The sequence below is a fragment of the Lagopus leucura genome, unplaced genomic scaffold (assembly GCF_019238085.1).
Source record: "Lagopus leucura isolate 7727_CA_CO unplaced genomic scaffold, USGS_WTPT01 Super-Scaffold_100002, whole genome shotgun sequence".
NCBI lineage: Eukaryota > Metazoa > Chordata > Aves > Galliformes > Phasianidae > Lagopus > Lagopus leucura.
In genome coordinates this window covers 60,299,924-60,372,012 of record NW_024962263.1, presented here as the reverse complement: position 1 = coordinate 60,372,012, position 72,089 = coordinate 60,299,924, and the positions used below count along the sequence as shown (strand labels likewise).

At 39.8% G+C, this 72,089-nt stretch overlaps 2 protein-coding genes across 3 annotated transcripts; one reads left to right on the top strand and one right to left on the bottom strand.

Annotated features, from left to right (window-relative positions):
* Positions 1–12,254: 12,254 nt before the first annotated feature.
* On the bottom strand, positions 12,255–36,721 carry RDH10 (retinol dehydrogenase 10). 2 transcript variants are annotated; one of them, XM_042869752.1, is made up of 6 exons: positions 36,387–36,721; positions 35,824–36,059; positions 17,466–17,564; positions 15,934–16,079; positions 15,466–15,597; positions 12,255–13,646 (listed from the first exon to the last, which is right to left on the bottom strand). In XM_042869752.1, exons 1-6 carry the CDS (start codon positions 36,664–36,666, stop codon positions 13,523–13,525), a joined length of 1,017 nt encoding a protein of 338 aa, XP_042725686.1. In that variant the 5' UTR covers positions 36,667–36,721; the 3' UTR covers positions 12,255–13,522. The 2 variants fall into 2 exon arrangements, with proteins under 2 accessions (XP_042725686.1, XP_042725685.1); XM_042869751.1 differs by having other exon boundaries at positions 35,824–36,062; positions 36,387–36,720.
* A 972-nt stretch (positions 36,722–37,693) lies between these two features.
* On the top strand, positions 37,694–44,051 carry RPL7 (ribosomal protein L7). The gene is made up of 7 exons (XM_042870008.1): positions 37,694–37,799; positions 38,536–38,638; positions 39,218–39,384; positions 40,045–40,182; positions 40,504–40,613; positions 41,639–41,849; positions 43,989–44,051. Exons 1-6 carry the CDS (start codon positions 37,786–37,788, stop codon positions 41,845–41,847), a joined length of 741 nt encoding a protein of 246 aa, XP_042725942.1. The 5' UTR covers positions 37,694–37,785; the 3' UTR covers positions 41,848–41,849; positions 43,989–44,051.
* The last annotated feature ends 28,038 nt before the right edge of the window (positions 44,052–72,089 follow it).

Sequence of the window (72,089 nt, the reverse complement as noted above, 5' to 3'; positions counted from 1 at the left end):
TTTATGTTCTTATGAACACAGTGGAAAATATTGTAATTAACTTTAAGGACTCAACAGTTAAGAAAAGCCAAAATAAATTGCTTGTACAACCTTGTTCCCTTGTCTTACATTTACGTACATAGATGGCTTTCACTTTGGGTTGATCCCAGTTCACCCTGGCCTTTGCCCTTAACACTCCCTCCACCCTCCCTGTCCTGAGTCTCTGTCACCCTGGACAGCCCAGTCCTCCAGAGCACTCATCACATCACAGCCTCTCACACCTCTAACCCTGTTTTTCCATCCCCTTCTAAGCTCCTGGCCCACAATAGCCAATGCCTTCTCCTATCAAAGTGTGGTTTGTCACTGAACACTCTGACACACAGTGGTGGTGTATTTTGCACAAAGACAAGCACACCTTGTAGCAGCGTCTCCCACACACTTTGTTTATAGTCAGTAAAAGGTACAAATAGCCCCACTCTGAAAATGAAGACAGAGAAAGGCCATAGGGACTTAGGCCAAGCGCTCTGCAGAGGTGCAAGCCAATTTATTAGTCTCTGTCTGCAGCCTTTGGTATCTATAGATCAGAGGAAGGGGCGATGTCCTAAAGGACCCAATAGTGGTAGAAGAGGCATCTGCAGAGAAAACTGGGACCCTGACAAAGGGTGGTTACTTCTAGGAAAAAAAGCCCCAAACACTTAACAGAATCACAGGATCAAAGAATGGCTGAGGTGAGAAAGGGATCTCTGGGTCTATCTGGCCCAACACCTTCTCAGGCACAGACATCCAGAGGAGGGTGCTTAGAATCTTGTCCATGTAGCTCTGAAGATCTCCAAGGAGGAGATTCCACAGCCTCTCTGCACAGTCTCTTCCATTTCAGCTGGAGGAAGAAGCAGTAGGCAAAGCTGTTCTTTCCTCCTGCACAAGGAAAATCCTTTCCCACATGCAGCTTCCCAGAGCCTTCCTGGGCTGAAGCTGAGAAGAGCAGCTGAAGCCAGAAGAGCAAGGCTCTTGGGCCAGCAAGGCAGTGCAGGCAGGACCATGGCTCTGCAGCTGAACATTGCAGATCTTGTCTGGAAAGCAGCTGAATTCTGTTTCCTTTTTCTCTATTTTCCTTTTAAACTCAGTGACTAGTCATTTTTAAAAGTGCATGCTCAAGGATCTCCAGTAAGGAGCTGCGATGTCATGCCCCTTCCTATGCTGCCTGTGCAATCCCTGCACTGCTATATTTGTTCAGAAATGTGATTCTGAGAGAAGCCTGAGGAGAGGCAGCATCCTGAGCAGAGCACTGACTGACAGTGACGTGAAGCAGGGAGCAATATGACTGTCACCTGCAGCCTGAGACCTCCAGGGAAAGCATAGTTTCTGAATTTTTTGCAAGTAAACAGGATTGCCTCACACAGACAGCTGACTCCATCTTTGGTTTCCCATGCAACACCTGCAGCTCCACATACTTGACTAAAGTTTGGGTCAAAAAAAGGGTAACATTAATATAATTAAAAGTGATGTAATGAATTTAACTGAACGAATGGTTTCTAAACACTCCAAGGTCTTCTGGGCTATGGACTGTTGGGATCCTGAACATGAAAACTTGTCAATCCTTTCCAGAAATACCAGCAAGTGTTAGGAAGGATCTTGAATACATCCTCACTGTTAACCTGATGGATCCTGTGTTCCCAGAGCACCTAAGAACAGCTTCCACCCATGTGGGGACATTCCTAGTGCCCTCAAAAGAGGTATTTCAGGGCTTCGCCTCTGGTTGCCTCCCTGTCCCTCATGTCCCACCAAGGTGTACAGGATAACAGTCCGGGCATTGCCCATTATACAGCTGACCATAAAGAGTGTGCAAGATCCATATCCTGTAAAGAAACTTGTCCCAGTCATATCCCAAATACTCCCTTAACTCTGTATCATCTTTCTTACTCTCTCCAGCTCCTCAGGATGGATTTACATGCCCAGCTTCACACATGGCATCTTCCAGCACTCATAGAATCATAGAATTATAGAATCATAGAATCATAGAATCATAGAATCATAGAATCATAGAATCATAGAATCATAGAATAGCCTGGGTTGAAAATCATCTAGTTTCAACCCCCCTGCGATGTTCAGGGTCACCAACCACCACACCAGGCTGCCCAGAGCCACATCCAGCCTGGCCTTGAATGCCTCCAGGGATCCACAACCTCCACAACCTCCTTGGGCAACCTGTTCCAGTGTGTTACCACCCTCTGAGTGAAAAACTTCCTCTTAATGTCTAACCTAAATCTCCCATCTTAGTTTAAAACCATTCCCCCTTGTCCTATCATTATCAACCCATGTAACCCATTTCACTCTGCCAATTCTTTCCCACCAAACTGTTCCTTTGTTTATTTTTCTTGATGAAGATTTCTCCTTTTCTCCTTATCAGAAAGGATGTCCCCTCCACACTTAAAACTTCTCACGAATCTTCAAAAAAAACCTGATGGCAAAGAGCACTTTGCTGGCTGTTCTGCTGTGTGGGCAGGTGAAGTGGCCAACAGAAACATGGAGTTTTCTGCCCTTGTGCTGATGGAGGCGCAGTGCTGCCTCCAACATTGCTGGCAGTCTCCAAGAGTACAGAGTAACAAAATAAGTACATGAAAAAAGCCTGGCAAATGAGGTACATTATGCAAATTTGGTTAAAAGACTTCTTTACACCACTTGCTTTGTGTTGGTCAGAATGTTGACGGGGCAGAGAGGTAGTAGAAGCTGTTTTCTTGCCTTTTGCGAGAGGCAGCATCAATTGGCTGGGTTTTATATAGCACCACTTATTACAAATACATGCAAAACCACAGTGAGCAGTAAAAACATCGCTTGCCATGTGGACAGATTTGTTTCAGAGTAAGTTGTGTGGTTTGGATGCAGATCCAGGGTACTGAACAAGGGGAGGCAAGGCTGAAAGTTCTGTGTTGTGTCGGTGTCTGCATCCAAAAACTCTCTACAAGTCAGATGCTATTATCTGTATCAGTTCAAAGTGAAGAAACTCAGGAGAATATTGTCAGAAGCAACTGGTAGTTTGTCTCCACTTTTTCTCCCAGTGGAGGAGCTTTCCAAATTCACTGATACACTTTTGTGAATTAGCCATTGGGACGCTGAGAGCACAGATGCTCTGAAATGCCTGCAGTTGAGGTTACAATATAGCTCCAAGGTGATCTTTTGACTTTTGAGTCTGATTGTTTTAAAAAAATAAATAAATAAAAGAGGAAGAAGCATCAATGACTACATTTCATTAGAGCTTTCAGTCTGGCAAACAGGCCAGAGGAATTTCTTGATCCTACATGTATCCTCTATGTTTAGTTTTGGGAACTGATGTGTAATATCAAACAGATTAAAAGAATTGCATCAGTTTCTCATTCAGCACATGCAGAACTTTGCAGTTGAAGTTTCCCAGTTGATCCATCCTCTTCCCCCCAGTCATAAATAAAGCCAGGAGTGGAAGATTCCCTTCAAGGAAATTTATCTCTTTGACAGTCAAACAGGTGGCAAAGTTAATGCTAAGTCCCAAGAGAACTTGGTTGGTAAGAATGGCCCTGCAATAACTAACCACAATGATTTACAAGGGACTAAATTGCCAGATTAGGCCTTGATAATTTTTCAACTCTTGACTTCGTTATTACCTCGTGGATCTGGATCTTACATCACCTCTAGGAATGCCTGGGATCAAATTAAAGTGGAAACACCTGGTTGAAAGTCAGTTCAAAATACAGATTTGAGAACGAGGGGGCTATTTCTGCTTGCTGGATTTGTTTTCTATGCATGGTAGACATCTATAAATTTGTTTCTCTGTATTTGAATTCTGCATTCAAATGCCAGTCTACCTTGTGTGTTTTTGCTAACAATCACTGCTCTTTGTAAATACATCCGCAAACCTGATCTGTGAAGCTGATGCAGTAGTTACATCTCTGAAGTCGGTGTAGTAGGTAAATGAAATGTTCAAGTGAGGTAAATTACATGCTCCAAGACCTAGTCCAAGATGAAAACCCGTGTTTTGATCTAGTGCAGCATGAGTGCAGCATGACTACATAAGGAAGAAGACAGAGGTAGCCATGCAATAAAGGTTTGCAAAGAAGCAAGATGATACCACAGGACAAGTAAACCATTTTTGTTTAGTGGCATGTGAGATATGAATGACAATTTTCACTAGGAATTTATAGACTTGAACAATACATTGATGCATTCAGATGCAGAGGGCCATGATTTAATGGATGGACACAGATGGATGAAGCACTGTTTGTGGGCAGATTTTTGCAGCCATTACGATTTCTTTCCCTTTGTATCTCAGCTGCCCTTCCGCAGCACTGGGCATGGACACGGAACACACAAAGCAGATCAGCAGTGGGGCCCTTCCACAGGGCATCAGGTAGAAAGCCAACGACTTATCTGGTTAAGACTGATACCAGGCCAAGGGGCTATTTAAAAAGAAATTGAAATAAAAGAGGCATACAGATGGTGGCAGTTCCAGCAGAGAAGGCTTCCACTCTCCCAGTGAGTCCTGCTGATTTTGATGAGAGCCTGCCTGGATGGCTTTGGGTGATGAATCTGGCCTAACAGCCTTGATCCTTGAAAAGTGATCAGTTCTACCATGGCTGTGGTCTATGGTGGCAGAACTTGGACTTGAGGCAGTTCTCAAGCGTGTTGTTCAGAGACTGGGGTACTGGAGACTGGTGGCACATAGAATGCCCATCTTTGCATCCCTCCAACCAGTGAACTGCTTTGCCCTCCTTATAGGTGGGAGGTGAGGATCTCCCACCCCTGAATGCTTTCTACTTGAGAAGGTCTCACCTGGGGAGAAGTCAATAGATCCAGGAGTTCTTCACCACGAGGACACACAGTACTGCCCCTGCCCCATCCCTGCCATCTGACTCATCTGTGCAAGTGCCAAGTGCCAGCCTGGTGCTTATTGTGCACTGGGTGTGTCAGGAATATTTTTCTTGGCTCTTGCAAGGACAGAAGGAGCCAAAGCAGACTCAGCCCACACAGCAGCACAGCCAGCCCTGCCAAAGGCCTCAGTTCCACTCCAGCTTTGTAAGGAGGTGGGACAGTAGCTGTCCTCTTCTTGAGGGCAGAGGAAGACAATATATATGCTGCAGAAGGATTGGTTCACAATCTTCAGGATAGCTTTGTTTAGTACCTGACCACCTCTGTGTGCTCCTGCTCACATGCCTGCGTTCTCTCACCCCCTTTCTGCCAGGTGAGAAGGGTGTCAGGGTACGTGCCCCCTGCTTTTCTCATCTGTGGCTAAAGATGCTTTTGTCCAGCTGAAGGGCTGTGGACAAAAGGACGGCTTCTCCAGCTGCAGCAACACCAGAAGCTTGGGCAAGAAAAATCACCGCTGTGTGTGGTAAATATCACCCCCACTTCTTTTTTGGGTGCTTGAAACTTCCCAGCGTAGGCTGGGAGAGAAGCAAGAGCACGAGAATGATGGTAAATAGCTTCCTTTTCCCCTCCAGAGGCTGACGCGGTCAGCCATGTCAGTCAGTTCCAGTCCCCTGGGCCAGACCCAGCAGCCCAGCAGGGACAGGGGTGAGGATGCGGCACCTTGGCAGGTGAGAGGCCTCACAGTCCTGACCACGACACTGGGATTATCTTCAGGGAGTGAGAGTTGGGGAAAAACTCCAGACAGTGACAGAACAGGAAGTTACAGCAGCTGTAGGAGCCGTGGTTAATGAATTTCCCAGTGGGGCTTTAGCTTTTGCTCTGCCTTGTTCCCTCTGGCCCAGAGTGCCGTATTAGTTTCTCCGCTTCCCAGCCATCCCAGTCCCACAAGCTGTTTTGTGTAAGAATTTTCAAGGCAGCAGATTGTGTTATGAGTCCCCAGTGAGAGAATAATTTTAGGTCCAATTCCAAATATTTAGTAACAAAGGCTCGGCTTCCCAAGGTGAATCCCAGGAACACTGACAGCATCTCCACATCTGATCGTTCAAACATCAGGAGGAAGGCAAAAATGAAAATATGTGTTTTTGAGAAAACAAGAAACTTGGGTCTCACAAGCTCAAGGGTCGTGGAATTCCAAGTGCAGCTTTGCCCTTCGGTAAAAAGGGGCTGCCTTGGCTGACCTGACTGCTCATATTGGATGCTCTAGGTCTTCAGAGGAGAATCTTCACAAGGGACTGCAGATATTTATAATACCAAAAAGCCAGGGAGAGTTAAAAGCTGTTTCTTGGAGACTCTGGGAATGCTTACCTCCAGGTCTATTGTACTTGCTCATTCCAGATAAAGTCTTGCCTCTTTTTTTAGCAATGGATAACTTGGGCATAACTTCCTTCCATTCACTGCTCTGGTCCAAGTCCCATCCTGAGATGGACAGTGGCTTGCTGAAAGTCACTATGATTCTTCTTCAGTAGAAGTGAAATGAGTTATTTTCTTTAGAAAACTCCTCCAACAGCTGTGGCTTATAAGTACTCTACCTATACATAAAGATTCCATATTAAAACATATTTCAACTTTTATTTTAAACTTACTCCCAAAGCTTATAAACTTCTCATACACCTGGCATTACTATGGAGAGCTTAGCTTGTTCTGCTGCCAAGGAAGGACACTTACACACCTTCTAATTGCTCTCTTTGTTTGGCTTTGCTACACAAAGTAAGGATTTAAAAGAATACTACACCTGAACAGACAGTCTGAGCTATCACTTGAGCAATCTGAATTTTCAGAACCATACTAGTATTCCTCAGGAATTCCCAGTTTAGCTGTGAGACTAATGAACTGCCTTATTTTGCACATGCTAGAAGATGATGTATTATGTGAGCTACACGTTACCTTTACATGTCAAAATTGTTAGTTAAAGAATCAGAGAAATGGTCGCTTCTGTAAGCTTGGAAAAAAAAATAAGGAGAACAATTGTTTAAATGATTTTTGTTTTGACTCTCTGCAAGCGGAGAAAAGCTGGCATTTCTTATCAGGTTGTTTGGATTGTGGATACAAGTGAGAGATGAGAAAATCCATGTATCAGTGTTTTTGCTGGATCATTCTGGTTTATGATCCCTCCACTGGAAGCCTCAGTGTCATCTGCCTTGTGCTTATTTCCCACCACTGTGAGCACTTGTTGGACAAGAAACTGGCAGCCCTCAGCATATCAAGCACTGCAGTTCACAGGCAAGCCCTGGGAAAGCTGAGGCTTTGAGGAAACACTGGTCCCTTGGAGATGTATTCATGTTAGGGCTCCCACTGTTTCTACCAGAAGCAAGGTTGAATTAGTAGAAGCAACATGGTAAGAGCTGGTGATGAAAACTCCATACAGATACCCATAAAAGGAAGAGAAATGACACTATGTTGATTTGGGAATACTTAGAAGACCTTAATTCCACCCTCTACTCTGATCTTTCTGCTGACAGGACATTCCTCAAATTACATGTCAGAGGTTGAACTAGCCAGGAGTACCTGTCCAAAAAAGCTGGAAAGGTCTATATTCCTGGTTTCCAGAGCACTGCTCTTGCTTAAATGAAGCCAGAACAGTTTACACTTGTTGCAAAATATAAAGGTGCATGCACACACGACATGTAAGTGTACACATGTAAGCACTGTCATCCCAGAGTAATTTCTGAGCTGGGATGTGTGTGGACAAGAACTGGCAGTGTCCTTGGGACAATGGCTGGCTGCAGCTGCGATCCAATGGGGACCCGATGTCAGCATGTGGCCGGGTGCTGTGTGTGCATGAAGCTGCTAACATGGGGTATGGAGAAGAAATCACTAAGGCTATATTAGCACCCCATTCTTCCTCTCCTATCAAAAATCTGTCCCTGGACGCAGCAACTGGCTTTGCTAATGGCTCTGAGCTGATCCCAGTGTCTCAGTGCCACGGCAGCTTTTATCAGTAATTGGATTAGGAAAGAAAGGCTCCAATTATCAAAGTGCCATAGACACTGGGACAGGCATATTGCTTGCTGAAATGTTTTTGGTCAGAACAGGCTAACATGTTGAGGGCAGTTTGGTCAGGCTGTGTTTAAAGGAGCTGTTTTTGAAAACGCATTGCAGCTTCTTCATTAAGAGCTACAGTAGCCCTGTTTAGGGAGGGGGAAAAAACATCCTGATGATCTAACTTATGCACACACACACATGATCATGACTTCTGTGCATTCATCATTTAGTTCAAAAGCTTTTTTTAATTTTTGTGGAAGAGATGAATTGTTTGTGTATAGCCAGTATTTAGGAGTTAGGTAAGTATGCAAGCTGTAATGCAGTTTCTGAAGTTATTTTAAATATTTGGGTTGTCCACTTAAACTATGTTTAAAGTTAGTACGGATTTCTTCATTTCTTTGATGGCACGATAAACCAGACTTTCTGCCACTACATACATCAGCATTTAATGGCCAGGTTGAATCATGGTAGTTGGTAGACTGATTTAGGATACCAGGTTTTGAGGATTTCTGTAAGTGTATTTCTAACTTTGTCAGGGACTGCCCCTGGACTTCTCAGCTTTACTTTTTTTTGCAAGGAAGAGGAGCAGCTGTGTGACTAAACACCTGGCATTCAGGGTTAGGAGCTTCCTGACAATGTCAGCCTTAAATCAACTGCCCTCATCAACCAGCTCTGCCTAACTGTGTTTTGGGGGCACTGAGAAAAGCTTCTGCATGGGATAGACAGTTTTCTTTCTTTCTTGTGCAGTATGGACTTGCAAGCAGTGAGTACAGCCCCAAGCTTCTGTACTCAGGAAACATAGGTTTTACGCGTTAATGGGCAGAAACAGACTCTGCAGCTAAGTACATAACGGATTACCACTTAACATTGTGATCATCTGTTTTTGTTAAATAGATGCTTAGAACTGTTTACTCAGAGACGCTGAGAAAAGTTAGGAATCAAATTGAGAGGTTAAGTTAACACTTTAATAGGCATTAAACTCTTGTGCAGATGCACATGTTCAGAGCCATAGTGATCAGGTATAATCCTTTAATTTATGTGCATTAGCTACACATCTTTGATTCCTCTGAATTCCCCAAGTTCCTCATAAAGAAAAGGCTTTTCAGGGTTTGTCCACGTACATAAGCTATGACAGTTTGTGACAGTGTTTGAATGTGGAGAGCAAAGGTTGCTCCTGGAGTATTTATTCATTATGAAGTGAGAGGATATGGTTCCTGATTAGGTTATCTCAGCAACAGATCTTCTGCACCACTTATATGATGTAAGGTAAGGTATACGTTTACTGTGCTCTAACGATTCACCACCTGACCAGGCCTAACTGTATGTGAGGAAAGAACTACTTGAACTACAGTAGGCATCTAAGTTTGGTGCTCCAATCTGCAAAGAAATTAAAACATAAAGTAACCAACATGTACATGGTACAAGAAATTGCTAACACCAAAATTGAAGATATTTAAAGCCTAAATTTGCCTTTTCTCACTCAGATTACCTAATGGGTATACCCAGTTTAGAAGCCCAGTGACCGCATACTTCTTATAAAGGCTGGGGAGTGGAAGAGAATGAATACTCTGAGAACAGCTTGGATTTTACAGCAGTGAGTTTTCTCCCCCAGATATATCAGCCCTACAGAAGGAAAGTCTAGGCTTTCAGGCTCTTATTTAGCTCGTAATTTTATGAGATTAATCCAGGCTCTGTTTCCCATTAATTGGTTCACTGAGAGTGGATTCAAATTACTGTAGATTTCTTTCCTATATGGCCCAGCCCTTAAGAGATGCTAGCTCACTTCCATTGCACGTCTACTAACCAGAATGAAGGCTCCTTCCCTTCTGTCTGGAAGAATCATAGAATAGTTGAGATGGGAAGGAACATCTGGATCCATCTGGACCAACCCCCACTCAGGCACGGACATACAGAGCAGGGCACCCAGGCCCATGTCCAGGCAGCTCTGAAGAACTCTAAGGAAGAGACTCCACAGCATCTGGGCAGGCTGTACCAGTGCTCTCTCACCCACGCCACACAGAATTTTTTCTTGATCTTCAGAGGCCTTTTATCCTGGCACTGGGCACCAGTGAACACAGCCTGGCTTTAAAGGACTATTTGTGTAGACGTTTACAGACAAATTCTCAAAGTGTAAGCCAAAGAGCAAGCTACCATGAGATAGAACTGGTTGTGAGAATACATTTCTGACATACCAGTTACACTGCAGTAACTGTCTGTACACAAATACTTAACACTGACCAAATGCAAGAAAGCTTATTCCTTAGAGAGAAAAAAGTGTTATCTCATACCTTTCAAGCTTCAGTTTAAAAGGAACATGTGTAAACTCCAAAGGCACCATTCCTGTGACCAAACAGATGATAATGTCTCAACTAGCTAACCAAATATCTTTAGTGAGAAAGGATCCAGCTCCTCCATAGTGAAAGTACCCAGTCCTCGTATAGGCACACAACTAAAACAGGATGAAAAATCCCCAGAGCCTAACTCAGGTAGTGCCTATTTCTCTCCACCGACTGTTAATCCATAAGTGCCACTGTAGATGTGCCAAGTAGAGGGTGTGATTTGTCCTGTGTACTAGGAAAGCAGTTCTAGAGAATGATCTTTGGATACCTGATTTACATGACTACAAGCTTAGCATTGTTAAGATAGGAGCCTTCTGTGAAATGTTCAATGATCTGCTTATTCCAGCTGGTTGTTACAGCATGACAAAGACAGATACCCAGAAGTATGTCGCATTTGCTCACCTAGGTGTAACAGGTAATGTCCTACAGAATGAAGGAAAACGTTCCCATATCAAGTTGCATATTTACAGTATTAATTTAAAACTTCTAATCTGATCTATTTACACAGTAATTGTCATAGTTTCTGATCCCAGTGTTAAAGGAAGCTCTGAGTGTGACACGGTATTTGCAGCAGTTCAGGACAATCTAAGCCAAGTCACAAGTCGTCACTTCCTGCTCTGTATGCAGCACCTGTGCAACTGGAAAGACATGAAGTCAACAAAAAAATTTCTTGGATGAATGACAACCTTTCTAATGTTCTATTCCTTTTAAGGTACAGCCAGAGCTAACAGAAGTTCCAAAACTGTTTCCAAATCAGTTTTTTTTTTCCTGAAATGGAGAAACATTTTGAATTTGTTTAATGTTAAACTTGAATTGAATTTAAGCACAGTGTAGCATTCTGCAAGGCATGCTATCAGTTGGGCTAAATCAGTAGTTATGCTGTCTCCGGGGACATTGTCTGCAATAACTTTGATATTACTTGACAAACTAGAAAAATAAAAGATTAATCTCAAAGGACCTCTTGACAAGCACTTAGGCAATTCTTCTAAGATCTACATGGCATTTGTTATCTCCTTTCTCTACATGCAGCTAATTGACTATTGAACAGGAGATGGAGTTAAGGGTCTGAACACTTTTAGAAACATGGTCACAGAGGGCACCAACCATGAGCCTCAGTTCACAGAGGGCACCAACCATGAGCCAAACAGTTCAAATAGAGAGATGAACCATATGTTCTGGGATAGTATTGAGCTCACAGAAATCAGTATGATAACATATCTACTTACTGAAGTAGAACTCTACAAACCCTGAAATTTGCTTTTTAAGTTGGTCTATTATCCTCATAAAATGGTATGATGCTTCACAGGAACTTCATATTATGGTCAGCTTTTTATTTTTCCATTTCTGCCAGACTACTACGTGTTTTGGGAATCAATATCAACTATAAAATCTGCTTCTCAGTCTCAGACAACAATATAGATTAAAACACCTTAGAGGGGGAAAAAAGTGCATTAAAATTATGCTGTGTAATAGAATGAAATTTGCTGTACTTACTCTTAGTGAGTTTGCTGCAAGAACATGAAGTTAATTACTTCCCTAGGGTCAAATTAAGAGTCATTTTCAAGAGGACGGAATTTGGAAAAAGGGCTAATGTAAACAGTTTCATCTACTTTAAACTAATTTCTAAAAGATTTAGTTAAAACACTATTTTCCAAACATATAACATAGAAAAAAATGTATGTATGCTATGTACATGTAATAAGTAGTAACTGCAACTGCACTGAAATATTTTTTAATCCCTTAAAAATCACACCCACACTAGTTTATTTTAATGTATATCTAATTAAGCTCTATAGAAAACCAAAACTCTTCAGATGCTCACTGACCAATTACTACACTGACCAGGTTAGAAACTAGAGAGAAAAAAAAACCTGTCAACTCCTGAAGCCTAATTTCACAGTACTTACTAATGCTTAAGAGATTAGACTAAACCTTGTAGTTGACAAAGCGGACACAGGAACTGAGCAATAAGTATGTGAACTGTGTTGATGATAAAGAGCTACAGAGCACGCACAAGTAGCTTGAACTAGTCTTTCAAGGAAGCATTCCAATCACAGATTTAAGGAAAAGGTGGCTCACTTTAATAACCACAGGCATTGGTCACTATGTAACAAGACATCCTAAAAAAGTAATCACAATTTGTCCAATAGTAGTTTACAAGTGGATGGTATACATTAAGATACAGAGGTAGAAGTTCACTTTTACAATGCTTCACTAATACAGATTACCAAATTCAAGGCACAAAATTGTTCGCTTTACAAAAAATACTGTAAAAATGTCATTTGCTGTTCTACAATGTGAGTACAACTCAAAAAAATCTTTACACCCTTCCATACTCCACATGTAAAGTTGCATCAGGCGTTACTCTATTTTTCATTTGCTAATAGTTGGCATATGACCAGCAGTTACATAAACAGTTTGTATCTCAGCTGAGTTGCTTTGTCTTTTAGGCACAAGTCCAGTTACAGAAATTTAGTACAACAGCTTCCTCAGGGGTGGGAGAACTCTGTCGGAAATAAGTACTACGAAAAGAAACATAGTCCGTAACAGCAGACTGGACTCGGACATATATAGAGGGAAACACAACAGCGCATATTTCAAATCAAGTGACTTGAAAAAAAGTCGATTTAAATCACTGACTGCATTCCTAGAAAGCCAGATGCCCAGTACAAGTTTGAATGTATTTCTGATACATTCACTTGCCTTTGAATCTGCAGAAATTTCAAAAAATTTTATCTTTGTTTAAATAGAATACACACTATTGGTACAAAAGAGAATTACACCACAATCTGGCCATGTGTCCTTTAGAGAGCTTGGATTAACAAGCAAAGAGATGCAGTCAGAAACTGTCCTTGAATTTGCTAAAAGGGCATAAGCAGTAGCTTAAATATAAAGATTTCCCTCCCTGCCCCTTACCAAACACTGTAGGGAAAAATGAACAACTTCTGAGACATTGCATCTTCTGGTTGTAGACAGCTTTTATAAATCTTGCTAAGCTGAGGAAGAGATATCACACAGTGCATCCCTACAAGAAGTAGTATGACTAGTTTACTGTACATACAGTGAGATTCTAAAGGACAATGGTGGCAGCTACATTGTAAATTCACCTTGTATACCTATCACATTTTCCAAGTACTCTAGTCAGTTTTATTTACAGTATATTAAAAAACATTGATTTTTAGAGTTCAATACACAGGTTGAGGACCCAAGAGAATGCCACAGTAAGATGATGACTTTTTGCATCTCTTAGATGCAAGTGCACTTCACAATTCACTCAGGTAATATTATCATATTCACCTATAAACGTTAGTCCATCCAAACCAGTGTTAAATTCCATTTTTTGCTTCATTGTTGTTTGTAGCCTGTTTCCTTTGAGCAATGAAGGGGTACATACACTTGTCTGCTCCCAAAAACCGGTACATGCATACAACTGCTTCAAAGGGCAGAATACTGCAAAACACAAGTTAAAAAATTGTTAAAAGATGGCACAAAAATAAAAAAGCCCTGTTTATTATGTACTTGGGCTTTCAAATGAAACAGCCATCACAGGGGTTTCCTAAGACAGTTTGGTAAAAGTGTTTTCCAGGACATTTTACTGAGAAAATTGAAATTCTAGAGACCCAGCCATACAAGCAGGCATAAAGGTGGAGGAAGAAGTTACTTGCTCACCAGCTATCAGCTTAGAACACATTTTCTGCTGCCTCTTCACAAACCTGTGCAAAGTGCACCACAAAAAGTCTACTAACAACCAAAAGTAGTGCCAGAAGTCATCAGACATTTAGAAAAATCTAATTTGGAATTAGTATTAGTTTATGCAATTCTTTGATCATCAGATGTCTAACAACTTTTACACGTATTCTAAACTCAATCACCCATCCTCAAAAAGAGGTCTGAAATAAAGAAAGCAATTTCCTCTCTGCCCCCTTCAGATAAAATTCCAAGAGGTAAAATGAGATGAATATCTGACTACAGACCCTCCTCTCCTTCCTATATACTACTTTTATTTCAAGGATAATAGGAGTTCTATCAAAGGACTAAGACGGAATCTCTTCAGCCTCTGGAAACAGTGTGACAGACACTCATTTAGTGGAAAGTAATGCACAGAATCTGGGCATTAGGAGTAAGGATCACTGAAATAGATGTCACTGGTACAGGTGTCTTTGCTGGCAGTAGTACTGTTTGTGCAGTAGCCACTGGAGGGCCTTTGATCTAAGTGCGGCTGCCTGGGGCATGGATTATGCAGAAGCTTTGATCTCCCTGTTGGAAGCTAAAGTGTTGAATGCAAGAAAACCCCAAGGGCCTTTGATGTGACTGTTGTTGCAGGAGGCACTGCTTGTGCAGAGAGCACTGAAGCACCCTCTGAGCTTCTGGTTGAAGCTAGCTCAAAGATTGTAGTGTTCTCAAGTTGCTGGCAGAAGAAACACATACATGCTCTCTTCCAGCAAAGATGAGAGCAGTCAAGGTCCTCCCTCGTCTTTGGTGACCCTATCCACCAGGAGAGACTTGAAGGAGAGAACAAATGCTTTGCAAGTACAGCAAAAATCCCAATGCTCTCAGTTTCAACCATCTCTCACAGGACTGCAAGATTTTAAAGGTTCCTACTACACACTTAAGGTTAAAGAAAAAGAAAAATCCATACAGCTGTGAAACTGTTCTTTACAAACTAGCATGCAAGTGATGATGCATAAGTGGAAGTGAGCCAATTCCTGTATTACATTGCATCACTGAAATAGAAGGCTAGTTACAGAGTTCTCATCCCAAACCTGAAGTGTTAGACAGAATAAAAGAAGATGATTCCTTTAAATAACTTTTTCCACAATCAGACTCTGCAATTTGGCTCTGAACATGCAGATTTTTACTGTATTGATGCAAGTCCTAGAGAATCTGCGGGCAGGGCCTCCTCCATACTCATCCTAGACACAAATGACACAGGTTCCTTTGCTGGAAGCTTCCTTATTCCCTCATTCCTAAATAAAAAGAACTCACAAAATGGAAGAAAAGTCTGTTGAAGAGAATATAAATCTAATGAGAATGGAAGATAATAGACATTCAAAACTAGGATGTTTTGATGACAATGCATAGGATCACAGTTTTATGGAACTTCCCAAGAAGGCAATATTCACTTATGCGAGCCAAGAGACAGGAATTATGACTGAACAGCATCTACGGCCTGTAAAGGTATGAGAGTGTTTAGAAAGTGGACACGTTCACATCTTTCACTAGCACTCTGCTGCTTGTATTGCCAACTAAACGGCATCTCAGATGTTACCTTTTCATGAAGGTGACCATGTACATGAGGCGAGGTGTGCAGATCATCGGCTGATCTGTAAGGATAGCTCTCATAGCCTGCTTCACACAGTATTCTGGTTTCAACGGTGGAAGGAAAGGCTCAATTTCTTTTCTGAAATATTTGATTAAGGCTGATTAATCAAGATCCACAAAAGAATGCCAACCTCAGAGAGTATATTAACTCACTTTTTTTGTTTTTGGAATGCCTTAGCAAAGAACAAACACTTCAACTTTTTCATTCACTATTCACTTATAGGTCAAAATTTGTGCTAAGGACCATGGGACAAAGGAAATTCAGGAAGTCCCTTTCTGGGGTCAGCATTACTGATCACACTAACACATGCAAACAGCCATAATATTTATTTTAATATTTTTATGGTAATGAGGTTAAATTACCATCAAATATTTTTATAAAACCACAAACATAAAGAAGACAAATTTTACTCACCTGATCCTGCATCCTCTGAACATTCCTGTATCTACAAGATAAGGGCAGACTAAAGTTGTTTTGATTCCATCCTTCTCAGCAGCTTTCAGTTCATGGCTCAAAGACTCGTGAAAACCTACAGCTCCAAATTTGCTAGCACAATAATCCTGTGTTGGCAATGAACAAGGGAAAAAAAAATAGCACCTTAAAAGGGACAGATATGAATCATGTTTAAAGCCAAAGCATATTTGATGCGACTCTACACAAATTTAGATAGCAACAACAAAAGACACCCACATCACATCAACTCATCTGTCACTTCAATTTTAAAGCAATCAGCACAGAATCATGAAAACAGAAAAGTTGAATGCATGAGATTAAATTGGAATCAAGTCTCTGAAGCAGGCAGGTTTGTATGGCAAGTTACTCTGTTTACCAGTTTGCTTAATATCAAATGCTGGAATGGAAGACTGAGAAATCTAATACTACGTAGGGGTCAGATTTGAAGAAGCCTAGTGATATGGCAGGACATAGGTATAGAAATCTGAAATGTTTCACTTTTTGTTAGCTTCAATAGAAGGTATAACAAAGATTTGGTTGTATTATATATTTAATTTTAGAAAATTGTATAGTTTGCTTATCTCATAAAATACTCCAAATTCAAAAATAATTGCAGAGACAGCAGTTAACACCCAAGTTTTCAGTTGGATGTACCCACACCCATCATCAAGGAAATTCGCTCAAGAATTCTCAAGAAAGTAAATACATCGAAAAAAAAGCTTTAACTTACACCAGCTTAATTCATTTCTGCTAAAAAAACAAAAAAACAAAAAACAAAACAAAACAGGGCAGTTTAAGATTCTGGATTCAGCCTAAACAAACAAACAAACAAAAAAAAAAAAAAAAACCTGCATTTTACAAGGTGGTATGACCATTATTCTGTAAGACTTATTCTTTTTCACTACTTGAATGATTTTTGTCTCCACTTGCATTTGTACTAATGATTCAAAATGCAAGCTAATATGCTCTAATCCTTACCTAGTTCTATGTATCAAACGAGTCACAGGAACTGGTGTTCTCAAATGGCTGCCAGGTCCTAGATGACCTACTGCTTATAACTTGGAGCCTAGTAAGGCATGTGAGCCACCTATTCTGCAAGGAAAGTAGGTAGCCATTTCCTCGTGGAAAAAAAAAAGGAAATAAAAAACAAGATTTTTCAAAAATCCTTGCCTTTGACTTCAGCCTTAGCACTACATTTCTTGGCAGTAATGGGTAGCTGGATGCCTTTGGAATTACCAGTAGTTACCAGGCTACTCAACAATCATTCAGCATTCTGAATGAATCCATGTGGCAAGTGCACAGGTATGGTGTCTGTTTCAGTCCTGTGGATCCCACTCACAGAGGGATGTTAGATGATTTGGTATCCATATTACTGTAATCTCCAAATACCTTTGAAGATTTGACTATTTTCTTGAGCTGCTAATACAAAAAAAAAACCTTATTGTAAGCCAAAAAAAAAAAAAAAAAAGCCAGATTATTACAATTCAACAAACCTCTACTCCAGCAGTACTGAACAGTCCCAAAGAACTTGCAACTGTCACAATGTGTCCATGATTCATTTCCAGCATCTTGGGAAGGAATGCTTTAGTGGTCTACAAAATAAATAAAACAAAGAAGAAAAAAAGGTGAACTACTACATTAGTTATAAGTGTTCAAAACCTTTACCTCAGTTTATGATAAAGAAGTTAGAAGATCATTGCATAGATTTGGAATTCCTTGGTTTTTCAAAAATGCCAACAGAGAATCTATAGCAAGTTTGTGAATTCAGACAGCAATGATTGTATCTCCAGAAATGTGAAGGTTAAAAGATCAATTGAGCTCAGACGTGTTTATTTTTCTGCAAGAGACTAGTTATCAGAAAGAGATAATTTGAACCTAAAATGGAGGTCACTTTTTTTTAAGACAGAAAAAGGAATGCAAAGTGTCTAATTACTCTGTGCAGCATTTCGGTGTTAAGATCAGTGCCAATTACCAGTTCTAATTATTGATAATGTATTTTCTCAGCTAGATATGGTTGGTTTTATCCACTTAACTTACCCTGTGCATTTTGCAATAACGAAATACCAGAGAGGCAGATGTTTTGCTGATATTACCTTTCACATACAAAATACACTAAACATCTGCTAGTTTGAACTGCTTTCCATCTTTATTAGTATCCATTAGCATTGCTCTAATTAAAAGTAGATGTACACATCCATCATTAATTCCATATCTGAAGGGCTTCAAAGATAAAACAAAATCCAGTGTCGAGATGAAACCTTACGAGTGCTTTTAACCACCACTTTGATTATCTCAAAGTTTGTTTGCTTAAACACCTTTAAAAAAATAAAATTTTAAGTGATAAATTGAAGGCAGTTCTCAGAAGACCACCTCTACTACAATATCTAGCTTTCTCATCTCTTTCTGAAGCCAACTCACACTAACATTTTTTATATAATATCAAGCAGAACATCATATATGCTGAAACTCAATTATGTAGTAAAATGGTTTGCTCAGTTCTTCTTTACTTCTGCTTGTATGTAATCAGCATACTATACTAGAACGCTTTTAAGTTGCCAAAGAATTTCAGATAATGTATGTTAACCACAAATGTGTGGTTAATGTATAAATCTACTCATGGCAAAGCTTCTATTCCATTCTAACTCAAGCAGAACTACTAATTCTTTGTCATCCCAGAAACCAAGTTTTCCCATGTAATTTGGATCCAAACCCAGAGTATGCAAATGCCCCTGAAGTATTTGCTGCTTGCTTAATTGTTGGTCTGAATCTTGTCAGCTGCATTGTTAAAGAGACATGCAAGCTACATCTGAATCCATCTAATTCCATTCTTATGCTGTCTGCATTTTCCAATCACAGATGTCAGGATAGTTTTGCTCTAATGATTTTCACATGTTCTTGTACAGCGTATTTGCCTGCAGGTGTTAAATGACTAATCCAGACCTCCTAACACCACACAAAAGAGTGTTTTCACTGGATAGCTGGCAGATGATAGAAGATTAACAGACCTCCTGACTCTTTGCCTTTTCTACTGTTGATTCATATAACTCCTAGATTCTGTCATAACTGTATAATGAAGCTAATTATAAAATATAGTCTGAGAGCAAGCTGTCTTGCATTTGTTTCTTTCCTCGTGGCAGGGATCTCTAAACCTCTTATATAGAGCCTCAGACAAGAATTTAGTTCACTTGTTAAACTAATCTGTGCCAGGCACATGAAGTTTCAGCCTCTCTTCCCATGTTGCCTGGTCATCACGAGGTAACAGTCTCAAAAAGGTAAGAAGCTTCACTTTCCTCAAGTTATACAGTACATTATTTCTCCATAGTCACCCCACAGCACTGACCACTGTACACTGGCCCATGCCTTCCACACCAACCTCCTCAGAGACAGCAGAGCACCCAGTTCAGTCCTGCTAACAATTTACTCCCTTCCATAGCATTAGTCAGTTCCATCAGCAGTTTTCACTTAGTTATCTGTCCACATCACACTGGAATGACTGATTGCCACCCCACACTGCCAGAAAGTGTGATAACGCAGACTGAAGCCATGCCTGCAAAGCATAGGAACTACAGAAAGAAAGAGGCACTTGCCTTGGAGTTTGTCCCTCAATAGGTGAGGGGGGAAGACAGAAAAAAGTAGCAACAGATTTTTTGTCCTACCACATCCAAAGCATAGACAATGTTTATCTCCTAGGAGAAACTCAACAGGAAAGTGCACCTTTAGGCTTTTGGGGTGGTTTTATTTTCTTTTTCTTTTTTGTCTTCTCTATTATATTGTGATCTTTCTTTTCATCTTTGTTGTTGAGAGTTGTGGAGGAAATACACTGAATTGTAGTTGTGTCTGTAAATCCATATTATTACCTACTCTTACAGTTGGTAAAGATAGTTGCACTGTCAAAAATGTACAAAACACAGCTGTCAGCTATCAACACCTCAGCTAAATGGATAATAGTAAGTCACCTTGGTGCTGCCATCCTCCAGCCATCTGCTGCAGCTGGGAGTCAGTACTTAAAGACACGCATGGCGAGAGACAGACACACCCTATTGGGGGACACATTTTCAGTCTCAGAGTAAGGCTTGCCCACTGCTCCTCCCAACCTCCTCTTGCTGGGAAAAACAATCCCAAAGTGAAGTTATTCTCTTCCGTGGTATAAGCAATCCCCAAATAAATCAGTGTTCTTACTGAGCTTCTGGCACAGTCTACTTCGTTGATCAAAGCAGCTTCCTCCATACCCTGGTCCCCAGTTTTTCTGTCTGGTACATAAACCAGACCAACCTAGTTTCTTGTTTCTAGTTTCTTTCAGCTTTAGCTACATCTGCCTACCAGACCTGACATCTTCTCTGTGCTTGTCGCGATGCTGAGAAGGCAGTTCAAAGTTCGATTGTTTCAGGGGCAAGATGCCTCTTGGGTGGCCTTCCCATCTGGCATTTGTCTGAACAGGTAGCACAGCCCACATGGGCTTTCTGAGGTGATGCGTGGACACACTAATCCTCCGCCAAAAAAAGCATTAGAAAATACGACGCAAGAAATGTGGTATTGTCCACGACATTAGAGGTCAAGAACCAGGCCCCCAAACTAACTGAAATGATTTAATCAAACTATCTGCCTCAGGTTTGATCTTTTAATTTCAGTTTTACATCTCACAGCTGTGGAGGAAGACATAGAACTAAAATCATTTAAGTGGTTCAAGTTGAAGTGAGGTCTTTTATTAATGACAAATGTCATACAGTTTTCAACACAGAGGATAAACCAGAGAGTACAGTAGATGAAAGGAATTATGCTATGAGGAATCAGGAAAGATGCACGGTGTTCAAAGTCAAGAAATTTAAAGTTAAGCATCTTCTTTACTCAGAATTGCTCTTTTTTTATTTCCCCCTCTCCTAGAAAAACAGAAAAAAAAAACCAAAGTACTGAACAAACAAGTTTTCTAATCTGCAGTTCAGATTAGATAAATCTGAACTGGTAGGTAGGGCAGACTGATTGTAAGAAGCTACTCTGAACAGAGAGCAGAGCTAGTTCTTCTGTTTGTTTGCTTTTGAGACTGTTTAATTTTTATGTTCAGGCTCCACAAAAGACCAATTTCAAACCTTCTAAGCAATTTCCTCCATGCTTCTGAATATATAAGAACTATTCCCAGTAGCTGTAACATGTATTCCATGTGCACACAGCTTTAATGACTTATTTCTCGTAAGTGTGAAACTGAACAAGCATTTACATGTCACTTCATAGCTTTCGTAATCTGTTCTCAACATTTTGGTTTACGGCAAATTAACTTCTAACAGTCTAGCACTTCTTCCCTCCCCTTCCCCAAATTCTTTAGTTCCATTCTTAATGAAACAAAACTCAAAAGATTGTGCAACACAAAGAACAGCACAGCTGCAATGTCAAGACAAATTAGCCTAAATACAGCAAATGAGAATATGAAGAAATACCCTGTTTGGGAAAGTGATTTTTTTAATTAAATTTTGGAGTAATTATTCTTAAAGTAGAAAGCAAGCCTACATAGAAAACAATGTTAGATGTATGCAGCTTGAAACAATGAATACTGGATGAACAAAGCACACCGAAGTGGAAAAGCACATGCTACCTCATGTTTATAGACTTGTTTTTATATTAAAGAAACAAATAAAGCAGGGAGCGATGTGCAAGAACCTTTAAAGTTTCTATTTTTCAATATAGCTTTTTTTTTTTTTTCTCCATACTTTCTGCCTTTCATCAACACCCAACCAGCCTTTACAACTATTCTGATAGCATGGACAAGCTGCTTTACATAAAGGCAGAAATTCCTTTATGCCAAAGGGATAGCTTATTTTCCACATGATCCCCTCAAATAAGGTGGATAGAGTGTAGTTACTTTTCAGGGGCTGATAGGAATAGGCAAGTTTGCCTATTGCTGATGTTAATCCACAAGAGTAGCATGCTGGTGTAACAAATAATGATTTTACTCAAGCCACAGCTATTCCTGACTGCCAGAGCAGCCAGATGCATAACAGTATTAATAGGTACATCTGGGTAACTGCTTTTTTGTTGTTGTTGTTGTTTAATCTTCACGTTAAAAACTTTTCAGCCAGATCCACAAGGCAGAGATGGTGACATTAGTCACAGACCCATCTAGATGACTCTATTTAAGCCTGGAACTAAGGTAGCAGAAGTCACAACAGCCTGCTACCATGGCTGAAACATGAAAGTATTAATATGAAGCAGTGGAGACAGTGACAAAAAAAAGTTCCGGTTTCTATTTAAAATGCACCTCCATCCTCTCTTTGCCTTGCGTGGACGTTTGATTTTACATTCTTCCCTTTCTTTGTGGACCACAGTACAGCACTGCAGGTTCTCCTTGCACGTAGGATAGCACATGGCTGCCATGGGGTAAAACTCAGAAGTTATCACATGCCCCAGCTTTCTTTTCATTCCAATAACTGGAAAGTAAGGTATGGAAGTCTGACAAAAGAGAACATCCAACTGTTCTGCAAACTGTCTGTGGCAGCCTAAGTCTTAATGGAGGCTTCTCAGTACTGGATAGAACAGCAGTAATGCACTCCTGCACGTTGAAAGGAAAAGTGAGGCACCTAAAAGGCAGAAAAAACCCATGGCAAGCTTGTCACTAAATATACTGAAGTTATTTTCAACTATAGTCATACAGTCGCTCTTATTTCAGAAGATAACCACTTTAAGTACATTTTATAAACATGGGGTAAAACTTCATTTACAGTATTACAACAAAAGCCATTGCCAAATATTTTTAGAAGAGTCTTGAAAGTATACCCTAGAACTGTGTAACGCTCAAAGGAGCATTTATTCACATTAGAGGCTACAATATCCAAAAATGCCTTCTCAGACACCAAAGCATACCATTACAAGATTGGATTTAACTGTTCATTTTCCTTTTATTTTTCAATTGTTTCCAAGAGAACTGAGCACAATAGTTTGACATTTGCACCATCACTTCAATTACTTTTTCTGTATTATACCCCTACCCTTAAATTCCACTATACAAGTATCTCCAAAATATTAGTTTAAGGTGAGATTATTAACTGTGCAAAGACTACATCAAAAGTCCTGAACTGGATACTAGAGAAACCACACAGCACAGCAGACATGGCTGTGTTGTTAACAGGCTGACTACAGAGGGCAGATACCAGTCTACAACTATTGTTGACCTTGCAAATGTAAGGGACCAAAATCGTGCCTCAACTTGAAAGGACCTCAGATGTCTCTGCTGGCTGGTTTCAAGAAGCACTGGGCCCCCTTGGGATAATTAGCCACTGTCTAAGTAAATATTTAAATAGCTGTAGAGATCAGTGCTATTTCTGATCTTCAGTTTCTATTCTCAATAAACTATTGTGAAAAACAAGTCAGAATTATGTAATTTTCATACAGTAATGAATTAAAAAAGCCACACATTTTTCTGGATTGTTCACAGGTGATCATGCCTAGATCTTTCTGTGTGAGATTGACTGTCTTGCTCAAGCCAAGCTGCCACAGACATCTGTGGCATTAAAAACATGGAAAGAAACTATCTGAACAGGCTTTGCATTCAAAATAAAAAGCTAGCACTTCAATATTTCATTTCAAAAGGAGTCCCTTAGTTATTTACCTCCTGGCAGGCAACACAACCTTTAATTTCTCACTAAAGCTTTATTTGTCCTTCACATAAAAACCCACTGCCCTGGGACCACAGGGATTCCTTTAATACTGAACTGCAACAGCAGTTAATGCTTAACGCACATGCACAGTAATAATGTTACAGTTGCCTTGCAACCACAAGCTCCTGAAAGAACAAGTCTGTAAGGATGACAAGTAGCAAGGAAGTGAAGCCACACATGGGCACACCAATATTCTGTGTGCCCTATAACTGTAGATAGAGTGAAACTACAGATAAGATCCAACCAGGTTAAGAGGTGAAGGTAACAGAATAAGTACTTTGAAGAACTAAGTCACTAAGACAACACCAGATAATTTTAAACTCTATTTGATTTACAGAGAAATAAACATATTTTTGCTCTAACTCTGTGTGAAACAGGACTTTGAAGTACACAGAGTCTCTGCTTAGTGAAATCATAATCTATTACTTAAATCACTTGTTTGGAATTTATTTTTTTTTATTAATTCGTATCAGTAATTAATGCTCCTGCTTTCTCCTCTCTCATGGCTGATCCATCCACAAAAATCCTTTGCTTCTCAAGAGACACAATCAGCTAAGAAGCATCATATCTGTAAAAAACTTCCTTTATTGAGGTTTATAAGTGGGTTTGTTAGTAGTTACAAAAATGTATCATGCAATTTGCTAAATAAAAGTATGTTACAGTCCATAATTACATTTCTACATTGTTTTGCATTCATAGTACTTAGGGTGCTGTGACAAAATTTCTTGAAATTTCAATATCAATAGCTACCACTGTTTCCAGTGTTTCCAGCTCTTGTGGTAGTTTCCCTTGCATTGAATAAACTCATGTTGAGTGTATCAGAAGAAAGCTGAAACTGAATAAAGTAGTTTCCTTAATCAAAACTTAGTGCCAGAAAGCTGTTTACAATGCATAGATAGTAAAGATAAGATAAGTAATGCTAATAAAAAAAAAAAAAAAATCACAGGAAACTAATACCACTAGTTATCTCTCAGTCATTAATCATTGTTTTCCACTCTTTACTACCAGAACTAATTATGCCAAGCCTAGGACAACTGAACATAGCCAGGATAAATTGTCTTTTGTATAGTTTGTTAACAGGGCTTAGTTGGAAAAGGGTTGTGTATACAGACAGTAGAATATGATAAGCGCTTAGGAAAGGACCTTGCAACAGAGACTTTTGTTAACTTATCATGTCACTACATTGTCTCTCCCTCCCCTTTCGTTTAAGGGCTTCATTTCCTGTGATATTATCCCAAATTGCATAACTAGGACTGGAACAGAAAACAGCTTTGTTCTCTCCTTACTCTGATGTGTAGGTTAAGTACTCAAGCATGCTACCTAAATAACAGAATTCCTGTTTCAGGAGCTTTCTTCTTTAGAGTCAAGATGGAAATTCCACTATTACCTAAGCCTTAAGGTAATCAAGAGCTAACCAAAGTTCCAGTTGCTTTACACAAACCTTTTCTTTGTGTTCAACACCAGAGCAGCACTTTAGACACCTTTAAGGGCATGTACTTCAGGTACATGTACCACAGCCAAAGGTGGCCCCAGTTTTTCCTTAAGAATGTTTCACTTTTTTTTTTTTTTTTAAAAAAAAAAGAAAAAAAAAGAGAAGCCTCTGCTTTGTATGCTTTCTGGGCATTCAAGCTGAACTACCCCTGTTAATCTATACCAGCAAGTGGAAGTAAGGGCTTTCATGTTACTGGTATGCAGTCTCCATTTTTTTGCTCCAAGATCTTTTGTATTTTTTCCTACTGAGAAGAAACGGGTTGTAGATTTTTAAAGCTTTTAAAATTATTTCCACCCACAGATGTCAGACTTCTATTTAAGTGTCTGGTCTTCCTAAAGAGCATATGCTGCACCAGTCATTTCTGTGGAAGCATCTGTCTGCTTCTCATGGACATGCTTGTATATATTCTACCACACATGCATATACACTTATTTACTTTATCTGTACTTACAGATATGGCTTGCATAACTGGTTTATATATGTGCATCAGTATATACTGCTACTTAAATCCCCTATTGTACAGTTAGGGCTCTTCACTTCTTGCAAATCTTTGATTTCATGTAGCTATGAATAACGGAGCACATTCTCCATTCTAAAAAGGCATCTTTTCCACTTCCACTCTTTCTCCTTTCTAAAGACCCTTCAACTGGAAAAAGTGAGTCCAGTAAGGTAAGGCAGCACAGGACACCTAGATGAGTGTGCTCTGGAACTAACATATTTTCAGCTGAATCCAGGACACATGCATATTGTGTTATCTTCAAAAATAAAATGATGCTTCCCTTCTATCAGAAACCTTTCACTGACTATACTCCTTTGCCAGCTTCTTAAAGGTATTCATTCAGAGCACTCACAGACAATTCTGCCTGCACTGAATTTCAATGGCTTTTAAGGCTCAGACAGTACAATCATACTGGATTCTCAACAGCTAGCAATGAACAAGGGGAAAAGTTTATCTCCTTAAGCAGGGCAGAAGTGCAGAACATAGGTTGCCAGTGATTGTGCATTCCAAATGCCAAATTAAAATTTTAAAAGCTGAAAAGTTTTAGTAGTAGGTTAGATAGCATGGTAAGAGGGCTGTTGGAGACTTGCTATACATTTAGTTCTGCCTCACATTGCAAAACAAACATGATAAATGTCTATTGGAACTTGGGAACAAACACATACATGCAGAGTTCTCCGGTCAGCACAAGTTTAAGACATAACCAAGCTGAGAACTCAAGCTTTCAGATTAAGTCATTTTGCTGAAAAGATGAACTCTTTCCACCTGCCCAAAGATATCTCATTAAGTGGACTGATGTTTATTGTCTACAAACAATATTTCAATACACTTTCAGACTATAACCACTATCAAGCCATGTTCAGTTTAAGGCAAGTGCTACACAGTTGGCAGTAGTCTCTGAAAACTAACATGCAGTTTCAAGCAGAAGGATGTGCTTTCTTTAAACAATCATATTAGCATCTGAGCTTTTCATATATTCAAAACTAACAGAGTTCCACCACCACTGTAAGAAGCTAAAGGACTTAAGTTGCAGTTTCAGTAGACAGCACTATCAACATTATCTTCTTCCACATGCATATCTGTCAGTAAAGATCTAACTTGCATTTATCCAAATGCCAAATTTAAAGTTACTTCAGAGTTTGCTGGTCAAGCAATATCAGAAGATAACAGTTGGCTACTTCTTTCCACAAAAGCTGGGTTTAAGCCCTGTTGAAGTCAAATGACTAGAAATTCTGCTTTGTTTATATACTGACAAATGGCCCAGTCAAAGGATTCGTGGTATTTCAGAGCAATGTTGACATTAGTGTAACAAACACATCAGTCCCTCACCTTCATTAGCACAAGTTTGTAGCAAATGTCCAACCATTTGGAGAGCAGTTATTTATTGCCAGCTATTTGATAATCTTGACCATAAAAAAATGAAAACATGCCACTGTGAGTCAGTGAAAAATCCACACAACAAATTCATTTTAGAAAAGCTATTAGATAAGAGTTCAGAATATTCTGTTCAGTGAACAGGAACGCAATTCAACTTCCAAATACACATTCTTCTCCAGCTTGCCATAAGCTTAGTCATGCTCTGGAATACTTAGTAACGCTTAATATTTTAGTCTGCATATTTCCAAATATTACTAGAGAACAGTACTTAGGGAAAATATGAAGTCATCACTCATGTTTTACAATTTACGTAACTGACTTTTGAAGATGTGGCAAAAAAAAAAAAAAGTCTGATTTCTTTACATACCTTAAGGCAGTAGCTCCACAGCACTGTTATTGCAGTGCAATATCTGCATGAGTATGAAAACTGAGTCACTACATTCACCCTTCCCCACTCTGTAACTAGGCCATTGTTTCAAATCAATTACTTTAAAAAAAATGAAAGTAATTGCACCATAACTGAATATTTAAAAAAAAAAAAAAACACCAAACAAACAAAAAAACAGGATTAGGAGGAAAGCTTCTCTCTTCACTCAGTAGTCTAATTTACTGGAAACTAAAAAATACAGAAACCATTGCAATTGAATGAAAATTCAGCTTTAAAGCTTGTTTAGGAACAAGCTAAAACCCTAAAAGAAGGCTCCCATTTACTACAAAGTAAATCACAGAATGAGGAACAACATTTTTTTAAGCACATGGAGATAAGACATTTTTAAAATTCAAAGTGGGAATACTTCTCCCTGTCCTTCCTAAAAAAGATGTCTAAAAAAAGAAGTTTTAGCAGGTAAATATTCTCTTGATAAGAGACAACAAAAAAGACCAAAACTACAGCTAGTATATTGACCAAAACAGTGCAATTGCCTTCTATAATGCACAAGAGCAATCACAGTATCAGTGCAAAGCAATAAGCAAGTCGTTAACCCTTTATCTAAGGGTTTTTAATAGTGCATAATTAAAATACTGCTCTCTCTAGAAATGAAGTTACTAAATTCAGACTATTATGACTGATGGATTTAAATAGCTTGGAACCACACATGCCTATTTAAACGATTTAAGCCCATACATCTTATTCTAGAAAATCTTGTCAAGAACAAGGTTTCATTAGACAGCTGTGAAGGTCCTGTCTGCTACCACATGGTTTTATCCTACTTCCAGTTTCTTTCACACAAATGCTATTTGGCGAGTGCCAGTCTAAAATGTTGATGAAGCAAGTGTAGTCTCTAAGAAGCAAAACTAATCAATTTGAACAAGAAAATGAAGCTTCCCTCTGCAGAGTACTGTGAGCTGAATTGGTTCATCCAAGGATCAGATGAACACCAAAACTAGCGTAAGGTAAAACATGGATTCAAGGGATGTCCCATGCTTGCTGCCACTAAGCTGTCTCTAAATTTTTTTCCTAAGTCAACAGAAATTATGGCCAAGTTACTTTTAAGCATATGCTCAAGCACTTATACAAGCCAATGCTGTAAGTGGAGTGCTTGAGAAGCTGTCACACAAGTTCAAACAGATGGCAGAATTGACCAGGGCACATTTAGGTGCAGAATTCAACAGCCAAACAAACTTGAATTTCAAAAGGCTCACACCAAGAGAGTCACCTCTGCTCTGCAGCTGTTTCTGCATTCCATGGCCTATAATGCCCTCCCCTCCCGATTGTGATACCTCACTTGTGTCAAGTGTTAATTTGGCTGGCGTATAAATCATTATTCTAATACAATTATTTACAAGAACAAAGCGTTCATTCAGAGGTTTAAGCATTGATGTAAATCTCTTTCCTGCTTGTTACATATCTCCTTTCAAAACAAACGATAAGAAACTGAGATGCCAGCAGTTTATGTCTCCTTATTTAGATCACAGCTATATTTTTCAATACACCTTTTTATGCAGCCTAAGACCATGAATACAAGCATACAGCATAACATGTGACTCAGTACTAGCTTGCCTGTGCAGAAATACTTCTACCACTCTTCACAAAAGACACACACGTATCAATTACTCAGTTTTATTATCATTGTGAATAGCCAGAAACCTTAAAAGCTAGGGAGCAAGGTTTATCGAGTAAATGATGCTTTGGCTTTTACATACAGAGGACTTGAGAAAGTCCTTATATTATAAATGCTTAACAAAAACCTCAGGCAAACAAACAAGCAAAAAACACACACATACACACACACACACACACACACAAGATCCAGATCAAATCAAATTATGAGATGCACTGGGAAAGGATAATACTTTCCAGCTCATACAGATATAAAAGTACAGAATACTATAAAAACATGTTGCTAAAAAATGGCAGGGATAGTGCTAGAAAACACAACATTCATCTTCCTTCAACCTGTCTAGACAGAGTATTTGATGGCCCTCAGAACTACAGACAAGGATTGCTAGCTCACATTGTTCACTTGAGGCTGGTTTGTCAACGAGGAAAATACTGGGTTAGCAAGACACTTATTCACATCTTAATAAGATTATATTTCTCCGTATTTGAGCACATAAACACATCTGCCTTCTAGAAGTTCTGCTATTGTCACTCAGTTATTACAGAAAGGTAATAATGTGTTAAGATCTCATTAACATCATCACTTTTTGTAAAATTATAAATGTTACTTTAGACAGAACAACCAGTAATTTAACACTTCATCATACTCTATCAAAGCACTGCTCTTCCAACCACTAAGGGACAAAGAAGGCACATGTGTAATTTTTATACAGAGTATTTCCCTGAAACAGCAGAGGCACTCTCTCCACTTCAAGCTAGGTTAAGCATCACAGTGGCAAACTATCCATTCAAGGTTTCCTGCTTCCCAAATTTTCCATAGTATCAGACCAAAGTCAGTTCAGGAGTTTTTGCTTATTCAGCTGACTTAACTCATTCCAAAAGAAGGAGAAATTTAATCACCACACTGATCACTCATCCAGCACCATTTCTTCAGAGCAGATTAGCAATCCCGAAAGCACTGATATGGTTTGCTGACAAGTCTCTAACCCTCATAAAAGTCACAGGAGACTGAAGTGTGAGATTACCTCAAGGACCTTTCCTCTGCAAGCTACACTACACTTCCAGCTTTATTTTAGAAGTCTTTGGAATTACAAGCCACTAATAACTGACTAATACTTCAAATGTATTTCAATTAGTTTGAGAAGTCTTGGCATGTTCTCTTCAGAGAAATTCTCCTTTCCCTTAAAGGGCCTATCACATTTCTGTTCTGTGAAAATAATGTTATTGCTTTGGCCAAGTGGTACACCACTTTCACAGCCACTGACCTACAGGCAACAATTAACAGGCTGCAATTCAAAATCCTTTTTTTTTTTTTTTTTTTTTAAAGCCCAAGTTCCATACATCTTTCAAATGATGCAGAAAATCCATCTCAAAAGTGTTGCCTGAAAGCAGCCACAGAAAATTGAGCATAATTGAAGCACTTTAAGACCCACTGAGCCATCATTTCAGCTTTGTGAACTGACAGGGACAAAAACAACAACACACTTTATACCACTGAAGAAAAGGGAGATGCATGGATTCAACTACTGCTTGAACAAAACAGGTCAGCATTCTCCATCACACAAGTAAGATTACCTAGCACAGAACATACACACAGGAAAGCTTGTTTTGTAACATATGTAAAGAATCTTCAATACACTCTTCTCACAGTCCTGATGGAAGTGCTGCCAATGAAGCCAAGAGCTCTAGAAGCTGTTTTGGTAGAGCTCCTCTCTCACATACTAATTTATTGCTTGAATTAACACAATTCCTACAAATGACAAACTAAAGGTGTTTGTTTGTTTGTTTTTTCTTTCAAATATGGCTGAGACTCATCGACCTCCCCAACCCATACTGCTCGATAACTCTTCGGATCAATGAGTACACTCATTTCAATCCACACGTATGGATACTCTTGGAAGTGATGCAAAATCCCTTCCACAGCTGAAACTCTAGGTAACTAATCAAATGTGTTTCTTTTGTTTATTTGCTCAAAAAGGATCAGAAAACTGGAAAAAAAGTCACTAAGACTGATTTTTTGAAAACAATCACAGCAACTTAAATATGAGACTAGCTTACAGATGCATACAGATGCAAGATGCAGGAACCAATTGTTACAAAATAGAAGACTCCAGGTTGATAGCAACCATACTTGACAAGGTCCTGGTACACTATACAATACATCAGTAAAGAAAGCTCAAAGCCAGTAGTTTCAGAATCATGAGCAGGCATGAAGTATACATACATCTGTTTATTTGCTTAAGATTTTGTTAAATATATTGCTGCATTAGAGGGAAAGATTGATATTTTAGAAAACTACATCTGGAAGACAGTATTTTCCTCAACTGATAGAAGATTTCCTCTATTTCCTTGATAAATAAGCCCAAGAACATATGAACCACAGAAACATACCAAAGCACTTGCAAGATTTAAATATGACCAATACCCTATGTCTGTAGCTAAGAGCCTGACTGCTTTTGGTTCATTTTCATTACCCAGCATGCTACTGCATTATATGAAACACATGTGCTGTCTAGGGTAATTTACTGGTGGCATGTAATTGGAATCACTTTGCAAGGGAAGAGTTAGTTTTGATGACACTTTTTGGATCATATACACATGGTTTGGCTTGAATTTGATCCAACTCATTTTTCAAAGAAAAAAGTCAAGAACTTATAAACTTAGTAAGCAAACTTCTTTGGACATGTTATCATGAAATTAAAAATCAAGACAGCTAACTCCACTCATTCCAAAACGCAAAATACAGCTAGTTGGCACATAAGTGTGTATGTTTTATCATAAACACTAGAACTTCAGAAATGAAGACAGAAATTAAACTACTGTGCCAATAGTTTATAAAAGATTTGTCCTGGCACAGTTTCAGATAGCAGCTTCGTATAATTAAATTAACTTTTCTTCTGCAGAACAGTCACTGAGCACACTTGATGTGCAACATTTTTACATAACATTTTTACATACTAATCACAGGTATGAGTTCTACTGAACACTGGGGAACTACATGAGATTAGAATCACAGAATCCTTAGAGTTGGAGATTAGGTAGTACTTATAGATAAATCACTTATTCTCCAAGGTTTTAGCAAGTTTTCCAGTCTGATTAAGCTGACAACCTGCATAAATACGTATTTAATTCAGTAACCTCTCTAGATTCCACCAAGCCTTTTCTTTCAAAGGTGCTTACATTCAGGGGATTATATAGTGCAAAATACCTAAGTTATTCAAGCAGTATTTCCCTCTTACGGAGTCTCTCTCACCTCATATTGTCAGTGTAGGGCCATTTAGAATTTGTTACATCCCTGCAAAGGGAGAAATAAAGTAGTTTATAAGTGAAATGAACAGCAAGGCAGCAATGTACAAGTCCAGGCTTTAGCCTTCCACTTCTTTTTAAATATGACAGAGCCGGAGCTAAATGCTTTTGCTTCCCCCTTTTGGTAAGTTGAAGAGAACTCACTAGGAGGAGAGCTTCAACTTGCAAGTTTCAGAGGATTGAGGTGACAATAGAAAGCAGAAGTAGTATCACTGTTCTCTCAGAGCTGGATGCTAAAGCCCTGCTGTACAGAAGGACCTTCTTAACACAGAGCTTTGTGGTACCCGACCATCATCTCACTCCGTTCAACAACTGAATCTGGGAGAAGTCACCAGGAACTACGCTGAGGCGCAATACTAATACCTCTCTATTCAGCAGTGGTTCTATAACTACATGTTCAGGCAGAATAATAGATACAAGAAATCTCAATCCATCCTGAAATAGTACAGTAGTTTTATTGAACACTTTTCTATGATCTAAAACACAGTGTGCTGATACTTTACTTAGGCTTTATTGTAAAATCTTATAAAAATCTTTTTGCTTAAAATAAATAAAACAACTGCTTAATCTTGCACTAAATATTTTTTTTCAAATCTGGATCCTGACATAAAGGAAAAGAACTCCCAGTCTGCAGGAGTCCTGTTCCAGTATTTGACAAGTGCAGCCAAGTTAGTTATTCTTGCAACAGACTGGCAAGAAAGATACTGTTACATTACTGCTACAGTTTTATGCATCTGCAAATTATAGTATACTAGAGCCGGCCTGTTTCAAACTGAGAATGGATTTTGTCCCTGTGTTTTCAATATCAGAAGCATTCAAGTTATCACAGCATGAAATAACAGGTTTTTAATACTGCAATGGATTTTATGCTGTGGAAATTGCTACATGATGCATTGGTGACATGTTTATATAGAACACATATAGGAAGGCTTACACAAATCATGGATGTCAGCAAAATGGAAAGCATCTGTTTAGGCTGTGGTATGCTGCTAAAGCTCTCCTTACTGCCAGTTTGAGATACGGTACACAGCCCAGTTAGAGTCACAACAGCAAACCAGTGACAGGCTTTAGTTTTACTGCCTACTGCAGAAGTTCAGCAGCCTTCAAATCATAACTGCTAACAAAAAACAAGTTCAGTTCACCTGCACAGAGAACATGCAATCAATCCCATTTCAGAGGCTTCAAGAGGACAGTACCATAGTTCCAATTGACATTTTTATGTACAAGCACACTGAGGCTTGTTAGTGATCAACATATGCTGGAAAATGTACTGTGTTACACAGGAGGGAGAGGAAAAAGAAATTAAAAAAGAAAACAAGACAACCCCAAAAGCACAAACGCCGAACTACTGAGCAATATTACAGGGAAGATTCATGTCAATACAAAATCTTTTACAGCTTTTTGGATGAAGCATCCTTCAAGAATAGTTAGAAGTCTACATAATACTCCAGAGTATTTGCTTTGCTTTTGGACCACCAGTTTAGCTGACATGGAAAAGTCTAGCTGCATAAGACTTCACACATCTAGACAGATTGTTTTATTTAAGTCAGCATTGACTTGCATTAAAAAAAAAAATTGGCTTCAAATCAGCTGATTCAGATGATATCTTATGAATTAAGTATTATTATTTTCTAATACAAGTCCACCCACTGTTGGCCAAGTCAGTCTTCTCTGAGATCAGGAAGGGGAAGACTAGGAAAAAGCTTTGCCAAGAGCAAAAAATAAATAAAAGGAAAAGCAAAGCAGGACAAAATCTGCAGGAAGCATACATATGAACAGATCCTCAAGTAAATAGAAAGGGTGTTGACTACTCCTTAGAAGATTATGCCAAGATCTCAATTTCCACAGTTCAGATCTTAAGGAGAAAAAGTTATCTAAGAAGGTATAGTTAAGTCATTTGATACTAACATTTAGAGATGAATGAAACTTACAAAAATAACAGTCACAGCAATACTAGACTGAGCTTAATATTTAATTACTGTAAAAGAACACACACAAGATGCTTTAAAAAGGTCTCTGAAACAATGTTATAAATAAGTGTATGACTTAGGCCTGAAGGAAGAACAGCTGGAGCATTTAGGATCCTCCCATATTTTAATTCATGGTGATGTCATAATTTAGAGTTCTTGGAAACTTTGTCAATTCTGCTTTTAAACCACATCAATAACAGTCATTAAATCCAGCGTACATCTCTATTTGCTTCAGCATCAGTTTCACTTCTATGAAGGGAATACACAGAGCTCTTAATTGTTGCTGAGTCTTATGCACTTTTTCAAAACTTTCAAATTGCCCAAATTGCCTAAAATATACTTTAATAGTTCCTAAACAACCTTGTGTGCATTGAAGCACACTTTCTGCAAGCTTTACAATACATTGGAAAAAGACTGCTCTGCCATTAGGTATTTCACAGTGAGGATTTGAAGGGGCTCCTTTAGGGTTATGAAACAGCATTTAACTTCCATGTTGAAGCCCCAGGTTTGTGAGGCCCTTCTAAGTTTTAAAGAGGAGGATTTTACAAAATTTTATCATCCAAAGGTAAGAACAGCTAAGGAAAGCTCAAGTTGAAGCGTATTTCAGATTGCTTAATCGTTTGATTGTTATGCAAGTGTATTTCATAACACTATTTGAAGGACCAAAGAACAGTTCAATACTAACAATGGGCTCAGTCTGACAGCTAATGCTAACCCGAGTGTGCATCATGCTCTCCTTCAACATAACTTTCATAGCTCACTACAGTGAGATTAAAAATAAAACTTGCAAGGAAACAAGATTTAGGCAGACAAGAAGAGCAAGATCAAGTAGCTTCATCAAATAACTTCTTGATAACAATCTGCTAGTTACAGAAATAGTATCACCTCAGAATCAACTTTGAAGATTTTTCTTACTTCTACTGGTAGCCCCAGGAGAAAGTATGAAGACAAATACACAGGATTCCCAAAGAGTGCTCTTGGCTTGATTTCTTGGCCTTTTCTCCCAGCTACCAAAAGCAACAATTTGCCTCCAAGGCAATTCAAACAAGACCTCCAGCGGGGCTTCTAATAAGCCTTTTTCTCCAGAAGTGTGCAACTGTGCTATTGTAACCACCACCAAAACAGCATCTTAAAGCTGCTGACATTGTGCTCTAAGACTATGGAAGGAGGGAGCAAAGTCATTCCTTAATAGCAAGGACCTTTAAGGTAAATTTAGAAGTGACAGTTGCAAGAGATTTCATATCCAAGGCTAAATAAGGCTGAATGAGATTGTGAACTCAAGATTTTAAGAGCATAGAGCCAATTCAAAGCAATTTATTAATAACTTCAATACCCACCATTACCTGTTAAACAGACAGTTAAATTAAAAGAGAAGTCTACAAAGGGGAGAGCTTGCAAATGAAAGGGACCAAGTGCAAAATCCAAGGAGACAGGAGTTAAGCAACAGCAGTTAATTCCCTCAAATTAACTGAGAGAAAAGGTAGGACAAATGAACATATAGTTACCCAGAAATGCGCGTGACAGTTGACCATCATGGTCCTCTCAATCAGCTCATCAGGACACTCCAAAAGGTGGTGCCCAGAGACCACGCCAGCATTGTTAACCAGGACCGAAACCTCTCCAACCTCTTTGCGGACCCTCTCCGCTGTTGTGTAGACATTTTCTCTTTTGCCCACATCACAGGTGTATGTGTAAACCTGCAAGCTGCAATGGGGCAGCACATCTTTCTCTCCGTCTCCAGCTACTAAGGAACACAGAGGAAAGAAAAGAGAAAACGTTCTCAGTTGGATTTCAGCAGGCAAATAAAGAATCGAGCGAAAGAGCAAACTTACTTCCAACGCACTAAAACTTCTGTTTACTTTAGTGTCACCACGGTACACGAGAACTCGCCCGCTCGCTATCGCTGCCAGCTCCGAAAGCCGCCGCGGGGACGAAGGGACACTCGGGACGCGGCCCGGGCCGTGCAGCCCGGCTCCCTGACAGGAGGGCCTTCACCCGGCGCCGCCCCGGAGCTCGGGGCGGGACGGCCGCAGGTGGGCTCCGAGGGGCAGCGCGCAGCCCCACTTACCTTTGGGGGCGGCCTCGGCGAGCTCGCGGTAGATGTGCCGCACCATGCCCGCCGTCTCCTCGTTGCTCTGCGTGTTGATGTCCCACAGCACCAGCAGCGCCCGACGCCGGGCAAACTCCAAGGCGAAGAGACGGCCCAGGCCGCTGCCCGCCCCGGTGATCAGGCACACCTGCCCCGCCACGCTCTTCTCCTTGGGCCGCACCAGCCACTTGGCAGCGGCCAGCACGAACGCCCACAGCACTCGGAAGGTGACCACGAACAGCTCCAGCAGGATGTTCATGCTGGCGGCCCTTCGCCCCCGGCCCGGCGGCCCTCACCCCCGCCCGCAGCGGTGGGCACGGCGCGGAGCGGAGCCTCCCTTCACCCGGCTCCGCACCTGGGGCCGCTGTTCTGGCCGAGGCAGCCCGGGACCGGAGGAGCTACCGCCGCCGGGGCTGCCCCGCCCCGCCCGCCGCCACCCGGGACGCCCCGTGCTCCGTCCCACACCCCACGCCCGACGAAGGAGCACGGGGAAGGAGCTTGCCACCCGCCCCGTCCCCGCACACCCGCGGCCCCGCTGTTGGCAGTGAGCATCTTGCTCGCTCGGCGCCCTATATAGGGCGGGCCGGGCGGCGCGGCCCCACCTCCCGGGCTCCCCGGCCCTCCCCCGGGCCCGCCCCGCATTCCCGGGACCCCCACCCCCGCCGCGGCCCCTCCTCGCCCCGCTCTCCCTCCCCGCCGCCGGGGGAGGGTCCTGCGATCGCTCCAGGCCCGGCCTGCCGGCAGCAGCTTCTCTCACCCGGGCGGCTCGGCCGGACTCCGAGCCGAGCCCGCCCTCCGACTACATGTCCCAACGTGCACCGCCCCGCGCGCTGCAGCGCCACCCTCAGGCAGAGGCCAGAACGCCGCGCTGCTGGTCCGCCGGAGGAGGGCGGAGGGCGCTCGGCAGCCGCCGGAGGGAAAGCGGGTTCTGCGCTTACCCCTGACTTTATAGGTGTTTTATCGCACATCTGTGCTCTGGTAGAAGTTATTTGCGTTCCCCGCTATAGTTTTAATGACCTCGGTGGGATATACGGTGGACTAGGAACGCGGGTAGATAGATGTTCGCAGAGAGCAGCAGGAGGAAACTTCCCGCACACCGGCGCGCTGCGGGGCTGAGCTGTGCGGTGCTGTGCGGCGACCCGCGGTGCCTCAGTGCCGAGCGCAGCATCTAAGGCTGAAGCACGGAAAGCTCGCACGACGCACCGCAGGCTCAAGCGACGCAGGCGTTCACGGGCCATCCCGGGCTCCACACGGCGGTCCGGCACCGCCTTGGACACCCAAACGTGGGGTCCTTCCGCAGCTCAGGGCCCTGCCCGCGCAGGCAGGCGGCTTGAGTTGTCCCTGCGCATGCTCTTGCTCTCTCTCTTCCGGGCTGATCATGGCGGACAAGGAGTAAGTGGCCGCCCTGCCCCGCAACAATCCGCTGCCATCCGCGGCTGTGGCGGCTCCTGTCGGTAGCCTCCGCGGTCGGGATGCTGTTTGCCGTCCCCTGGCTGCAGGGTCTCTGTTAGTGATCTGGAGGGCGGCCTGGGAGCGCCGGGAGTTGGGGCCGAGCGCGGTGGGGATGCGGCTGCCGCCTCCTCTTCCTTCCTTTCTGTGGGCTGCCGTGAGGTTGGGGGGGGGGGGGGGGGGGGGGCCCCGACGGGGGGGGGGGATGGGGGGGGCGGGGGAATTGCGGGGCTGAATGCAGCCAGGGCTGTGCTGGATTGGGAGGACTCGCAGGCGCAGGCCCGAGCTGTTACTAACGTATAAACGCCAGTCTTGCACGTGTTTAAGCATCAAGGAGTTTCAAATGCAAGTAAACTTGAACGTTGTGAAACTAAAATTTTATTAAATTATCGGGCTTTTCTCTTCCTGAAGCTATTTCCTAAATGCTTCATGAAGTTGAATTGCTAACTATTTTTGATAGGTGTGCAGAGACTGAAAAATAGTATGTCAGACTTCCTTGTCTTAATCTTGTCAGGCTGTGTCGATGCTATAAGTGCCAGTGAGAACAAGTTGTGTGCCTCCAGTGAACTGGCTGGAGACAGTGAAACCTGTGTATATGTTGTCTTTCGTTGCTCTTGGTGTTTATGATGTGCTGGTTTTAGTAAACGTGGGTTTCAAGAGTGTTTTTCTTGTCACTTAGGGCAAAGAAGGTGCCATCTGTCCCGGAAAGCCTCTTGAAGAGGCGACAGGCTTATGCAGCTGCAAAAGCCAAACGTTTGAAGAGGCTGTTGGCACAAAAAAAGGTGAGTATTGCATGACTCCTTGCTTGGATTGCTATCTATTTTGTAGGCAGTTCAGCAAGCTGCTGTCACTGCTGACAGAAAGCAGTCAGGAACTTTGTAGTGTTTATATCATAGAATGACTGGCGTTGAAAAGGGCCACAATGATCATCCAGTTTCAACCCCCTGCAGGTCGCCAACCACCAGACCAGGCTGCCCAGAGCCACATTCAGCCTGGCCTTGAATGCCTCCAGGGATGGGGCATCCACAGCTTCCTTGGGCAACCTGCTCCAGTGTATCACCACCCTCTGTGTGAAAAACTTCCTCCTGATATGTAACCTGAACCTCCCTTGTCTCAGTTTAAAGCCATTCCCCCTTGTCCTATCACTGTCCACTCTTGTAAGCAGCTGTTCTCCCTCCTGTTTATGTGCTCCCTTCAAGTATTGGAAGGCCACAGTATTTTCAAATACTAAGATCTGAAACATTCACTAGAAGGGGTTAAAATTGAGATCCCCATGCAGGAATATGCTGCATTATTTGAAGTTTGACTTTCGTATGTTAAAATGCATTATATAGCCTGAAGTGATGTTTGGTTTATTCCAGTTTCGTAAAGCGCAAAGGAAAATCATCTATGAAAGGGCCAAAGCTTACCATAAGGAGTACAGACACATGTATAGACAGGAGATCCGTATGGCCAGGATGGCCCGAAAAGCTGGTAATTACTATGTTCCAGCTGAACCCAAGCTTGCATTTGTCATCAGGATAAGAGGGTAAGAATAAGAATATGTTGTTTCTATTCAGAAGCTCTGAAATTCTCTTTTTTTTTTTTTTGTCACCTCCCTTGTTTTGTGGGCTTAAACGTGTAAATAAATCCAAGCTTTTGACAGGATGCTTGGAAAGGCACTGGCAGTCACGTTGATGATACATTAGTGACTTTATTCAGTTGAATGAAAAGTCCTTTTGCTTCGTGTGTACTGCCATTGGGAATCCTTGATTTATTAAAACAACAAATAAAGCAAAACAAGACTACAAATATGTGCAAACTGTTAGTCTGTTTAAGTTCACCTTGATAAAATTTTATACCACTGTTCCCTACTGAGTGTTACTAGTCTTTTGGTAACAGTGTAAAGAGAAAACAAGAGAATGAACTATATGCAGGAGAACACAATGATATGTAGTGAAGAAGTGTAATTTTTGTTTGAATTATTTTCATGGAGTTACATCTGCTTTAATCCTAGAATTCATAACTATGATAACATACTAGCTTTACTTAGTGAAAGGGGTCAAATGGTGATGCGTTTTAAGATAGGAAGACATTACTGTTGATTTTTCTGTTTGAGTTTTTGTTTCTTTAATGCTTGTCATTGCTGTGATGATACCTATATGTTTTCAGATGTAGATAACTGAGGCTTTTTGCTGTGTTCCTCTAGTATCAATGGTGTCAGCCCCAAGGTCCGCAAGGTGTTACAGCTTCTTCGCCTGCGCCAGATTTTTAATGGCACCTTTGTGAAGCTCAACAAAGCTTCTATCAACATGCTGCGGATTGTTGAGCCCTATATTGCATGGGGGTGAGTAACATGCTCAACTGTATCAAAGTGATGCGAATGTTGATTGTCTTGGATTTTGTTATGCTAGTCTTGCATGTTTTCCTGTGCTCAGACTGTTTTGAAATCAAAGGAGGGAAAGAAAAAATTGTGGTTAAGGCAGTGCTTGAAAAGGCAGTGCTTGCTACATATGATTACATTCTGTTGGCAGCACTGTTGTGAGCTATGTTACTTTTATGTTTACTTTTGGAATGTGCTGTAATTACCTTGAGTTGTTTGCTATTGAAATTCCATTTGGAATCTAGCTTGTATAGTTTACTAACTTTTACCTGACTGTTATTTCAGTTATCCCAATCTGAAGTCTGTGCATGATTTGATCTACAAGCGTGGTTATGGCAAGATCAACAAGAAGCGCATTGCTCTGACCGATAACTCCCTGATTCGGAAGCGCCTTGGTAAACAAAAATTTCCCTCTACAAAACAAAAACCAAACTAGTTGCACTTGGGCAACTAGTGCTAAGCTGGACAATTGTACTTACTTGTCTCTTGGGAATAGAATTGATTAGTTAACAGGCTCTTTTTTAATATAAAGCATGCAGTAATTTTCACTATTAAGTATTGAAAGTAAAAGTGTTGAGAACCAAAGTGTAGGATTTTAGACCTGTAAATATTGACTATAATCTCCTTGACCTTTAATGGAATAATAGATGTTTCTGTAAGGAAAAAGTGCTGGAACAGGAAGGAAGTTCATCATACGTTTCCTTGAAGTTTCAAATTCAGTATTGGAATTTGCTTATATCTTAGACATCCATGCTCTGGTAAACAGGTAAACTTTTAATGTTTCTGTGAGAAGAAGTAGCTATTAAAGCCATCAGTGTACTTTGTCAAAGCACAGCATGGTGGTCAGTTGTCACATCAAACTCTAAGGCTCCTTTTTTCCCAGTCATGCCAAGAAATTGTAAAGTCTCTCTTGTCTAAATCTCCCTTCCAGTCAGAAGTGTCGTGTTTCATGCTTTCAAATTCTGAAGGTGCAGGTATTATGTTATTACCACCTGCCTTTATAGCATTATATTTGATGAAGTTCACTTGTTACATGTCACTGAAGAATTTCAAATGGCATGAAGAAAACATGCCATTGCATCATTCAACAACATGAATTGTTCAGTGAGTTTCCCTGAGCTACGCGGAACTTGTATCCATGTGTATTTAAAAGTCTATTTTCTGAAGGTCTACTGAGCAGTTATTTTGTTCCTCATTGCTGGACACAAATACGAAAAAAGTATCAATGAAATAATGTTGAGTTAGCTGCAGCTGATGCATTTTTGTTGGACAGCCATGGGCTGTATTGACGGAGTGGATGCTTTTTGCTTAGTGAATTTTGTTAAGCTAGATAGATAAGGCAATTAGAAATATATAATTTTTAGCTTGTCATTGGTGGTGGCTCTGTAGACTTTCTAGAAACAACTTCTCTAAATTTTAGGAAAACTTGGCATCATCTGCATGGAAGATGTGATCCATGAAATTTACACTGTTGGCAAGAACTTCAAAGTTGTGAACAACTTCCTTTGGCCCTTCAAGTTATCCTCTCCTCGGGGTGGAATGAAGAAGAAAACAATCCACTTCGTGGAGGGTGGAGATGCTGGTAACAGAGAAGATCAGATAAACAGACTGATAAGGAGAATGAACTAATGGTAAGATACTACCAAATGTTAACATTATTCACTATTCTGCTATGTAAGCTGGAGTTGCTTCTGGTTGACAATTCGTTGGTGCTTGAGTGGTAGGTACCTGGAATAGCCAAGTGGAGTAGTCTTTGTGAAGCTAAATGGTGATTATAGATGATACATTTATGAAGTGGAAGCATTACAGTAATTTGTTTTCCCTTCACCAGTAGCATGTTTGAAAGCATTGTTTAAATGTTACGATGGGAGGCCTTCAGATTTTTGGCTGCAGTCTTCAGTTCTCTTTAATAAATGCTTGATACAATTACTGTTGTGATTGTAATACAGTATTACTTCATACTGTCTGATTTCTCCAAAAAAGAAGGAAGTTTATTTAAGACTGGGAGAAACTGAATTCTCAATTTACAGCATTTTAATGATCTGAATTCTCAGCTTAAGGTTTTGTTTGAAATGATTCAATTCATATTAACATATTATTTCATATTTAATTTAGAAAGACCGATTTGCCACTTAAAATATGCTGTCCTTTAGAAATGGGTAGTTTTATTGACACGCCACTTAAAGTTTGGAAGTGGCTGCTGAAGCCTGAAATTAGTATCTGCTTCAAACTGTCTGTCCTATCATTTACTGTTGTCATTCTGCTATTTCTGTTTTGGTGAAAAATCATTCAGAGGCAAAGGTTTTTTTCAGAAGTCTCGTATTTCCCATCTTTCCATCTTTCTCACACACTAAGCCAACTTCAGTGTTGCCATAATCAATTTTTCCTCAAGGATAAATGCCTTTTTGCTACACCAAATATTCTGGAATTTAAGATCTGTTATATCAGAATGGTTGGAAAAACTAACAGGCAAAAATGCAGTTTTTCCCAAACTCCTCAAAGGCAAGAAGCTTGTGGTTTGCTTAAGAACTAGTAACTTCCAAGGGCTTGGTTAACATAAATAGCAGGTAGTAATGAGATTTTAGAGCTAAAAATCAGAGTAGAAGCTATTTGTTGTTAATAAGATTATTAACATATTTATTAGAATAAATAAATAAATTGTTCTTAGAAACATGTTTTTGAAGGGAAGGTGATGTCTGCTTCTTTTTAATCAGGCTTTGCTGTGGTGTTTTGTTTTTTCTTTAAGTGGATTGAGCTCTTTCATATCTACTCTCTGTGCAAGAAGCCAGAGAGCCTTGTGAGATAACCTTCCAGTTGTCTGGCTGAGCTGTTTTATTGAAGCTTATGTATAGGCTGTTCTTCCTCTGTTCTTCCTCTTCCAAACTTCTTGCATATTCTTTTGTTTGTCTTGTATGAAGCGGTGGACCTTTAAAGTACTGATTACACAGCACATGGAAGCCTGGCACTTCAGGAAAACAGGGACAATGTTCCCATAAAGCTTTTTAGCTTGCCTGTGTAAAGAACTGATTTTGAGAAAGTGAGCTGCTGTAACGTTTGATGCCTTGGGTGGTGTTATGTTGCTCTTGGTAGCATTCTCTAGAAATTTTATGTTCTCGCAGGTGCTTCTCTAAAGTTAATCTGTGAGTCTTCAAAAGAAAGGTTGGGCACAACTACTATTGTGTTTCTGGGTGGTTTTTGAGCATAAGATGAAAAATACTATATTTGATTCAAACTTTGTAACTTTTCTGTCAGCATGGATTCTTTGCCCTCCATCTTCTCTGTCAAGCATCTAAACAATACTGGCAGATATTGGAGCCTTACTCTCCTTCAGTTTAAGCTACTGGATGCTCCTAGCTCTTAACCAGATTTTAAAAGAAACTTGAGACAAGTTTGCTTTTTGTTTTAATTACTCTGTGTAAGCAATCCCTGAAACTTACTGAAACTTACTGAAAACAGGGTTATTGGAGAAGATATTAAATACGTTCAGTGCTTCAGGAAGTCTTTGTGTACAGAATTGTCTATTGAAAAATAGGAAAACAGATAGCAATACTTCAAGGTAGAAGTGTTTAATTCAGTTAGCTCTGTCAATGGAAGTTGATGTTTTAGTGTAGAGATGTCAGTTTAGAAGTTGGCAAAATTTTAAGTCTGGTAAAGAAAAAGTAGTGTTTTTAGTCTGCATTATTAATTGTAACAGTATATGAACTCTTCGGGTGGCCAAAGTAGTTTCAGATCTGTCTGTGTCTAATGATGCTTCTTTCTTTCTGTTTCAGATTCAGATGCCCAGCAGCAATTTTTCAAAATCTGGTCTGTTAATAAAATCTTCTTGCACAAAACAGTGTCACCTCAGTTGTTCTTTTTGTAACCCTTTTTCATAGCAGCATTAGTTGGTAAGACAATTTGGAGCAACCTCTTTAAAAATATGAATTACTCTTTGAATCCCCAGTATGCAGGTAATACTGTTTTCAGCTTCAGACAGGCAAGGGATTAATTATTTAAGTGACAAGAAGTATGCGAGAATTTCTTTATGTAAAGAATAGCCAAGGTTAGATCTTTTGTTCTTAAAACATAAATATGGTGTTTTTAATGTCATAGTATTTACTTCTAGCTCTTAACAACTTCGGATGATTATTTTTTTTACCAAAGGAAAAATAAAATACAATATGCAAAAAGTATTTTAAACATTCTGAGTAATTACTCTGCTTTACCTAATATTTTTGCAGTGTTTTATTTTGGATATCGTAGAATTGGAGGCCACAAGATTTGTTTGGATTAGAACAGTTGTTGCTGATGTGTTGGACTAGCAGTCTAATAGAGAGACTGTTAAAATTGCAGAACTCTTGAGTGGAACTTGTATTCAAGCTAACATTATGGATGCCCACTCCATGGAGACGTTGAAGGCCAGGCTGGATGGGGCTTTGAGCAGCCTGGTTTAGAGGGAAGTGTGCCTGCCAATAGCAGGGGGTTGGAACTACATGGTCTTGAAGATCTTTTCCAACCCAAGCCATTCTGTGATAACTGAAGGATCTTAGTCCAATAGATAAACAGATTGCATCTATTCTATCTGAATGTTTTTCTCAGGGTGAGCTGTGGCACTGTATTGCACTAACGAAGGGTGTTGATTTAAAAATTACTGGTGCTGACTTTTTTTCCATTTTTTTTTTCCAAAAGCTTGTAACAGGAGTGCCAGTTTGTTAAAGCTTGTCAAAACCTAATTTTGTTACATCTTTGTAAATGGCTCAGGAAGTGAAAGCAATGGCTTCACTGGAAAGACTTGAGTGCTTTCAATAATTAGTAGGAAGAAATTGCTGAAAGGGCTGAGTGTCAATTGGTAACAGTGTTTACAGATTGAATCAACTGAATTATGAAACCTGAAGATATCTGACTGTTCCCCTGCTGTGACTTTGGAGGTCCAAAATGCATTGACACAGTTTATTGTGACGAAAGTGAAAGTAACGCCATCTCTGTCCAGTTAAAGCTGATCACTACTGAATCGGAATGTATCAGTTCCTTGGATTTTCAGTGCAAGTAAATAAATATTATGGGTAAATAAGTGGATTTCTGGGTGAGTGAATTGAAAAACGTTGAAGTAATTTGTTTTTTAAAAATCTTAATGTGAGACACAGTCTGATTTGCAGTGAGAAGGCATTGTCATGAAGATGTTGGACGCAGGGAAAACTGTCTTCCCCTGAAAATTATACATACGCTATTAGAATCATGAGAAACCTCAGTTCTCATCTTGTCATGCCACGGACTTGATTCTGTTAACTTAAAGCTGCACTGATAATAAGATTCAGGGGTTGGTCATCCCTTCTGCTAGCACAAATTTAAGGATTTTAATATTGCTCGCCAGGCATGTTTCATAGTATGCAATTACAGAAACAGCTTGTGGTTGGATAGTTAAGGTCAGAATTTGTACTGGAAATGAGGCATGATCTGTTTACACAATGCGTGAATAATACATCTTGGAGCATTTACAAAGTAGTAAGAGTTAAATGTAGATGCTGAAGAAAATCACTTGGTCCCTAAGCAATAAAAAATGTAAATCCTTTATGATAAAGTTTGGTTTCTTGTAAACATGTTACTTTCTCACTGTTTACAACTGCCAGACTCTGACACGTTCTGGAATAAAATTTCTGTGAACTCTTATCCTCTTTTGGAATGGCCATCATCATCTTTTTTTTTTTTTGTCAGAACTGAAGCCAGAGGCTTTACCTAATAGCCATTAGAATAGCAGCAGGAGACTTCTGAAGCACCAACAACTTGCTTATAAAGTTTTCAGGCATGCTAAGGTTTATAGGCTTTACAGTTAATTGGTATTCCTTTGCTGGTGTCCAGCTCTTACAGCCCACTTCACTATCACCAAGTGTAAAGTCATACATCTGGAAACTGAATGGGAGTCCATCCCAGGCATCAGCATTTTGAGAGAAAGTTAGGAGACATGATGGATAGTCAGCTGAACGTGTGCTCCCACTTGGCCAAATGCAACTTTTGGATGCTTTAAAAAGAGAATATCAAATGGTATGGGGGAGGTAATACTACTTTTGTTCCAGTAGTGCTTATGCTAGTGCCAAATGCAGTATCCAGTTCTCATGCCAAGAATCGAGAACATGCTTTATAGTACTAAGAGAGCTTAATTTATTTAGTTTAAATACAGACATGGTTACAAAATGAGTATCTACCTCTAATTTCCTTCATGGAGGAAAATAGTTTGATAAAATAATTCTTTGATCTAGCAGTTATAATACGATGAAATGTCTTGAATTTGAGGCCAGATAAAATTTGGCTTTGAATTAAACATTTTTAATAGCAGATAATTAGCCACTGGAACACTTAACCTGTAATACGCCAGGTCCTTTGTTAGTGGTCGTTATTTCCAAATTGAGGTTTGTTTCTTTTTTTCTCCCCTTAAAGACGGAGCCTCTGAGTAAGAGCCTCTCTTACTCGGTAGAGATTTCTAATGCAAGCTCTTCAGGTACTCAAAGAACAGAAGTTAGGCCCTTGCTTCCAGATAACTGCAACTCACAGCGGAGTTGAGAAGTGCTGCAGCAGATAGTATGTGCTTAGAAGGGATTTGGAATTAGGCAGCACACGCAGTGGGAAGTCACCCAGCTGTGTCTTAGCAGTATACATAGTGCTCAGGAAAAGGATGGTAGGCTGTTGCCCATCTTCAATGAGTTTTGTTGATTCTGCCTGTTGGGCATGCAGATCTTGCAGCTCTCACTGGAAGACTGAGACCAATTATATTTATTTATTATTTTTAGAGAACTGTCAGGGCTCACAATCAGTTCTGAGTCTCCAGTAAGGAAGGAGGATGGAGTCTGCGTTGTGCAATAACTGTCTTACACCTCAGAAGCTAGACGCGTGTGTTTTGTTCAAAACATTCCTTCCGTCTCCCAATTTTCAGAGTAATGTCCATAGAATTGTAAGAGAAAATCTCTGTGCTGCTCCTTATTGAAGTTACATGCGAGTCAGGCAGAGAGAAGATCTGGATTTTTAGCTTAAGTTTGAAAACTACAGAGTGGACAGAGATCTGAAAAGAGTCAAACTTAGAAGGGAACAAAATTTCAGTCACCCAGATCCTAGAAAATACATTCTGCCAAACTAGTTTCATTCAGTACATTGCAGTAGGAATTTCTTTTTTCTTTAGTGATGTTTAAATTGATTGTTTGTTATCTCTTATGGAGTTCCCACTCTTCTTGGCATTCTTGTTTATTTTCTAACAGCTTTTGTACCACACCAGACTGTGGTATCTGGGATCCCAAAGTATCTTCATGGTGCTTAAAGACAAGTTCTGATGTAAGCAGGCTCTTAAGCAGTGTTTCTCATGACCAAGGAGTCTGAAAAATCAAGTACTAAGTTTATGAATTGTGGGTGCTAAGAACAGAGATGCTCAGAAACATTTTTCCACACAAAGATTCCTTAATTTTTTAATTTGTCCCTATGTGGTAATACCAGAAATTGCTAGTCTTATCCACGAACACGGGAAGTACTTATGATTTTTTTGTCATACTGCAAATAAGCAAATTTTCAGAGCTCTAAGGAATTTTCCCTGAATTATTTTTCTAAAGATAAGAAACTCCACAAAGATGTTTTTTTTTTAATCTGCTAAATATTTCTTCGTATAAATCCCTCATTGTGTCTTACGTCATGAAATAACAACATACTTGGTTAGGAGAAAACAGTGAGAAATAAGGGAGTGTATTGTCATAGGGCCATATGTTGTATATAGGGAAGAGACTACATGCAAAGTAGGATGCAGGGTACAGAAGAAAAAGGGAGGATGGGGAGGTACAAACAGCACTTCACTTGCTTAGTGCAATTTTGGCAATACAAAGGAGCTTAAAGTCCAGTATAGCCAGCATGCTGCATGCTCTACATCCTTCCCATCCTGAGCTGAAGATGTTTGGTACAACTTAGCCAGGTTTGTGCTGTCCCCGTGGTACGTGGGTACCAGGTATGTATCCACAGTACGTGTTTCCACTCCTACTGCACTTTGTTAGGAGCTACACTGGGATTCTCACGCTTGTACATGAGGGCAGCTGTTACTGAAAACCTGCTCTTTCTTAACATCCCAGTAAAATTCAAAGGAAGTTTTCAGGTCGATCATTCTGAACATCTAATGTCTAGAATACCACAACAGGATCTAATAACTCCAGGACAGTGATGTTTAAATTTTTGATACTAATACTGTATATCACACATCATTATAAGGCCTCCAAGATAGAAACAAATACACTGTGAGCAAAGACATAAAAAAATGAGAGTCAAGCCAAACATCTCTAATTTTAGTTTGAAAAACAGGTGGACTCTTATTCTTCTACTATCTTTTGACCAGCATTGTTTAATATGACTAACTGTAGGACTTGTCTAAGTGTTAAATTGTAGATTGTAACACTGGCTTTTTTTTTTTTAATGATATTTTATAATCTTGTATTTTGCTAATATCTTCTAATACTGAAATATCTTTTGGTGAAAGAAGGAAGGAAAATGGTGGTAAGCTTTTCTTTTATATAGACAGTCTATTGATATAACCCTCCTTTGTGAGAGAAGCCAGAAGAATTGAAATCAGCAAAAATAATGGGCAATGGTACAGTTGTTTTGAGTTAGGTATAGGAAATGCTATTCAGGTGTTAAGAAGAAATTAAATCAATTATTTGGTAGCACGGAGCCCTAGACTCTAGAAGACTAGAGAATCCAGGATGTACGTGTTGCGTTTATTTATAACCAGAAGTGTTGAAGGTGAGGAGGTCTTAGCTCTGACTTGAGCACAGTGTTAGCTGGTAGGTGGCATTGCTTTTATTATTATTGTGGTTTAGTTTAGTGATCACTTTGTTAGATTGGAGTCTGGTGTTTTGGGGGGCTTCTGCATGATCTTTGCTGTTTTATTTCTCATTGCTACTTCTGAAACTGTTGCTCTCAAGTAATTGTTTTGAGAGCGTGAAACTTGATAGACAAAAAATCTAAAACAAAAAGAAAACCTCATTTAATCTTTTAATTTATTTTGATTTCCTTGCTGTATATAATTAAAAATTATCTAGTTCAGTGTAGGAAGAAGTGAATGACTCTAGAGGCATGCATTTTCAATAGTACTTCAAGCTAGCTCGTTTCCAGTACGTGGAAGGACTGAGTTAACTTTCTGCTAGCCTGTCTGCCTGACATCTGGCCTCCTGCTGTCGAGCTGTTCTTTTCTCCTCTTTTAGATTCCAATTGCTGTCTGTCTGAAATGAACTACTGTTCTACAGCTTCCATTGCTACAGCCTTTGTATGACAGCACTTTTCTTAGCAGACTTTGAAGTAATTATCTGATTCAGTACTACTGTCTTCTTTCTGCTAAGAGAAAAGCCTAACTAGAAAGCACAATTTGCCAAGGTTTACATGGCAAGCTAGTAGCTGAGCCAGGACTCATCCTAAAAGAGCAGGAGTGGAATCTACAGCCTGGAATTATGGAATTAATCTTCTGTGTGCTGCTGGGGAACAGGTAGCTGTGGCCAATGAAGGGATTTGTGCCAGCTGATGTACTATGGCCAGGGAGGACTCTGACGCCTGGTCAGTCACAAATGAGGGGAGTTAGACTCAAAACCTAGCATTATAAAGATGTGATTGCTTCCTGTCTTCCCACAGCTGCCCAGCTCAACTGCCTTTGCAGGTGGAATGGGGACTGTTCAGAATCCTGTCCCAGATTTACTTTTCTCAAACATTAAACTAGGTTAGGTTTTCAAAAGTACCTGGACAGGTGGTAACTGCTCTTCTTCTTCTTAGATTGGAGGAGTGTACTTACCTGTGAAGAAGTTTTCTCTATATACAAAATACTATTTTGTGATTGAGATGGGTTCAATTTCACATCTGTCTGCCTATGGCAAAAATGACGTATACTTCTTAGAGAAGTGAGTATTTCTGGATAATAACAATGCTTTCTTTTGACCTCAGCATTACATATGGTATAAGTTAACTTAATGGCTTGAGTATATTTTGGTCTATAGATTTGTATTGTGAATGTTAAGCAAACTTAGACTGAGATTCTTTGCCCTGCCAAAATGTTTGTTATTTGGAACAAGCACGGTAGGAGAATTTTAGGTGACACTTTTGGCTCTCGTACTCTAGAATTAGGCTTGTAGGTACATGTACCCAGTTAAGTACCAGTGCAGGTACCTATTTTCAAATAAGAACTGGATCCAGAGACAGATCCGAGTCAAGGAAATTTTCACCTGCAGTGAGGATTGGGCTGGAACAGCAGAGGAGCAACATCCTTGGAGTACTCCATTCTAGGTCTGCTCTCCTTACCTGTATTCAACTGAGGAAGGCCTCAGGTCACTACTCGATATTTTTTTATTTTAATTGGTTTATTTTTTTACTGCTTTTGCTGCTTGGTTATGTAAAAACTGGAGCAGACGGGAAAAAAAAAAATAAAAAGCAAAAGGAATGCAGTCATTTCCATCCCTCCCTTTAACATATTTTTTTGTTTGTTTGTTTGTTTTTGCCTTTTTTTTTTTTTTTTTTTTTTTTTTTTTTAACATGTCCATTGATTCTCCATCATGCAAGTAATCTAGATCAGTAATAAGGCTGGTTTTCTCTTGGAGTAGCAAACCAAGACCAGAGTTAAACACACAGATTTTTCTCTAAAATTATACTTTCTTGGAAGCATGTTGTACTGAGGATCCTGTAAACTAATAATCTGCCTCTGTAGATTATTCTTCAGGTTAGAGTTCGGCTTTGACACACAGGGCTTCCTGTTGCTTAAACATCTGCAATGTCTCCTCTTGAAGTACAGAACTGCTACAAGTTACAGCACTGCTGTACCACATAAGGATCTCTTGGGTCTTTATGACCATCAGGATCCTATGAAGACGCCAAAGCTCATGATACTGACTGCTTTGGCAAATTCACTCCTCTGCAATAACATACTGTGTAAATGTTCTTCCTGGTAACACTCCTGTACAGAGGTACGAATAGCTGAAGGCTACAAAAAGGCAATTGCTGCAGTATGTTGAAACTGTTAAATTTCAAACCATCGTGCCTATATCAAGATCCAGCAGTACTACTAGTTACATGAAATTAACAGTAGAATCTCACCCCGAGTAGGATTTGATAGGAAGATTAAATAGCTCCAGTCCAACAGCTACCATCTGGAGCCTTCATGAGTGAAATGCAGTTCTGGTGATCTATGCTTTTGGCCACTGCTGAGTACCTATGTTTCAAAGCCCATGGCAGCCTATAAACTGCAGAAAGTTTTACTCTTTCTTAAAGTTCACTTAAATATAAAGAGTTCCTTTTAAGTATGCATGTTTTCTGGGGTCCAAAGGCCGTGTGTGTGTTTTTATCTGACAGCAATCACAGCATTAAAAATAGGTCTAGATACTGAATTTCATGTCCCCCTTGGTCTCTTACACAAAGCCCGCATGGATACAATGGATGACTGCACTGCTGTCAATTTGTAAATGAATCTCTAGATGGAGCCAAAACAGATCTAATAATGTGTGAGTTTTGTAAAGAAATGACCTTAAGACCTTTTACTGAAGGCCTATAGCTATGAAAAACCATCTTATTCCATAACGGCTGTTTATATGCACCTGAAAATTGTTTCTATCCAGTTTTTAAGCCTTTAAGCGCAGGAGAGTTGTGGTGCACATAGTCTGCGCAACTGTAAATCACAACATTTTACTACATAATAATTGTTAATGGAAAGCTAGAATCCCTCATTCTGAGTAAATCTTCACCTGTGCACCCATCACATGCACAAAATCAATACAATACTCTCATGGTTTTTCTTTGAATATGTATTTGCACGTTAATGATTTTCAGAACTGTCAGCTTCTACAACTGCCTGTCATAAACGTTCCCTTTTGTTCCTGTATTTATGGTGTGATGCCTAGTTTGCCAATCATTTACATGTGCACTGTTTTTAAAAAGCACGAGCCATGTTATACATGCAGGATTAGGAATCCCAACGTTGCTATTGCCACAAGTGCTTATTGATATTTTAGGACAGACAGATGCTTTAAACCCTTTCATCCTTGAGAATTACAAATGTAACACTTGTAAAATAACTTTTGATTAATTTTATATGTTATTCTTAATTATTTTTGTTAAGTAGGCCACACCATAATAAAAGACTGTTCAAAATTGTATTTTGTTTCCATGTTTTCCTCATAAAACCTTATAGAACACATGGCTTTACAGAGTCACAATGCTAACTGCTGTATTTGGAAGAGTAGAGAGGCATCTAAGTTAAACTGACCAAATTAAAACAACTTTTTGGGCTATCAAGATACATTCTCTGTTCTTCTTTTCCACTGAATCTGAAGGTAGCTGTACAGGAGAACAGGGACCCTCCACCCAATTCTGGATCCAAACAGTGAACTTGTGCCATACTGCATAAGACTAAGAAAAAGTTATATCTTGGATATCTTTCTGCACTGAACCTAATTACTGCTTGGACTGCACAATCTCTGGTGAATGCTCACTGCCTTGCAATTTCTTCCTACCTTGGCAAAAAAGTTACTTACCAGCAGTGATTGTGCTCACAGATTCTGTAGAATCCAGTGACACATGTTGAGAACTGTGAGCATTGCCTTGCACGGAACCAAACTGGCACTAATTCCTGGTAACTGCTCCTCTAATGTTGCAACAATAGTAAGTAATGGCTTTGGCAAAGACTGCAAGTAACCCTTACTTGCTCAGTCAAAAATCGCATAACTCATCAATTTATTTTTGTTTTTATTGCATGAGATAAATCCTCCTTTCAGACAATAGTACCCACATTCATATTGATCCAGAAACTTTTTGCTCAAATTAGCAGATGATCCTTACTTTGTGACTGAAGGAAAAACTGCAAGCATGTACTTCTCTCCACAGACTCGTTTGCAGGGCGGGAATATCTTTGCTCAGGCTATTTTTGATGAAAGATGTCCATTCAACACAATAAGTGAAAGCAATTAGGAACCACATTGTTTCAGTGATTTATTACCATTGTAGTGACCCGCAAAGAGAGAATGAGACAGATGTAAATGTATGCAGACAGTATCTTTGCCATTATCTGCTGTTCAGTGTGAATAACTGCACTAGGTGATATGGCAGCTCTAGTTCTACTACAGTATTCCCCTATGATCCCTGGCAAAGACTTGAGCCAGATAAACACTAATAGTGCAATGTCAAATAGTAGGATGTTATCTCTAGCCTCAGAGCAACACTGAAATGTGATTTATGTAGCAGAAGAGTGTGCTCTGTAATGGCAAGAAGATAATTTTTAAGTAAACGGTAATCTCAGTAGATAATAGAGATGAAAAGAATAGGCTGAATGAGAGCTCTTGAAGTCAATCACCTGCTAAAAACACAATAACTTTTAAGTTAGCTCAGGCTGCTCAGAGCCTTGTTGCTAGATTTCTCCAGGGATGGAGATGTTACAGCCTCTCTCCATATTACCCAACTACTCTCATGTAACTAATTTTACTTCTTGCAGCTTATGGCATTTGCTTCTTGTGCTTTTACTGTGTGCCTCCATGAAGTCTGAATTTGGCTCCATCTTTCTCTCCAACATCTAATTAGTTCTAACTAGAGACAGTTAGAGTCCTCTCTGCCTTCTTCTTTAGCCTTCTCTCCTGCAAACAAAACAAACTCAGTTCCTCCAGTCTCTCATAAAAAAATGTGCCATCTTCCTAAATATCTCAGTGACTCTCTTCTAGACTTTCTGCAGTTTCTTGGCATATCTTTTGAGAGGCCCTAAACTGGGCCCAATTCTCCAGATGTAGTCTCACCAGTACCAAATAGAGGGGAATAATCAACTTCTTCAGTCTACTGGACATGCTCTTGCTATCACAGGTCAGTATACAGCAAGCCTTCACCACTGCAAGGGTACATTGGAGGGCTCATGCCTCCTGGGATCCCCACATCATTTGTGAAGAAATGATTCTTAAACCTTGTTTAAAGCCCACATCACAAGGTTAGCAAGTCTGTTGGCAAATATGCTCTTTCTCCAGATTTTGAAGTGGACCCTATCTTTCCTTGGCAGTTCTCATTCTTCAGAACCCTACAGTCATAAGGGCCAAAACCCTTCTAATAACACTGGTTACACAGATAATGAGCAGTATTTCCACACATCCCAGAGTATTCATAGAGTTTTATGGCCTCAAGTTGCACCTGGAGAGATTCAGATTGGACGCTAGGAAAAAGTTTCTCCAAAAGAATGGTCAGGCACTGGAATGGGCTGCCCAGGGAGGTGTTGGAGCCACTGTCCCTGGAGGTGTTCAAGAAACATGTAGCTGTTGTACTAAGGGACATGTTTTAGTGAGGAAGTATTGGTGGTAGGTAGATGGTTAAACTGGATGATCTTGGAGGTCTTTTTCAGCCTTGGTAGTTTTATGAGTCTATGATTCCTTTGATAAGAAGGCTGAGGAAAACACTACCTGGAGCTCCATACCTTTCACTCTTGCCCCCAAGAGGACTGCAGTAATCTGCTCAAGGACTGCACTAGGAGAATAATATCATTCGTGTCCATACAGGTAAGGATTGGAGGCAAAGCACAGTAGATCAAATCAAGATTACTCAGCAAGGTCTCCAACAGTGTCCCAGTACAGGCCTCAGGCAAGCAGCAACCCTCTGGAGACAGCAGCTCAGTGCAACATACAGGGACTTCTGTCTCTCTCAGAAAGTAACCCAGCAAGCAATATCAGACATTGCTTCCTTTTTTGATGCTTTTTTGGTCACTGTTCTATGACATCCTTCCCCTTTTTCCCATTAATTCTATTGTAAGCCCCCAAGTTTGTTCATACCTGTTGCATCTAGCAATGATGGTAAGTTAAGATATGGGGATGCTGGGAGAGAAAGATCTCAGTTCATTCTACTTCACTGTAAAGAATTGAATTACATTGCATTTAAATGACTTTAAGTATATACTTATTTATTTTCTACATGCCTGGCTGGAGATCTCAGGCTATCACTTGCAAAAGCTTTCAGAACTTGCAGTATGAGCAGTGAAATCTGTATTTTATCATATGAAGGCCTATTCATTACAAATACTTTGAGCAAACCAGATCCAAAATGCCTCAGATTAGGCAAACAAAACTAGCAAATAATTTCAAATGTAATCTTTGTGTGGTGTAGCCCCTTGTCTATAAAAACAGTAAAATGATTTGCTTTGTGAGACATGCGTGTACAGCACCCTAGTGAGGAAAATTCCTAACAGTCTTCATAGCTCTGTCTTGAAAACAATATGCAATAAATCAGTCTGAAGGCCACACACTGAGTAAGCAAGGGAAAGCAGTATTGAATTGTTGTTCATTGAGTGAATGTCCTTTATCTGCTACACCAAATGAGGCAAGAGTGCTGCTGAGTAAAAAGCTTAGGACTGTATAATGATGTGACAACTTAATAGCTTGTGCTAATGGTCAGTGAACAAAGAATCTGACTTCCGTGATATAAACTTTGGTACGGTTATGTTATGGAGCCATTAAACTAGACAGAAGCTGCTCATCAAAAGCATCACTAATCGTTTAACAGCTTTCCCTGCTAACCACTATTAAACATTTCCATCCTTCATAATTTATTGACCTTAATTCATCTGAGAAAGACAACAGTGATGAAAGCATAACTGTTCAGAAGGAGGCAGTAAGATCATCTGGTTTATCAGCTGGAGGAGGTGCCTGCTTTCCTGGGGGCTGGTGTTTGTGGCTGAGCTCTTTCGGACCATACATGTCTATCAAACTTTGTCATGTCACAAGGCCAAAAGCCTGACCTAAACCTTTTCTGCCTTCTTGCTGCCTGTTTCTGAATGGTTGGTTTTTCATAGAATCGTGGAATTGTTTGAATTGGAAGAAATCTTTAAAGGTCATCTAGTCCAACACTCCTGCAATGAACATGGACACTTGCAGCAACATCAGGTTGCTCAGAGCCCTGTTCAGCCTGACCTGGAGTGCCTCCAGGGTTGGGGAATCCATCTCTCTGGGTAGCCTGTTCCAGTGCTTCACTACCCTTACTGTAAAAAACATTTTTCTTACATCCAGTCTAATCACTCATTTTTTAGTTTGAAGTCCTTTCCCCTTGTCCTGTCACAACAGACGCTGCTAAAGAATCACCTTCTTTCTCATAGCCCTCCTTTATATACTGAAACATTGCTCTTAGGTCTCCCCAGAGCCTTCTATTCTCCAGAAAAAACAGCTCCAGCACTCTCAGACTGTCCTTGTAGGGCAGATGTTTCCTCCCTTGGATCATTTTGTTGGCCCTCCTCTGGACACACTTCAACAGGTCCATACCTCTTCTGTACTGAAGACTCCACATCTGAATGCATCCTTCATCACTGTCATTATCTTCCTCCAACTTGAGTGAATTTTATTTACCTATCAATGATGAAGGATGAAAAACAGGATAATGATGACAGTTAGCAAAACAGGGTATTAAACCATGTGGCGGATCACTGTGAAACATCTCAGCTGTCCAAAATCCAACACCTCCTCCAGCTCATAGTCCTGCTTCTGCCTCTTCACCTCTCACAGCATCCACACTGTCCCCATGTATATAAATTGTACCTAAGTCTGCGTTCGCATCTCCCATCTGTAATAGTCGTTTTCATGGGGAAAAAAAATGCTTTGATATCTGTTGACTTGTTAATCACAGCACTTTTTAGGAACACAGTCTTCTTGGATGAAGGGGAAAGACTGTATCAAACTAACCAGAGGGATAACTGCTCTGTGAAGCTGTGATAGATGAAAATATTGTTACACTAGTATTTGTCACCATCTCCCTAAACCTGCTGATACAAGGAAGTAAATAATCTTTTATCATCTCAGGCAAAGTGGACCAGCTCCATTCATCCAACAGTGAAGGTGGTTTCAGACTAGGGAACATTCTCTTGCATGGTTTTGCACGAAGCTCTAAAGGTTCCAGATGGTGGGCAGTGACAACTAGCTAAGAGCAGCACAACTAGAGCAGAAAGTGTCTGTTCTAAAGATTTATAGGAATGATCCTTTAAAGTTGACCTTTTCTACCAGTAGGAAGCAGAACAAATTATAATGGGAATACAAACCCAGTTTACTTTTGGTTGTTATTTTTCTACTTTTTTTTTCTTTTTTTTCTTAATGGATTCGTAACAGTCCAAAGACATAACTGACAACACTTACCAGCTGATGCAGGGTACTCAACTACTGCAACGAGTATTACAAAGATTCACAAATTCATGTTTCCTTTAGTAACTGAGTTCACAGTGTTGCAGGGTTGGTGGTTGCTACGGGATGAAGGAATAATGCCAATTGTAAATATCTCTTTTGTAAATAGAGGCATGCTTTATTTTTGGAACTCACAAATACAAGTGGGATGAGGCACTTTCTATCATCCTCATATTCCTGGAGAACTCAGTGTTCGTAAAGATTTTTTTCTCTGATCCATATTTACACAGAATACATGTAATTAGAGGTTGGGACAAAGAAGGTTTTAAGTAAACAAAATAACCCAGCAAAGAATTAAAGCAAGGCTTAGCAATTCTTACTGCATTTCTTGTTCCAAGAAAGAAGCAACCCAGTCCTTACTCTTGTGGTACCAAGAGAAGTACAAGTACAACAACAGAGAAGTTGGGCTGATGTCAGTATTTTCTGTAACAACAGTTTCCTTGAGATAACGGTTTAACGGTTGGGCCTTATTGCAAGATTGCAACTCTAGTGTTAGCGGGAGAGAAAAGAGAACACACACAGACACACTTCTGGGAAGTGGGCAAATGATGGTCTGGTTTTCTTCCAGCAAATAAACCAAAAGCAGCTAGATTTCAGTCTGTTGTAGAGATTTCTCACAAGCAGATTCTCCCTCAGTGGAATCAGGTTAACTCCTTTTGCTTGTTCAGTGTTTTCTTTTTCACAACTGCATTACTTCACATAGGAAATGGTAATTGCATGGTTAAACACACTCCTGAAATTGCAAATTTGCACATTTTGTACTGACATATACAAAAACCTCTGAGTATATAGAGTAGTATGTGTTGCATTGTCTCCCACTATGCAGAAATAGCTGTGAAAACATGGTGTCTAAGAGAGAAGTTATGGACAGCATGATGCAGAAGCCTCTGAGTAGCTATCCATTGAGATGGCTCAACCTGAACTGAACATTTTCATGCTAATTCTTGCTTAATGTTGGAACTTGAAAGTAGGTGTTGAACAGCAACACTGCAGGCTGTTCCTTGTGCTACCCAGCACCACAGAAGATTTGTTATTCTATGAAGAATCCCAGACTAGGGCTTGCTGAAAAATGCACATGATATAGAGAGTAAATAAATAAGCCTTATGGGAACTTAAAGGCCAGAGGAGAATAGCACAGACAAGAGGAATATGAATAACTCCAGCAGATTGTTGCTGAGACTGACTCATTATAACCCACTGCAATCAAATTGCCCTCAAAGAATCATAGAATGGCTTGGATTGGAAGGGACCTAAAGGATCATCAGTTGCAACCACCATGCCACAGGCAGGGTTGCCAGGCACTAGATCAAATACTAGATCAGATTGCCCAGGGCTCCATCCAACCTGGCCTTAAACACCTCAAGGGATAGGGCATCCATAACCCCTCTGGGCAACTTTTTCCAGCACTTCACCACTCTCTCAGTAAAAAACTTCCTCCTCTAAATTAGAGATTTAGCTCTAACATAAATCTCCCTTTCTTTAGTTTAAAACCACTCCCTCTTGTCATATCGCTATTTACCCACGTAAAAAGTTGATTTCCCTCATGTTTTAAATACTGAAAGGCCACAGTGAGTTCTCCCAGCAACCTCCTCTTATTCAGGCAGAACAGGCTCAGTTCTTTCAGCCTGTCTTCATAGGAGAAGTGCTCCAGCCTCTGGCTTATCTTCATGGCCTTCCTATGGACTCTCTCCAAAAGCTCCACATCTTTCCTGTGCTGGAGGCCCCAGGCTTGAATGCAATACTCCAGCTGGCTCCTCACGAGGGCAAAGTAGAGGGGGACAATCACTTCCCTCATCCTCTTCTGATGAAACTCAATATACCATTGGCCTTCTGGGCTGCAAGTACAAACTGGAGGCTTATATTAACTTCTTCTTCAACCAGGACCCCTAACTCCTTCTCAGCAGGACTACTCTTAAGGACTTTTTCTCCCAGTTTGTATATATATCTGGGATTACCTCACCCTGAGTGCAAAACCTTGCACTTGGCGTTGTTGAACCTCATTAGGTTCACAAGGGCCCACCGCTTGAGTTTATTGAGGTCCTTCTGGATGGCATCCCTTCCTTCTGCAGTATCAACTGCACTGCTCAGCTCAGAAATAAGTTGTCTCTTGATGAAATCACTTCTGGGCATGATTGAAATCCGTACCACAAATAAACTCAATAACTGAAGGCTGAGTGTTGAATGTTGCCCCAGCTTTAAAATATTACTAATGTTTCATTGAAGTTCATATTTGCAAAAGCTACATCCCAATAAACCCAAGACTTGCACCATCTAGGAAAGACCAGCATGTGTAATCTGCAAAAGCAAGATGTAGTGAAGTCAACGTTATATGATTTGTGGATGGATTATGTGATATATGGATTGCTTAATATATATATGGATTTGTGAGGAAAGAATGAACACAAACACAGAGCCACCTCTTATTTTATTGAGTTTTCTCTCTATGGATTAACAGTACTGCAGACAAATGGCAGTCTGGTTAAAACTACCCAAATTTATTAATTAAGGATGGATCCATGCTAGTATGACTATGATAGTAGGACAAGTCTTACTATTCTTTGAAAGATGTTTCTTTTAACAAGAGCTTTCAAATACAAGTTTTGTCTAGCTAGTGTATATAAAAAACAGACATCTGTATGTGTGGAGAAAAAAAACAACAAGAAACAAACAACAAAATGGAACAATCCTGACAAAAAATAGTTATGATAGAAGAAAGTAAAAGACTGGTAATGAAGGATAATGAAAACCTTCACATTTTTAAGGACTTTTATTCTCATAGGATTCCAAAATATTTCAAGTAATGTTCAGTTCAAATGTCAAAATGATATCACAGAATCACAGAATGGCCTGTGTTGGAAGGGATCTTGAGGATCGTGAATCTCCAACCCCCTCGCCACAAGCGGGGCCACCAACCTTTTTTACTAGACCAGGCTGCCCAGGGCCCCATCCAATCCGGCCTTGAACATCTCTAGTGATGGGGCATCCAGAACCTCTCTGGGCAGCCTGTTCTAGCACCTCATCACCCTTACAGTAAAGAACTTGCCCCTGATATCCAACCTAAATCTTTCCTCCCTCAAGTTAAAAACATTTTGCCTTGTCCTGTTGTTATCTACCCTTTCAAAGAGTTGATTCCCCTCCTGTTTGTAGGCTCCCTTTAGGTTACTGAAAGGCTGCAATGATGTCACCCCGCAGCCTTCTTTTCTCCAGGCTGAACAAGCCCAGCTCCCTTATCCTGTCTTCATAGGGAATATGCTCCAGTCTCCTGGTCATCTTCGTGGCTCTCCTCTGGACCGTCTCCAACAGCTCCCAGTCTTTCTTGTACAGGGGGCTCGAGACCTGGACACAGTACTCCAGATGGGGCCCCACAAGGGCAGAGTACAGAGGGACAATCACTGCTGGCCACCCCTCTTCTGATGGAGAAGAAGGAAGGCTGATGGCTATTTAAATTTTTGCTTTGAACAAAACCTTTTTGACAATGAAATAATTTTTATCACACACCCCTGTCATTTTGGTGAGACATGAGACATAAGTGGAGCTTTGAAATTGAAGTTGTAGTGATTTTCGAAAGCAGTTTTGCTGTCTTACCCAACTAAATCTAAATTCTGTTGCCAGTTGTTTATTTGAGACTAGTTCTAAATGGAACAATTCAGTTAATGCATCTATCTGGCACAGATTCAGGGAAACTCAGATACTGAACTTGATCATATTTTCATCATTTAAAAAGTACTAAGCATTTTAGAACATTTTTTAAGCAATTTGCCTAATATAGGTCAATGCAAAAGCTAATATAATAACAAGCAAAAGTTCTTTTGGGATACTGTCTTTCACTTCTAGATTGTCTTGTTTAACAAAAAGCAACAACAAAACAACAACAAAAAACAATCAGAAAAGACACACCACAGCTTTTATGTGTGAAGATATAGTGAATGCTCTTTAAACAAAAGAATCAGCATGCAAACTCCAAGCATATTATAAAACTAAAATCACTAGAAATTCTGTTGGAGTCTTAAATATTTATTGTAAGGGCTGTATCTATTTCTAGCTTTGACAGACTCAAGACTGTTTACCAAATAAGGCAGCAGTTTGCTTAGTTTATTGAGATAAGCCACTTATTTCAATACTGTTAAACAACAATTCAATCATCATATTGAGAACCAGCTGTTAAAAATTATTCTCTGCAGTTTCCACAAAAGTTTTCTGGATTCTAGCAAGAAAAATAGGAAAGTAAACATATTTTTCCCCCTATTTTGTTTATTAGGATTACAGCATAGCAGCTATTCAAATTAAAAAGCCAACAGCTTCTGATTATGCCAAAACACCCTACAATTAGCATTGAAAAGACTTTTTTAAGAATCAAATTCAGCCCATAAAAGAAAACTATGCAATTATTTGGCTAAGCCAAATCCTGAAACTTATCTAGCATAAGGATAGTTGTACAACAGTGCCTGGATATTAATGTCCCAGATATTCTAGGAAATACTCATAGGAAAAAAAAAAGATCTTCTGTGTCACACTGAAGGGTTCATCCCAGGACAGAACATTATTGATAAATGGAATCATGGAATCGCCAAGGTTGAAAAAGATCTCCAAGATCACCTAGTCCAACTATCCACCTGCCACCAATATAACCCCACAAAACCCTGTCCCTTAAGTGCAAACTGTGGCATTCCCTGTATCAAAGATTCAGACTTACATACAGGGCATCAGTAGTAGAATTTGGGATAAATGTCTCCTGCCGCTCTACTTAACGAAGAAGCCCGTATCAAATAGTAAGAAAGTTTTTCAGGAAAGAGATTGTTCTGAGTGTCCATAGCATGACGTGATTGTGTTTCAGATTCCTGAGAAGACTGCTAGATATACACAGTTAGACAGTTGATGAGAACTAGAGTGACAAGATAATTATCTGCAATTCAGAAGAGCCAGAGCAAAATGATAAATAGTTCAACTACAGAAAAGAAAAACTTTACTTCTTGGCATGAAATATATGAAAAGGAACATCCTTTTATTACTGCAATGAAATTAAATCATGGGCCATGTGTTCAGAGATTGATTATAAGCGTTTTCTGAACCATAAGCGTTTTCTGTCATAGTCAGACATTCAAATTCCAAAGAAACATACTGGAAAACATTAAGCAGATAATGTTTTTGACTTGAACTAGAACATAACTTAATACAACTATCTATACTTCATTTGGTGTTTTAAGGTTTAGTGGACAGAGAGATGTCAACATCCAACTCTGTTAAATGCAAGAAGTAGTTCCTTGTGAAAAGAAGAAACAAAAGTGAGAGAAGAAGACATCTTTCAACTTTAAGACCATTGGCACACTAGTTCAGCATCTCTGTTGAAACCCTGGTGTCCATGCAGACATCAGACATGCTCTTCAACTACATTTGTACAAGATAGCAAAATTTTTTGGTAAAGCTTCTGAAAACACAGACCTGCCCAGAAGTTGTGATGAGCTGTCATGAATGAAGTGTTTTTTCTCATTTTAAGCTAACTAGATAGAAGGATCAGCTACAGAGGAAATACCCTGCAAAAACAAAATAGAGTTTATTATGCACACTACACATTGGCAAGACATCAATACCCAAATGTTAGAAAAAAAATCATAGTAATCCAGGCAAATAGAAAAAAGTCTGATCAAAATCTGATATGAGTAAAAATTCAGCATGTTAGAAAATGACCATATCAACTTGGAATATTCACACTCTTTGAAACAAATCCAGGCAAAAGTATATGAAGATCTTGAGATACATGGGACAGTGGATAAAAAAATAAGACAAGAAAGTACAGGTTTTTCAAATTATAAAACCCAGGCCTGCTTAGATACTCGATTCTTCTTTTTTTTTTTTTTTTTTTTGGCAAAACTTCCCTAAAGCTAATTTTTAATATCATCCTTAAGTATTCTGTTTAGCTCCATTGCAAGAGGAAAAAAAAAAATACTAAAAAGAAAAACCCTGCAACTTTCATAGCTGAGTCATCAAATACTCTCACAGAGAAGGATTGAAGGTTCATAGTGTCAGAGTTGTGAATACGTGTTACTGTAATACTGAGATACAAAGAATGGTGTGTATATATATTTATATCACAGTTGACAAGGTACCACAGTGCAATTCACAAACTTTTACCTGCTCTGCTTTCTTTTATGACCCATAGATGAAGGCCTAAAATGGAATATGAAGCCTGCTCTGAAAGTAATGCATCCTAATTTATTAGGTTGGCCCATGACACCAGAGGCAGAGGCAGTAGAGGCTGAACCTTCCCATCAATTGTACATTTCATTTTGTTGCCATGTCACAGATAGCAGCAGGGGGTAGTCTGACAAAATGATGTCTGACACAGGAGTGCTTTCAGAGCAATTGTGTGGAATTGAATTCCTCTCTTTGGAAAAAATCACACCCATTGACAGTCATAGACCCTTGCTGAACATCTGTGGAGAGCAAGCAGTGGATGTGAGCACAGTGAGGTGGTGGTGATGTGTTTCAGCAGTGGTGAAAGTGGTCTGAAAGATAAGCCATGTTCCAGACCATCATGCGCAGCTGTGGCACCACAAAATGAAGAGCATCTTGATCAGCTTGAAAGACATTGAGATTTTGGAAAGGGTCCTGAGGAGGGCAACTAAGATGATCAGGGGGCTGGAGCACCTCCCCTATCAGGACAGGCTGAGGGAGTTGGGCTTGTTCAGCCTGGAGAAGAGAAGGCTGCGGGGTGACCTCATTGCAGCCTATCAATACCTGAAGGGAACCTACACCCAGGAGGGGAGTAAACTCTTCAAAAGGGCTGACAACAGCAGGACTAGGGGAAATGGATCCAAGTTGAAGGAGGGAAGATTTAGGTTGGATGTTAGGGGGAAGTTCTTTACAAGGAGAGTGGTTAGGCCCTGGAACGGGCTGCCCAGGGAGGTTGTGGATGCCCCGTCCTTGGACGTGTTTAAGGCCAGGTTGGACGGGGTCCTGGGCAACCTGATCTGAATGTGTATGTTTGGTGGCCCTGCTAGGCAGGGGGGTTGGAACTACATGATCCTTGAGGTCCCTTCCAACCCGGGTGATTCTGTGATTCTGTGATTCTGTGATCAGCTCATCCACATGAGGCAGATTACAACCAGGAAACTGCAGAATGAGCTGAATATCAGCTTCAATGTGTTGAAAACAATGGTGCCAGTGCTGGAATATTCCAAAGTTTGAGTCAGGTGGATCCCACAAGTTCTCATACAAGAACAGAAACACCATATGTCAGTTTGTCATGACCCACTGAACATGAGGCTGAAGAGGACAATTTCCTGGATCGTATCATTTCTGTTCACAAAAATACATAAGCAGTGATGGTGATTATTGAAAAATAGAGTTTTGTAGCTGAGAATTTGTTCTGTCCGATAGTGCTATTGTGGTCTTTGTAGTTGTTGTAGTTTCCATGGAAACAAATAGGAGGCATTACTTTCAGAATGATCTATGTACATTTATACTTCCTAGCTTTAAAGAAGAATAACTATTCAGCAAGCAAAATCTGTTTTCTGTGTTTTGCAAGACCTAAGGATTTATTCACCATACTTCTCTTGATAGTAGGTGAATTCTAGAACTTAAGGGAGAAGCAAAGATTTATCTCCCTAACATCAGATTAACTACCTGCAGGCCTTTTTACTCAACACATTATCCAGTCACTTGAAAAATTCACCCTGTAGACATACCAACCTTGGGATGTTCTTTGGATGCACACTGCACAAAATAAGCATTTCATTTTGTACTAATGTGTACATCTAGAACTTATGGAATGATCCCATTTTCTAATCCTGCACCACTATAATATTATACATCAATAAAGATTGGACTAATCTACCGTGCTTTTCATGTTCTTTAAGTGTCACCTCAGTTTCTGGGTTCTAAGATGTAATAAGTGTTTACTATCCTCCGAAGCACCACCACATTTCTAAGTATTTCATTCACTTAAAAATGCTTAGCAAACATTTACCATCCACTGATTTGTTACATAGACTTGTCGGAATTTTAAAACTTCTAAGCACCTGCAGCTCCTACTGAATGCTGCAGAAATCAGAATGGAGCTTTCGTATTTTTCCAAAGGCTGCCATCCACATAATGAAACTCAGCATACTTATTTCCTCACAGTTTGGCACCATGCATTAAATAAGATCTGAATTGCTCTCAAGGCAACTGTCATGTTTTGTCAAATTTTTTTGCAGATCATGATATTTTTCTGCAAATCATGACACACCTGCTTAATTGCAGGCCATCAATAAAGCAGTTATTCACTACATACTGTATTTCTTAAGAAGTTTTCAGATAAAGACCAACTATTTGGTAATAAAAAGGTTGTCTAGCATCAGCACGCAGCATTTAAGGAGTACTTCATTTTCAAAGCAGGTATGTGCAGAGATAGAATATTTAACAGAGGTTCATTGCTGTTCTACCCATCCTGTCCAAAATACCACCTTGAACCATAAATTGCCACAACTGGATGAGTACATCTGTTAAGGCATATATTCAGATTAAAATTGAGCTCCTTCTGATTTTCAAGCTGAATGATGCTGTATGTAATTATGTAGTTTTTGGTTTTTTTTTTTTCCATTGCCTGAATATTTACGTCTCTTTTATTTTTGAGAACTACTCAGTTGTTCTTATATTAGATCTGGATAAGACAATAGAATTATATTATGAGAGGAACTAACCACTAAGAACCAAAAAGTATAGAGAAATTAATAATTAATAATTAGGAATAAGACGATAGTTGTCACCCTACATGCCAAGAATTGTCTTCTTGTATATAAAATAATTTGGCAAGTTGTACATCCACAGACCTGGAAACAAAGCAGGAAATGTAATCTTCCTAGCTGTGCACCAGTATTATTTCACTAGTTTTCACTGGCAAATATAGAAGAACATTTGACACTTGAACATTAGGCAATTGGTGGCTGTAGAAGAGGTCTAGGATTCTACATGTCCCATGCCAGCACATGCTGACTGAAGCTAACAGGGATATAATCAGTAGGATAGGGATATAATCAGTATCATCAGTATAATCAGTATCATTGTTTAACAATGAGCATAGGAATATTCACAAAAGCAAGTACATTTACAGGCTTCAGTTTCAAATTCTACAGACTGGAGATACTTCTCACCCACTCAGTTCAAGTCATTTTTTGTGCAAATTCTTTCTTTTTTTGGGGAGGTGGGAGGTAGGGGGGCAAGGAGCGAAGGGAGGAGGCGATTAAAGTCTGTACTCCTTTGAGAGTTCTTCCAACATGGATGCAGGCTTCTATTATTGTGTTCAGTAGCAGCTTTAGGTGCCAGCATTCTGAAGCTATTAGAAAGAGACTCAAATATCTATTGCCTGGTCCTCGTACAGTACAGTTCTTGGATATTTTTTCCTCCATTATTTCTTTGCTGCTGTTTTCATTAATACTGCCTTCTCAATAAAAGGCTTTGTAAAATACAACACAATCTGTGTCAAATATGCTGGTTTCCTCGGACGCCTGGGATAGAAAAGGAGAAAACAGAAGGAAGGTACTTAGCAATTCTGAGAATAGCCTGGAAAAACTTAAGTCAGAGACTGTTTGTAGACTTCCATAAATAGACAGAAGATGCATACTCCAGAGAGAACATCCTCTTACCATCTCTGCCACCAGTGCAATAACAACAGTTGTCCAAGAGCAGCTGTAAGTCCCAAGTTTACTGGAGAATCACAGAGTTTGGAGAGAACCACGAGTTGCTAACGGGAGAAGCAATGCCACCCAGTGGAAGTTTAAAGAAGAAAATGTGCTGTGTAGAAGAGGGGAGAGAGGACTTCCCTGATGCTTCAAACAGTCAGAAATAAAAGTCATGACAAAAATTATCTACATAAATACGAAGCTATTATAGAGCAACTTTACCAGCAAAGTAATTCATCAGCAGACTGGATTGAATATGGTGCAGCTATATGTATATATTTATGTAGATACAAAATATGTATCACCCAATTGTGATATGTATAAAATACATCAGTAAAGCATTAAGAATAAAATTGCTGAGTATGATAAAGCATAGGAAGTAATTTTGGGATTTCAACAGCAAAAAAAACAACTATGTTCACAAAGTGACATTTTTAAGAACTTGATTTTGCCAGTTAGCTGATCTTTCAGTCTCTTACTATATTTATTTTCTCCTTTATTCTCAGAAATAAATGTACTCCTTCAGTCCTGGCCCACAATATGTGGTGTATTTGTGTACTTATTGAAGCATCACAGTGCATAAATGATAACTTTTGTATTTTAATAGGACCACCCATACACTTTCTCAAGTTTTGCCCATCTCATGCAAAATGTGGAATATTAAGTGATATTTCTAGACAAGATGACCAGTGACTAGATGACTATTGACTAGATGACATTCTGAGTGCTAAACATCCTGCATTACAATTATTATGTCTTGCATTCAGTCTCTTCCCACCGCAGCTACAAAAAAGCACAATCTTTTTCTTCATCATTTTTTAAACAGACTGTTATTTAGAATATTCTTACAGCTAATCTTAGGAAGAGGCAAGAGGAAAAACACACAAAAAAACCTCTTTTTAAAAGGAAATTTATATTAATGCATTTGAGCATTCTCTTTTATATATAATATTTCATTTAAAATGGATTTCACAGTATTCACTCTTAAGCCACATAAAAATGTATTTTCACAGTTTATTAAAGATAACATCATTGAAATGAATACATTTAATTATCTCTTAGAAACTTTATCACAAATTAATATTGCAGTTATTACATAATTTTGTTTTAAATTAGGATCTGATTTAAGTAAGAGATACTTTTAAAAACACAGATATTACACACAGCTTTTTCATCAAGTTTGTGGCAGGGTTCTTTTGAAAGTGACTACAGTCTAGAGATGTTATTTTTCTTGGATCTATGGTTGTGTTAAAACATGAAGCCTTGAAGCCTTAAGATTAACGTTACCTGTTAGCATTGCACTTAAATATGAAGTACAAGCAGCGATGCCTGAAGTTGTTCTGTGTAGCTCCATTGTTTCCTATAGAGCTCATGGCTACTTAAGAAGTTCACGTGAGGAATCTCCTTCCTTTCTAGTTATGGATTTCATTGCTGTACAGCACTCTATGTCTCTCAGTTATTTGCTGAATCTCTAAGCCAGTGTTAAGTCTGGTGCCAATTAAATCATCATGGTTTAGAAAATCTTCCCAAGTGCTTCTTTAATAGGTGTCCATACTGTTAACCTGACACAGTTGTATCCACTTCATCTGCTAGAATAGACTTGATTTCCTTTATTTTTCTGATGGGGTACTTAGATGAAGGATATTGCCTGTTGTTCAGTATGGCTTCTTACCCATGCAAAATTGCATCCAATTTCCTTGTCAAATTCCAGACAGGGAAATTATAGCTCAGCAAACCCCAGAGATTTCTGTGTTGCTAAACAGTATTAAAGCCAAACCAAAGATGACAGAATTTTCTATGGTATGTCTTCTACTGGCAAAAAAAAATCAAACAAAAACAGAAACAATAAACAATGCATCCCCACAGCAATAACAGAAGCACAGAGCCACTGTCATTTTTGTAGGAGCTATTCTTTCCTCACAACACTTCTACTGTATTTTTTACAGATTCTTTTCTCTTCTCACTCTTTCCAAATTTTTCTGGATATTATAATGCAGACATAGAGTGTAGCAGAAGGGAGATTTTCTGGCACTCCTCTGATCAGTGAGCCAATCTAGAGAATCAAACTTACAAAAATCTATTTTTTTTCTCTCTCGTAGCTCGTTCCCAGTTTCCTGCAATGTTCTGATATCTAATATTCTATTCATATATAATATAACATAAAATTATATGCCTTACTACAAATTATTTACCTCCAGTTTTGCATCTCTGCTCCTCCTTTGTGCATACTTTCAGTCCCCTCTGTGCCAAAGTACCAGGATGCTTTTCTCCCATCACAGATCCACTTCTCTGCAGAAAGAAGTAGTGTGATAATGTGCTCCTTCCCTTTTTTCTTTCTCTCAGCTTCTGCCTTTGGTCTGGCTTTGCACAGAAGGCCCTGCACAGGAAGACGATGAGCAACAGTACTCATAACACTCTGGCTAGAACAGATTAACAACCATAAATCTGTCTCAGACTGGAGAGATGAAAGAACTGATAGCAGAAACCTTGTTCAACAACTGAGGACCAGTTGGGCATGAGTCTAAAAAGCAACCTTGTGACTATGAGTCAGTCATCTTATCCATTAATAGTAAGCAGCCCAAGAGCCCCTGGAGCTGTCAGCAAGCCTCTCGAGGTTACACCTGTACAGAGATCCCTTACACCATGACGGCATGATATCTCGCCAACACAAATCCTCAGTAAGTGACTAACAGTTTTAGACTTTGTTAGCTTTGCAAAGATTATATCTTAGATTGACTGTGCACGTACAATCCCTTAGACATAAACTATTGACCAGTTCTGGGACTAGCTGTGGATTCAGTCGCACCTAAGCTCCTTACCTTAGTGGTTCAGGTCTTGGAACCAAGAGGGTCCACTCTGAACCTTGCATCTCAACAAGAGGGTCACCTACATGAGTGTATGTACTCTGCTCTCTGTACAGTTAATAATCAAGTGCATCCAGATGTCTCTAATCTTGTTAAGTTGCTGCCTTATGTACAGTTAAACTTTGTGAAATCACTATAATGTTTTAATGTATATATAATATATATATAATATATATATTAATATATATATATTATATAATATTATATATATATATATATATATAATATAATGTATTATATCAGTAAATACAATCTAGCTTCCCTTGCATGAGTACAGCATACAGAATCACAGAATCACCCGGGTTGGAAGGGACCTCAAGGATCATGTAGTTCCAACCCCCCTGCCTGGCAGGGCCACCAAACATACACATTTAGATCAGGTTGCCCAGGACCCTGTCCAACCTGGCCTTGAACACGTCCAAGGACGGGGCATCCACAACCTCCCTGGGCAGCCCGTTCCAGGGCCTAACCACTCTCCTCGTAAAGAACTTCCCCCTAACATGCAACCTAAATCTTCCCAGATTACAGCGTAGTGTAGTTGTTTCAATCCATGATGAGTAGTCTTTCAGAAAGTAACACAAGAGGATTAGATCTTAATCTTCACTACAGTTATGAAGAAAACATGCGTGGTCATTCTATTTCTCACCATTGCTACCTTTACAGCAAAGACAGAATGGATGACTTATATGGGCTCGTGCTTAGTTATGCCTCCCTGCTTGTGTTTATCACAAAGAACAGCTTTGAAGCATGAAATGTCCTATTGTTTCAGAAGGAACAGTGAAGAGGAAGTCAACATAGATTGCTTTATGCTTAAAACAAGCAAATAAAGAGGAGAGGTTTGTGAAGACTCTCAGAAAGGTCAGCACATTCATCAGCAACATTTTACGTGTGAAGGGGCAGTAAGGAAATGTGCCCACAGGATTGGGTAATACTGAACTGCCTCAAAAGAAATTTGGATAAACAGCTGAAAAATTGTTTGACTTAGATTATCTAAAATCAAGAATGCTCCTAGTACTAATAATACAAAGGGAGAGAGGGGCTGAGGCCAGCTACTTGGATTTTCTTGGGCAAATGTTATCAGCATAGCAATGTCTTCTTGTCAGTTGTGAACACGAAAAGAAAGAAACTGAATCTTCTCCGATACTGAAGCTGGCATAGATGGTACTTGAGAAGTTATTTCATCACTGCATTGAATACTTTGGATCACACAAATATATCTGATCTGGAATATTGCTGTCAATTATCAGAAAAACCCAAACTCTTCTTTATTATAAGATTCAAGCCAGTCACATGAATATGTCATTCCAGAAAACAGAAAAGAAAAAAAAAAAGAAAGGAAATGGATGTTTGGTAGGTAATGCACTCAGTGTCAAACCCAGGCTCAGTTTTGGGTGGATGATAACTGGGCTTGTTTAGCTTGGAGAAGAGAAGGTCTCTGGGGACACCTCATAATGGCCTTCCAGTACTTGAAGGGAGCATATAAACAGGAAGGGGAATGCCTGTTTACATGGGCTGATAGTGCTAGGACAAGCGGGAATGGTTTTAAAATGAGACAGGGGAGGTTTAGGTTAGATATTGGGAGGAAGTTTTTCACACTGAGGGTGGAAGCACTGGAACAGGTTGCCCAAGGAGGTTGTGGATGCCCCATCCCTGGAGGCATTCAAGGCCAGGCTGGATGTGGCTCTGGGCAGCCTGGTCTGCTGGTTGATAAACTTGCACGTAGCAGAGGAGTTGAAACTGCATGATCTTTGAGGACCTTTTCAACCCAGGCCGTTCTGTGATGATTCTATGATGATGGAAAAGTTTTACTGCAAGAAGTATGTATTACTTCACATTGAACCTGACTTTTTAGTGAACCAAGCAATGCTTGTGTAAATAACTGAATGTATAGTAATGCATGTACATTGAACGTAAGGAAAGCAGCAGAGATGATTAAAGAGCTTCTGGTCTCCAGCCTTCAACCCTACTGCTTGTGTGTTGTCTCCATACTGATCTGCCAGCATAAAGCGCTGTGATTTGAGTCAGGGGAACAATCTAGAAGAAAAACGTGAAAACTTTAAAACACTGAAATGCACCAGAGGAGAGAACTGTCCTACATGCTACATGTCCACAGATTGAGTTGTTCTCTCCCTGTTGAAGTAGAAACTTGTTTTTCCACAAGCCATTCATTCAGCACAACAAAAAAGTGCTGATAC

What these genes read in the sequence shown, in the direction of transcription:
- RPL7 (XM_042870008.1), top strand. An exon ending in GGCTGTTGGCACAAAAAAAG is followed by an intron (nt 38,639 to 39,217) that starts GTGAGTATTGCA and finishes GGTTTATTCCAG; the next exon opens with TTTCGTAAAGCGCAAAGGAA. An exon ending in CCTGATTCGGAAGCGCCTTG is followed by an intron (nt 40,614 to 41,638) that starts GTAAACAAAAAT and finishes TCTAAATTTTAG; the next exon opens with GAAAACTTGGCATCATCTGC.
- RDH10 (XM_042869751.1), bottom strand. Translation starts at nt 36,666, where the DNA reads ATGAACATCCTGCTGGAGCTGTTCGTGGTCACCTTCCGAGTGCTGTGG. An exon ending in CGCCGAGGCCGCCCCCAAAG is followed by an intron (nt 36,063 to 36,386) that starts GTAAGTGGGGCT and finishes TGTGTTCCTTAG; the next exon opens with TAGCTGGAGACGGAGAGAAA. An exon ending in ACTGTCACGCGCATTTCTGG is followed by an intron (nt 17,565 to 35,823) that starts GTAACTATATGT and finishes TTTATTTTGTAG; the next exon opens with ACCACTAAAGCATTCCTTCC.